General features: G+C 47.1%; 4 protein-coding genes across 10 annotated transcripts; all 4 read right to left on the bottom strand.

Annotated features, from left to right (window-relative positions):
- Window positions 1-6,764: 6,764 nt before the first annotated feature.
- Window positions 6,765-10,361, bottom strand: RBM3 (RNA binding motif protein 3). Of its 2 annotated transcripts, none has more exons than XM_039218308.1 (7): window positions 10,260-10,361; window positions 9,537-9,648; window positions 9,176-9,282; window positions 8,427-8,532; window positions 8,219-8,330; window positions 7,689-7,777; window positions 6,765-7,368 (listed from the first exon to the last, which is right to left on the bottom strand). In XM_039218308.1, the coding sequence occupies exons 2-6, from the start codon at window positions 9,637-9,639 to the stop codon at window positions 7,714-7,716; spliced, it is 492 nt and encodes a 163-aa protein (XP_039074239.1). In that variant the 5' UTR covers window positions 9,640-9,648; window positions 10,260-10,361; the 3' UTR covers window positions 6,765-7,368; window positions 7,689-7,713. The 2 variants fall into 2 exon arrangements, with proteins under 2 accessions (XP_039074239.1, XP_039074240.1); XM_039218309.1 differs by having other exon boundaries at window positions 7,689-7,774.
- A 6,417-nt stretch (window positions 10,362-16,778) lies between these two features.
- Window positions 16,779-31,757, bottom strand: TBC1D25 (TBC1 domain family member 25). The gene is made up of 6 exons (XM_039218257.1): window positions 31,541-31,757; window positions 29,664-29,773; window positions 28,569-28,723; window positions 18,949-19,076; window positions 18,651-18,839; window positions 16,779-18,376 (listed from the first exon to the last, which is right to left on the bottom strand). Exons 1-6 carry the CDS (start codon window positions 31,658-31,660, stop codon window positions 17,015-17,017), a joined length of 2,064 nt encoding a protein of 687 aa, XP_039074188.1. The 5' UTR covers window positions 31,661-31,757; the 3' UTR covers window positions 16,779-17,014.
- A 1,271-nt stretch (window positions 31,758-33,028) lies between these two features.
- On the bottom strand, window positions 33,029-38,777 carry LOC120221015 (EBP cholestenol delta-isomerase). Of its 2 annotated transcripts, XM_039218261.1 has the most exons (6): window positions 38,686-38,763; window positions 38,393-38,437; window positions 37,507-37,825; window positions 35,661-35,697; window positions 35,402-35,532; window positions 33,029-34,822 (listed from the first exon to the last, which is right to left on the bottom strand). In XM_039218261.1, exons 3-6 carry the CDS (start codon window positions 37,805-37,807, stop codon window positions 34,599-34,601), a joined length of 693 nt encoding a protein of 230 aa, XP_039074192.1. In that variant the 5' UTR covers window positions 37,808-37,825; window positions 38,393-38,437; window positions 38,686-38,763; the 3' UTR covers window positions 33,029-34,598. The 2 variants fall into 2 exon arrangements, with proteins under 2 accessions (XP_039074192.1, XP_039074191.1); XM_039218260.1 differs by lacking the exon at window positions 38,393-38,437 and having other exon boundaries at window positions 38,686-38,777.
- A 1,005-nt stretch (window positions 38,778-39,782) lies between these two features.
- Window positions 39,783-52,028, bottom strand: PORCN (porcupine O-acyltransferase). 5 transcript variants are annotated; one of them, XM_039218237.1, is made up of 15 exons: window positions 51,909-52,028; window positions 51,060-51,233; window positions 48,181-48,373; window positions 47,803-47,846; window positions 47,227-47,408; window positions 47,016-47,146; window positions 46,883-46,900; window positions 45,600-45,614; window positions 45,376-45,501; window positions 45,114-45,214; window positions 43,935-44,011; window positions 43,775-43,838; window positions 43,587-43,672; window positions 42,216-42,326; window positions 39,783-40,239 (listed from the first exon to the last, which is right to left on the bottom strand). In XM_039218237.1, the coding sequence occupies exons 2-15, from the start codon at window positions 51,193-51,195 to the stop codon at window positions 40,138-40,140; spliced, it is 1,386 nt and encodes a 461-aa protein (XP_039074168.1). In that variant the 5' UTR covers window positions 51,196-51,233; window positions 51,909-52,028; the 3' UTR covers window positions 39,783-40,137. The 5 variants fall into 5 exon arrangements, with proteins under 5 accessions (XP_039074168.1, XP_039074170.1, XP_039074172.1 ...); XM_039218239.1 differs by lacking the exon at window positions 42,216-42,326; XM_039218241.1 differs by lacking the exon at window positions 51,060-51,233 and having other exon boundaries at window positions 48,181-48,302; window positions 51,909-51,920.
- Window positions 52,029-69,125: the final 17,097 nt, after the last annotated feature.

The raw sequence follows: 69,125 nt of genomic DNA, 5'->3' as shown, positions 1-69,125 counted from the left end.
CCCTCGCCCCCCCTGCTGCCGCCACACTGGCCTTCCTGCTGTTCCTCACACACAGCCACCCGGCTCCCACCTCAGGGCCTTTGCACGTGTTTGCTTTTCCTTCTGCCTGTAACTTGCCTCTCTCTGATGTCAACGCAAGGCAGTCTGGTGGATTTGCCCAGTAAAGAAACAAGCCCTCATTCGATTCAGATGTTTGTTGGACCGCAAAAGCAGGAAGGGTCACAGATGCCAGCCTGTGTCCCACATGCTGGCTAACACCAAAATGAAAGGGGCCAGATTATTGTAGCGTGGACGGCAGGACACTTGTCACCAGGGAGCTGATTCCATGCTAAGCAGGTTCGACAGCCATGAAGTCAGGGGAGGGAAGGGACAGAAAGCCTCCTACCTGACCAGAACCTTACGTGACGCCAGACAGCTTCCTTGGACACGGAGCTGAGCGAGAAACGGCCTTATTGCCACTCCTCACGAGCCTCCCGTGCTCTGTGTTCCAAGACCTCTTAAACACACACTGTTCTCACAGTGTGTTCTGCCAGCCTAGATCAGCCGGCCTATGTGGCCTACGTGGAGACGTGCCAGGCAGCTGGAGCACCATGGTGGAACCATCCCTCTACACCAGACATCCTCCTTGCTGGCGCTGCCCCTCTCCCTTCAAGTCTCTGATGGAAGGCCACCTCCCGAGCAGCCTTTACTGAACACCTTGCAAAAAATAGCACTTCCCCCCAACTCTCCACACCCCTGCTTTATTTTATTTTTAAAAACATTTTAATGTTTTTTTAAAAAAATTTATTTGTGTGTGTGTGTGAGAGAGAGAGAGGAAGAGAAAGACAGGCAGACAGACAGCATGAGCAGGGGAGGGTCAGAAAGAGAAGGAGACACAGAATCCGAAACAGGCTCCAGGCTCTGAGCTGGCTCTCAGCACAGAGCCTGACGCGGGGCTCGAACCCACGAACCGTGAGATGACCTGAGCTGAAGTCAGCTGCTTTAACCAACTGAGCCACCTGGCGCCCCTCCCCTGCTTTATTTTAATTCTTGCCACTCCCTAACTCAGGTTACACGCGGACTTATTACTCGATTGTCTTTAGACCCCCACCATTACAGGATCCCTGAGGGAAGGAAATGTTATATCCGTTGCTCTGTCCCTATTATCTGTCATATGTAACACACGCTAACATTTATTGACCACATCTAACTACCACTGTTCTAGGTGCTTCCCATGTCTTAACTCATTTAATGGGCTACCTTTATTATCCCCATTTTATAGGGCAGGAGAGAGTTTTTTTTAAGTTTATTCATTTATTATTTCTGAGAGAGAGAGAGAGAGAGAGATTGAGAGAGATTGAGAGAAAGCACTCACAAGGAGGGGAGGGGCAGAGAGAGACACACACAGAATCCAAAGCCGGCTCCAGGCTCGAGCTGTCAGCACAGAGCCTGATGCGGGGCTCGAACTCCCGAACCATGAGATCATGCCTTGAGCCGAAGTCTGACACTTAACCGACTGAGCCTCCCAGGTGCCACGAGGCCAGGAGAGAGGTTTTAAGAGGTCTTGGGTATGGAGGTTGGAAGGCAGGACCTCCAGGGTTGGGCAAAGGGGCAGTCCTACCCGGAAAAGCCACAGAGGTCCTGAGATCTGTGATTGAGGTGTGGGAGCAGGATGGGGTTCTAGGGCCAGTATCTGGAAAACACTGCCTGATATGAAGAAAGGGGAGCTAGTAGGGCGAGAGGGACAGAGAGAATCCCAAGCAGGCTCCGCACTGACAGCACAGACACAGGGCTCAAATCTCACAAACTGACTTGCACTCTCTCTCCCTCTGAAAGTAAATAAACTTAAAGTAGGAAACACCAGGAACTCTGTACATTTCACTCATTCGACCTTTCTTCCACTACACGGACAAATGGGCAGACTGGACTCCAATGAAGAAAAATATACCTCTTACTATGGATTATAATCATAAAGGTTAAAATAGAGACTGCAAATTGTAGGTTCAGACAACTATTAAGAACTTTAAAAAGTAAAGGACATTTTCAAAGGGGAATTTTATTTAAAGAAAATTTAAGGGCACCTGCGTGGCTCAGTCAGTTGAGTGGCCAAACTTGGCACAGTTCATGATCTCACAGTTCGTGGTTTCGAGCCCTGTGTTGGGCTCTGTGCTGACAGCTCAGAGCCTGGAGCCTGCTTCAGAAATCTGTGCCTCCCTCTCTATCTGCCCTTCCCCTGCTCATGCTCTGTCTCTCTCTCTCCCAAAAATAAAATAAAAATATTTTTAAGAGATTAAAAAAAAAGGTTTAAAGGTTAAAAAATTTAGCTCAACACTGTACTAAGAATGTTTCCACAGAATGCCAGTTTTTTTTTTAAAAAAAATTTTTTTTAACAATTGAGAAACCTTGACTTTCTTTGTGCATTCACTGTATGTCAAGGCCATGCAATAGGATCTAGGGTAGCTGTCCAGAATCAAACTTTTCTGCAGTGTATTGTACACATATTCACACTAATTGGAAAAAATAAAGGTTATGAAAAGCTCTGGGGCACCAGGCTGACTCAGTCAGAAGAGCATGAGACTCATGACCTTGGAGTCATGAATTTGAGCTCCACATTGGGTGTAGAGATTACTTAAAAAATAAACTTTTTTATTTTTTTAAATGTTTTTTTATTTATTTATTTCTAGAAGAGAGAGAGAGAGAGACAGCGTGAGCAGGGGAGGGTCAGAGAGAGAGGGAGTCACAGACTCTGAAACAGGCTCCAGGCTCTGAGCTGGCAGTCAGCACAGAGCCCGACGCGGGGCTCGAACCCAGGAACCGCGAGATCATGACCCAAGCGAAAGTCGGACGCTTAACTAAGCCACCCAGGCGCCCCCAAAATACACTTTTTTAAAAAAGAAAAAGATTATGGGGCACCTGGGTGGCTCAGTCAGTTAGGCATCTGATTTGGCTCAAGTCATGATCTCACGGTTTGTAAGTTTGAGCCCCACATCAGATTCTCTGCTGTCAGCACGGAACCCACTTCAGATCCTCTATCCCCCTCTCTTTCTGCCCCTCCCCTGCTGGTTCTCTATCTCTCTCACAATAAACAAACTTGGGGAAAAGAAAGATTAAGAAAAGCTCCAAGTCAGGTCTTATACCAAATTTGAGAACAACAAAACTGCTTCTAGTTTCTCAGATCCCAGGGCACACTCAGAAAGATAAAGGATCACTGCCTCTATGTTAGCCTGGGGAGGGATTGCCGGGAGCCGCACCGGCCTCTCTGGATGGCAGTCACAGCAAGGAAATGGAAGCGTTTGCACAGCTCCTGTCATGAGAAATGAAAACTTGGTATTTCCTTCTGCTACTACTGGCTCATGTTGGATATAAGCCTGCTGGTATGGACCAGGCCTCAGAATATTCCATATCAGACCAATATTCCGAACACAGATACTTCATAAGGAAAAGCATATTCCTGCCTTTACAAAAGAGATTTTAGATGAAAGCTCTGTGGGTGATTGTCAAAAGGCTCTTCCTATGGGCCTTGCAGACCCAAGACTTAGATAATACCGGGGGTTAAGAGCACAAGAGTTACAACTGAGCCTGGCCCCAAGACAAAGAGCCTATTTTGGGGTTTAGGGCAGAACATTGTTAGTACATATATCTTTGCTAATTGGTGAAGCATAGCAGTCCCTTCCTCAAGGTCTACATTCCACAAACACCCTCCCTTACACTGGCAGCTGGGATGAGGATAGATAAGAATAGCTAAAACATAAACCCAGGTGCAAAGACTGACACATTTAGGGGCCCCATGTTAGTTTCCACAAACAAACCAATTCAGAAACATTCATCCTCTTGAGGGCCAGACAGAATGACTCCTAGCTTATCTATATACAATTCAACTTGTATGTTACCCTATTTTTTACTAAGAGCATTCTGTTATTTCCTTGGTCGGAATAATTCTGCAATTCATGTCACAAAAGGCCTCCCATTCTAAGAAATTCTTTTCTCTGACTTCATGTTGTTGCTGAACTTTTAAATAAAGACACCAAAACCAACAGGACAGAGATACCTGCCTGGTGATAAGAATCTTGGGGCTCTCTCACTCTCGCCGACACCGTCCATCCTTCAGGGACCCCTGGACCTGCCGGAGCCAGCCCGGCCTCCAGCAAGGGATGATGGGGTGGAAGATGCAGCTGGGTAAGGACTGTAGGTTTTTTCTTTTTTTAAATGTTTTATTTCTAGGAGGGAGAGAGAGAGAGAGAGAGAGAGAGAGAGAGACAGCGTGAGCAGGGGAGGGTCAGAGAGAGAGGGAGACACAGACTCTGAAACAGGCTCCAGGCTCCGAGCTGGCAGTCAGCACAGGGCCCGACGCGGGGTTTGAACTCACGAACCGCGAGATCATGACCCAAGCGAAAGTTGGACGCTTAACCGACTAAGCCACCCAGGCGCCCCACTGTAGGTTTTCCTTGATAAGCAGAGTAGTAAACACTGGCTACTGATCATTACCCTATATGCCTTTTTATGTCCCTGTCCCTTTAGTATTCACAGCGACATATTTTGAAAAGCCGTTTGGGGAAAAGCCTGGGTGGCTCAGTCGATAAAAGAGTCTGACCTCGGCTCAGGTCATGATCTCACAGTTCGGGAGTTTGAGCCTCATATCAGACTGACAGCTTGGACCCTGGAGCCTGCTTCAGATTCTGTCTCCTCTCTGCCCCTTCCCCACTTGCACTGTCTCTCTCTCTCTAAAAAAAAACAAACATTTTTTTAAACTAAAAAGAAAAGCTTTTTCAAGGTTTCCTACACCCAGGGCACCTGGGTGGCTCAGTTGGTGAAGCGTCCGACTCCTGGTTTTGGCTCCGGTCATGATTTCATGGTTTGTGAATTTGAGCCCTGTGTCGGGCTGTGCTGACAGCTTGGAGCCTGCTTGGGATTCTCTCCCTCTCTCTCTCTCTGCCCCTCCCCTGCTCTCAAACAAAGTTTCCTACACCCCCAAGTCCAGGAGTGCATGGGGCATAGGTGTGGGTATCAGTAATCTGCCATGTTCTAAAATGTCCATGCAGCGGACATTATCATTTCCCGTTTTACACATGTTGAGCCTAAGGCAGAGAAACTTAAACTGTGAAGCAGGATCTCTAAACAGCTTTTAGCCCAGGTGGAGTGGGAAGGGCAGGGCCTTGGATTTATTTTTGAAGGGGGCGGCGGCAGAGTGTCTATAATAGAGGTTTGTATCCATGTTTGGGGTACAGGCAAGATCCAAGGCTTGAAATATTTGCAAGCCAGGGACTTGGTCTTCACGGGCCTTGGGATAGAGGTTCCCAAGGCACCTCTGTGTGGGAGTTTCTGGTCTTTGTGGGTTCCTGAAGAACTTGCACACTAGAGAAATTCGGATTAGACTGAAAGCAGAGGGACTGACAGGCATTTCAAGGGGGCTCTGTGTCCCATTATCTACGAATTTGATCAGCAATTACAGCGAGAAAACCAACGGGAGTCCTCTAAGCCCTTTTCTTTAGAGCAAATAACAGCAAGAGACTGGGCTGGGTTACAAGGCACCTTGTATTTTAAGTAAGCCCTACGCCCAATGTGGGCCTTGAACTCAACCCCAGGGTCGAGTCACATGCTCTACTGACTGGAGCCAGCCAGGCACCCCTGCAAGGCACCTTCTAACATCAGAAGAGCAGAGCAGGTCGACCAAGTTGTTAATAAAGCTCTGGTCTTTGTTGGCTTCAGTTAGATCACTGTCGCAGCTTTGTGGTAGGTTATGGGATCCTGTATCAGGGGACATCAAGGGTGAGGACACTTTACTTCCTGACAGGCAGGGAGCAGAGGTGCCACCCCCCCTGCCATGGCCTACCTACAAGGCAGTAATGGTGCTCTTCTTGCCAGCCCTGACCGCCTTAGCTCTCAGGCCAAATACCCAATACCCAAGCAGTGGTGGTAGCCACAGTGCCTTCACCTGCGCCTGGCTGAGTGGACCAGACAGCTCTAAGTTTCCTGTCTCCATCCACCTGCTAAAGCAGATTCAGGGCTGCTTGGATTTGTGAAACGGTCCTTGGGGCCTGGGATCAGGAGGGCTTTGACAGAGCACCATTGTGAATCCTTGTGAACGAGAGCTTTGCTAACTGTTCTCATTGACTGTATATGCCGATTAAATGTACTTAACTCGGGGGCCTGGGAGTCTCAGTTAAGTGACTCTTGATTTCAGCTCAGCTCACAATCTGTTTGTGAGATGGGAGCCCCACTTTGGGCTTTGTGCGATGGTGCAGAGACTGCCTGGAATTCTCTTCCTCTCCCCCCCTGCTTATGCTTTCTCTCAAAATTAACAAGAGAAAACGTGAAATGCTCAGGAAGATGAGGCGACAGTTCAAATAGCTGGAGAACAGAAGAGCCTGGGGTTTGAATCCTGGAATCTGAATCCAGAGTCTGGGCTCTTAGAATCTTTTGTAATCAGAATCCTTCCAGGTTTCCCAGACCAAGGCATGTTTAGTCTACCTCCATCTCCCAAAATTTCAAAGAAACTAACTGGAAATACTATTTATGCCAAGGTTTAACTTCATCTGATGTTTTAATTCTCAGGACAATCCTGTGAGGAGGGCACCCACCTGATGCTCAGAGAAGCTACGGAGATTCAAACCCAAGCAGTCTGATTCCCAAGCTGACAGTATTCAAATCAATGGGATGAGGAGGTCATATCAGGGACCCAAACCCCACAGTTCATGTAATATATACCCCAACCAAACTCTGAAACCTTCGTGGTAAAAACTTTAGTTTGAAAATTAGGATGAACAAAGAAAAAAGCACTATCAGTCTGTTTTCACATTTCAACTTTTTAATCAGCTCCGTGAAGGGCATCCTAAATGCTAAGTGAAACACAACAGAATATTTTTTTTCCAGTATTAAAGAAAAGGACATTCACAAGTTCTAAGAAACTTCTGTGTATCAGGGTGGTGACCTTGAATAAAAAACAAAATTAAAAAAACAAACAAACCCCAAAACCACCTCTAATCACATTATTGCAGCTGCATTAGAAATTGGTTCTTAACCATGATAAACATTGTACACATTAGGCCTTTAAAACAACCCTAAATGCACATCATTTGGAAAAAAAAAAAAAAGTGACCAAACATTTTTTGCCATAACCAGTAATCCTGAGAGCCCCAGCTAAAAAACTGGTAAAAGGAAAAATACCCAGAGACTCCACACGTGTCCCAAGATTTGTCTTTAAATGGGAGAAAAACTTTAAAAGACATATGAACTTTCTAAAAGGTCTTTGTAACAAGGTACCTTGGGAGCTCAATTCAAAAAGAGAAGTTGATGTACTAAAACAGATTTTTCAGTGCGACTCCAAAAATCTTTCTAAATACAGCCATTTGGAACGATGATCCTGGATCAGAAGTTTTATTCCTTGTGTATCTGAGAACAGTAAGAAGGGGAAGAATTGTAATGCTGGGAAGGCACAGGCAAACATGCTCACCTCCCGCGGCTGACAAGGACTGCTGAAGGCTGGACAACAGCAATACTGCTTCCTCTCCGCCATGCCCAGCAAGTGTAGATTACAGGGGAGACAGGTTTTTAAGACACACACCTCCTCCCCCCCCATCAGACTGGCCCTGACAGGCACCTGAGAACAAAGGAGGCCTAGGAAAGGTGTCAGGTGGGACAGTGAAGAATGTGCAGGCAGAAGGGGAGTAGGACGAACATGACAGGGCTCAGTGGCAACATATAAGCCTCACCTACATTAGGTGCACATGCCTCATCTCAGTTGTCGTAATTGTCTCTGTAATTTCCTCCTGAGTAGCGGTCATAATAACCGCCCTGGCTTCTGGGAAAAAGCACATGTCAGTGTTAACAGGAATGTATCATGTACACCTTAATATTAAAAACCATACATATTAACATACCCTGTGCTTTTAAAAATGTACTATAACACGCACTTCAGTACATACAATGGGATATAATCAAGCACGTGAATGTCATACGGAAATAACGTAATTACGTAGTATATTTACACACAGCACAAATGCAATGTAGCCAACTAACACATGATAAACATGCTATCTACCATATCATACCTACACCACTTTACAATTAAGGCATTATAGAGAACTCATAACGTATTAAGTTTCATATTTATACTTCCACTACATTTTGTATTAAAGAATGCTAGTAACACCAAAAGGAAATATGTATGAACTCTCAGGCAGCTGAACTCTTTAAGAAGGAAGCAGCGCCACCAGAGTACCCCAATCCCTTGGCTACTCACCTGCCACCGTAGTCTCTGGTCCTTCCATATCCATATCCATACCCATACCCATACCCATATCCTCCAGGCCGACTGTCATATCTGCCACTCCCGTAGCCGTGGTCCCCACCACCTACAGCAGATTAAGTAAAAGTTAAAAGACAGTTGTCCAGGCACGGGTCACTAACAAGTGGCTCCCTCCCATACCCAAACTTACCACTGCACCTACCTCTAGAGTAGCCGCGACCACGCCCATGGGCCCCAAAGGCACCCCCTCTAGCTCCCCTGGCCGACTTGCCCGCGTGATCCACACGGATCTGGCGACCATCCAGAGACTAGGTGTGGGGAGACACAAGGAGGATGGATTGGTGGTCAGACAGGACAGTGGTAAGGGAAGAATGGGTAGGGCAGGTGGGCACAAGAGCCCAGAAACTCCTGCTGGGCACCAGGTTCTGGGTGCCATGTTCCAGAACAAGCTCCTTTGACCACAATGGCTTTATCAGGAGCTATAGAACCCCACAAAATGACCTGAATCCACCGGGTTCCCCTTGCTACTACTTACATCTTGACCGAACTCAGGCTGAGTTCTCCTCCCCACTCCTATAAGCTGCCCCACTATTAGGGCTAGACAGACACCTCTCTTGGTTTGAGACTTCAGAGTCCATCCCAGAAGACTCACGAGGTCCTCTCCGGGCCAGGCCCGCAGGTCTGCAGACTCTACTACCTAAGCCCAGGGCAGGTCAACCATCCACAGGTGGCTTCTCGGCCTCATGCAGGACCAGTCGTCGCCTCCCAGGCAGCCCGGCTCTGTCTGCCGCTGCCCTCCACCCCCTAGAACAGAAGGCAGTCACGCTCCTGTGAGTGGGCACTGCGGGGTTTGGTGGCCGCGTTGCCCCTAGCAGACACAGAAGGAAAAACAGAAAGAATGGTGGAAGTGGCGGATGGGGGCAGGGCCCCTATGCAGGCAGGAGGCCTCACCTCTCCATTCATGGCTCTCATGGCATCTGAGGCATGCTCTGGGTTGGTGAAGGTGATGAAACCAAAACCCCGGGATCGCTGAGTCTCCCGGTCTTTGACAACGACCACTGGCGAAAGGAGAGAGAATGGGGATAAGTAATGGAAATAACAAAAGACTGTCGGGTAGAGAATGAACCTCCCCCACCAATCCTCAACTGAAAACTACAGGGTTCTCGTAAAACTCCACCTTAGGCCTAGGAACAGGAAAAGGCATTATGTGAAAGCCCAGAGTCCCAATTTTACTCCTTACGTTTCTCCAAACGCAAGGCACCCAAGACTTTCACGAACACCCCACTCATCATGCATCTGGCCCATGTCTCACCTTCAGAAATAGGACCGAAGCTGCTGAAGTGGTCTTCCAGAGCCTGCTCATCGGTGTTGAAATTGAGCCCTCCCACGAAAAGTTTCCCTTCTTCCGAAGACATGGCAGTGAACTGGAGTACGGCGGGGAAGATGAAAAAGTGTGGGAGAAACCGCGGACGTGAGAAGGAGAAAAAAATTGGGCGTAAGAAACGACGAGAAGAAGAGGAGCAATAGAAAGTAGACACAGCAAACGAGGCAACTAAGAAGAGAACAAAAAGACAAACAGAAAAGGCGGGAATATGCGGTGCTGGGTCAGCCAAGCTGCCATTTGCGGGCCTCATTCGCGCATGCCCAGACCACCCTCCACTACCACGCCCGTCATTTTGTGCCGCCGCGCAGGCCCAGAACACCCTCGCGTTCCCTCTGTGCCCGCAGAACAGGATGGCGGCGGTCACGTGGGGGCAGCCCCCCCCCCCCCCCCAAACTTGGCTGTCGCGCGGTCACTGCCGCCACGGACGTCTCCAACCCCAACCAGCATTCCTCGCACTCGGATAGGGCACACCAGCCTCCCACCAACAGCAAAGTTTCACCCCTAAGCACGGGACCCGCCCGCCCACCGGGAAAAGCCCCAGCCTACGTGTCAGAAGTCGCTGCTCTCCCCACTCGTGCACTCGCTCCTGGCCGGCGCGGCGCACAGCAGCGCGGAGAGGAGCAGTCAGCCCGCAAGGCATGCACTGCTTACCTGCAAGTTAAGCGATAGGAGCAGGTAGACAGCTACCACCGACGAGAAGAGAGACTCAAGAATGCCGCGCGGGAAGGCGCTTGATAAAGCCTAAGTAGAGAGTACGTCACGGAACGCCCCCCTCCCCGCGCACAAGCGTGCATGCTCATTGGGTGAAGCCAGCAAGGGGGGTTCGGGGGCGTGGAGATGGGTGGGAGGAAGGTACGGCACAGCAAACGGACCAATATTCTCAGCACGCTTCGGGGCTTGGAAGCTAGCTTTGTGTGATTGATGCCCCTGGGTTCCGCATCCTTCACTGGCCCAGCCGTCTCCATCCCTTAGGCGCACGGACCTTTTCGCCCTTATACCCATTTCCGTCTGTGACATCACCCTCGCTATCCTTGACCTTATTTCTCCCGTTGGTTCGGACATGTTCCTGCCTTCTCAGTCGTATTCCTGAAGGCCCCTGACAACAGTTACTGTCCTCTGATAACTTCCTTCACCTCCCAGTCCTCTCATATACATGAAGGGCCTGATGTATTTTCCTCACTGTCCCTGCCATCCTAACCCTTCACAGTCCTTAACGTCAGACCTTGCGTTAACCCTTCACAGTCCTTACCGTCAGACCCTGCGTTTTCTCAGTGTCTAATCCTGATCCCTATGTTTACTTCTCTGTACCCAACATCTAGCCGCCTGTCATGAGGTCCTTTTACCTGGTGTCTTTCTTTCTCATTTCTGACTTCATCCCTCCTCCTTCTCTGACAGCTTCCTGAAGCCGGTCTCTTGTTTCCCTGCCAGTAGACTGCCTGAGAGGACTTCTACAAAATGGGATGCTCCAATCTTCTGAGGGAATAAATCCCAGTTCACAGAAACATTTTTGCTATCACTCAGAGTTCCCGAACCCTTGATCCGCAGAGAGGACTTGCACAGTACACAGTGAACTTACCCAAAGCAAGGAGTGGCTGAGCTCACTACTCGAGATTTGGTCTTGTCCGGCCTTCTTGATGTGTCTGAGCTCCACATCAAGGAGGACTGGGTCAGTCTGATCTCGGAAACGCAAATTTCTTATCCATAGAATGAACCTGTCCGGCCTTCTATGGGTCAGCCCTCCCAACACAGAGTAGATTTGTTAACTTTCAGATTACAGTATGGTATGCACCCACAAAATGGACTTGTGGATTTTGCCATATCCAGACCTCCTATGCCCAGGATGGATATGAATAGATTTCACATTGTCCACGTACATAATGGCTTTAGATAGCCCTCAGAGAATCTGAGCCCTCATGCAAAAAAGAAGTACTTGTTTGCCTCTTAAAGTGTCTGATCTCTGATCATTTTCTTACAGTTCATGACACATTTTCATTGTTGTTCCATGTAAAGCCCCTCATTTTATTTATTCTTTTAATCCTGCACCCAACTGTTGATCTCTTACTCCCACAGGTAATCATTTTATTGGACTTGAAGTGTATCTCTCTTTTTTTTTTTAATATTTTTATTTTATTTCTAGGATAGAGAGAGACAGCATGAACAGGGGAGGGTCAGAGAGAGAGGGAGACACAGACTCTGAAACAGGCTCCAGGCTCTGAGCTGGCAGTCAGCACAGAGCCCGACGCGGGGCTCGAACCCACGAACCGCGAGATCATGACCCAAGCGAAAGTCGGACGCTTAACCGACTAAGCCACCCAGGCGCCCCGAAATCTCTTTCAACTTTTCTTTCCTAATAAAAGTATTGAAAGTTATAGGTTTCTCTTATTAACTGATTTTGCTGTGTGCGACAAGTTTTTTGTGTAGTGTTTATATTATTTAGTTGTGAACATTTCTTTTTTTAACATTTTATTTAAGTAAGCTCTATGCTCAATGTGGGGCTTGAACTCTCAATGCCAAGATCAAGAGTTGGATGCTCTACTGACTGAGCCAGCCAGGTGCCCCTGGTTGTAGTTTCTTCCTCCCTTCCTTCCTTCCTTCCCTTTTTTTTTTTTTTTTTTTTGAGAGAGAAAGAGTGTGTGGGCATGTGGGGGATGGGGAGGGGCAGAGGGAGGGAGAGAATCTTAAGGAACCTCCATGACTAGTGCAGAGCCTCATGAGGGCTCCATCTCACAACTGTGAGATCATGGCCTGAGCTGAAATCCAGAGTCAGATGATTAACTAAGCCACTCAGGAGCCCCTGTAAATATTTCTAAAGTTTCTTTATGGTTTCTTCTTTCATCCAAGGGTTATTTAATAATATTAGTTTCCAAAACTGCGGGTTTTTTTTTTTAGCTTTTTGATGTTTCTAATTTTATTGTGTTATGGTCAGAAATAATGTTTAATATTGATACTTTTGAATTCATTGAACTTTTCTTTGTGCCCTAACATGGTCTATTTTTGTAATTGTTAAGTATAAGTATAAAAGGAGTCTTCTCCATTTGTTAAGTGCTGGGTTATTTAGAAATGTGTTTTTATAGGGGCACCTGGGTGGCTCAGTCAGTTGAGCGTCAGACTTCAGTTCAGGTCATGATCTCGAGGTTTGTGAGTTCAAGCCCCACATCGGCCTCACTGCTGCTAGTCTGTCAGGGCACAGCCTGCTTCAGATCCTGTCCCCTTCTCTCTGCCCCTCCCTTGCTTGGGCTCTCCCAAAAATAAATGATTATTTTAAAAAGAGAAAGAAAAAGAATGTTTTACATATACATGTATCATATATCAATTATATATCAAGCTTAAAATGTATTGTTCAGCACTCCTTAAGAGTGGATGTGTTTATGGTAGACATATCTTCCTTGTCGATCAGTATATGTCCTTCTCTTTTGTGATCTTAAATTGTATTGTTAGCTATTGGGATAGTTACCCCAGGTTTCTTTGGGTTTTTATTAGTCTGCCGTATTCTTTCTTCATCCTTTCAACATTTCTAAATCTTTGTGTATATTGTTGGAACTTTTTTTTAATCCAATGAGAGTGTCTGTTCTAAATATTTGTGTGATTGCTATTATATTAAAAGTTTTGATATCCCAGTTCATATTCTCCATTTACAGTATTTTTCTGTTCCCTTTTTTCTATCATATTCATACCTAATATTTTCTTTGGGTCTTTTTAATATCACTTATTCTGTTTTTTTTCTTAAAAAATTTTTTTATGTTCTTTATTATTGAGACAGAGAGAAACAGAGCATGAGTAGGGGAGGGGTAGAGAGAGAGGGAGACACAGAATCACAAGCAGGCTCCAGGCTCTGAGCTGTCAGCACAGAGCCTGACACAGGGCTCGAACCCACGAACTGTGAGATCATGACCTGAGCTGAATTTGGATGCGACTGAGCCACCCAGGCGCCTGTTTTTCTTTCTTTCTTTTTTTTTTTAATTTGTTAATATTTACTTATGTGTGAGAGAGAGAAAGAGAGAGGCAGAGCTTGAGCAGGGGAGGGGCAGAGAGAGATGGAGACACAGAAACTGAAGTAGGCTCCAGGTTCTGAGCTGTCAGCACAGAGCCCAACATGGGGCTTGAACCCACAAACCCAGAGATTATGACATGAGCTGAAGACAGATGCTTAACCAACTGAGCCACCCAGGCACCCCACTTGTTCTGGTTTTATATTCTAATATTATCTCTTATTTGTTGTTCTTAAAATTCTTCATGTCTGTCCCAGTACTTCTGCTTCAGATATATATGTCATTCAGTATGGTGGCCAGCCTCTAATATAGCCCCCAGTGATCCCTGCCTGATGATGGTATTTACCTCCTGTGTGGTTCCCTCCCATGTTGTACCAGGGTTGGTCTGGGTGACCAAGAAAATACAGTATTGAGTGTCTGACTTAGGCTCAGGTCATGATCTTGCGGTTTGTGAGTTTGAGCCCCATGTCAGGCTCTTTGCTGACAGCTGAGAGCCTGGAGCCTGCTTCGGATTCTGTGCCCCCCCCCCCCCCCCCCCGTCTCTCAATAATAAATAAACGTTAAAAAAATAAAAAAACTACAGCAGAAGTGATGGTATATCATTTCTGAGGTTAAGTTAAAATACCACTAGAGTGCTGTCTTGGTCATGGTGTCTCACATGTTGTGAGGAGCTGCATGGAGAAGCACAGGTGGTAAAAAACTGAAGCCTCCTGTCAAAGCCTCGTGAGTGGGCCACGTTGGAAGTGGTCATTCAGCCAAGTCATGCGTTCGGCTGACTGCAGTTCTGGCTGACTTTACTGAAGCCTCAGATGAGACCCTGAGTCAAAACCACCGCTGAGTGGCTCCCAGATTCCTGACACTCAGAAAATGAGAAAATAGGGGTGCCTGGGTGGCTCAGTCGGTTGGGCGTCTGACTTGGGTTCAGGTCATGATCTCGCGGTTCGTGGGTTCGAGCCCCGCATCGGGCTCTGTGCTGACACCTAGCTCAGAACCTGGAGCCTGCTTCGGATTCTGTGTCTCCCTCTCTCTTTGACCCTCCCCTGCTCACACTGTCTCTTTCTCTCTTTCAGAAATAAACATTTAAAAAAATTTAAAAATTTAAAAAAAGAAAATGAGAAAATGTTGTTTTAAGCTGTGAAGTTTGGGGGGTAATTTGTTATATGGCAATAGCTAACTAATACATCCAATTTATTTTTCTCTGGAGGAGTTATGCTGCCCTGGTGTCTAGTTGTTTTGGTGGTGGGCTCATGTTCCCCTGATGGAAGCGGCTCTTCTGGCATATACATTGTATTGAGGGGAGGCTGAAGGCCAGCTTCGACTCTGCTCAATCACCTGGAGTGAGTCAAGTGATGTCCCATCTGCTAGCACACCACTTGACAATTCTTCTGATAGAGGTTTCATCTTTAAACCCCAAGGGGAGCCCATCTCCCCAGGTGTCATCACCAGCCCTGGTGTCTGGAAAGGGGCAGGTGGAGACGTGATTGCCTCTGGCTGCTCATTTCTTCCCCTCAACAGGGTTCTTGCTGCCCTTATGGTAGCTCCCCAGACAACTGTAAGTGGTTTGGATGATGTCTGCAGTGTGTGTGTGTGGGCAGATAAGAGCCTTCCCAACATGGGGGGGCGGTTAGAGACAGAATTTAAACCTATCCTGTATTTGCTGCCTTCAGCCGTTGCCACTCAAAACACAGGCCATTTAGAGACAATCTTCCATTTTCCCATAGGTCTTCATAGCTGTGCTGAGGTTTCTGGAACTCACGTTTCCCACTAGTTACTCCAGAGTTGCTTTCAGGCAAGGGAGTTGGTGGCTGTGCTGTTTGCCACCTTGGCAGGAATAAGAAGCCCCAAGTATCCTCAGGGACTAATAGAGGTTTCTTCCCTTCAGGGTATCTGAGCTTCCTATTCACAGAAAGGACCCCTCAGAGGTCCAAGCTGCCATACACAGAATTGACTTGTCTGACCCCTTAAGTATCTGAGCTCATTACTCACAGAATGCACCCAGAGGGTGTCAGCGGGTGACCGACAAAGGGGACATTTCAGGTCCTCTGAGGGCCAGATGCTCTATCTTGGATAGCCCTTGGATGGGATGTGTCTGAGCACCTTATCTGGACTTGTGAGACCCATGGTCTTGGAGTACCCTAGACACAGAATGGTCTTGTCCTTATTTTCTGGTGCCTGAGCCCTCATCAGAGTAATGGTCAGCTTCCCCTCCGATACTGGGCCATGATGGGAACCTTTTTAAGGGTGATCTCCAGCTTTATATGGCATTCCCGGGGGAGACAGATGACAGGATGGCTGCTCCAATGCCTCTCATCTCGGTGCCTAGTACAGCAACTTCTGGCCAGAACCTGGCATAGCCAGGCCGGAACCTGAAGGAACCCAGTTACCTAACCCATCATCTGCCATGTCCTTGTGGAGGACAGCAGCTGGCCCACAGAAGAATCCACCTTCTGAGAAGGTAAGTGGGAAAAAGGGCCTTCTTTTGATCATTATTCTCCAAATAAGTGGGTGACTTCTTTTAGGGCCTGAGTTTTATCAGTGCTTGATTTGTGTGCCAACAGAAGTGGGAGGGAGAAGGCTGAGGAGTGATTTCTATTGCTAACGTGGTTAAGACAGGCCCTCATGAGCTGGAGACCCAATTTAGGGCTTAGAGCCCGAGGCATGGACAAGGCCACACTCCCTCAAGCTGGTATCAAAGTAAGTGACAAGAATAGCCTCAGCCCCCTGCCCAGCAGGGCCAGCATTAGTAAGACTCACAGGGGAGGGTCTGGATCCTAGAGATGGTGACATGTGGAATGGCAGAAGTGGCACGCCCAACATTTCCAAGTACCCTGTACCATCCAGTCTCTGTAACAAGTCTTGCCCTTTTGGAGTCAAGAACTCCCTCTCTCATCCCTCATTCGGGGGCCTTCCCTGAAAACACACATTCACATCCATAATCCGGTCCCTTATAGCAGACAGATGTGCCACAAAACAGCCTCAGGCCATCCCCAGGCAGTCCTCGACCTGGGCTCACCTTCAAGAACCAAGTCTCAGCACCCGCTCTCCTGCCACTGGGGGAGTAGGAGCCACCCTCCACCAAATGAAGTTATTTCAGCTCCATCAGGTTAAGAGCCCCTGGGGACGCCATCTATATAACAAAAGCCAGGGAGAGGGCGGAGAAATACACAAGACCACAGTGACGTTCATGTGTGCAAAGTATAGGTGTTAAAAACGAAACTACAGAAACTGAGAAAAGAGGTCATAGCCTCCGTGGGGCAGTGCCAAAGCAGAGCCCCATACTCTCAGACCTGGGGAGAGAGGGCCCTGCACTCCGACAGGTCTAGGGCTGACAGGCAGGGAGGTGGGGTCTCATGTGTAGGCCTTCACGGCAAAGAACGGAGATCAGGTAGGGCTGACGGTAGGCTGCAAGCAGCCTGATCAAGACGGGGCTGTGGCCTCGGCCCCCTCCTCTGAGTCCCACACCTCTGACTGCAGGTAATCGGCGAACAGAGACTTGGCCCGGCGAAGGACACGCCCCAGATGGTGTTTTCGCACGAGGCGGTCAAAGTGCATGGCCAGCTCGTTGTAATCTAGCCCGTTGCGCATGATGTGGTCGCGATGTTCCAGCAGGATGGCGAGGCAGAGGAAGAGCATAAATGGGTTCCCCCGGCCAAACTCCTGGGGTGGGGGCAGGCCCAGTGGGGGTGGGGGTGGCAGGGACTTCCCAGGTTCTTGTGGGGAGCCCAACTCTGGCATCAAGGGGGATCCTGCAGCCACATCGCCAGCAGGAGAGGCCTCTTGGGTGGATGATGGAGATGAGGAGGATGGGGAATCAGGGTGGGAGGAGGAGGAGAGCAGTGGGTCTGAGGAGTTCAATAAGGGCTCGGAGAGGGACTTGGAGCTGTTAAGGGCAGCTGGGTGGGGCAGCTGGGCCCGCGGGTCCCTCCTGGAGCCTGTGTTATCCCTGAGTTGCTGGAGGTCATCCAGACTGGCTTGTCTCAGGAGACGCCCCCCGCCACCGGGCCCCTGGCTGGTCGTGACCAAGTGGTCAACAGCATCTTCGAAAGCACTGCTTCCCCCACCAGCAGGCCTCAGCATGTGCCTCTGTCGCATGGGCCGCCCCCTGTGGCCACTGAAGCCAGTGTCTGCCACTTGACTGGGGGGTCCGACGAGCTCTACCTCATGTTCAGGAGGATCCGGTGGCAGCGAACTCCAGGTGACCTCAAGCATGCGGAGGGCGTCATCAAAGGCGAACTCACGCTTAAGTTCAAGCAACAACCAGCGGTAACAGAAGAACAGGTCATCAGCACCAGCTTCTTGCAGATACTGATAAAAGTCAGGGTCAGCATGACGCAGCAGCAGCTTAAGGTGGGCGAACTTGGTGGCCATGGCGCGGCCATCAGGATGGAAGTTTGCGGCCAGGCGCTTCATGATGCCACAAAAGCAGACGAAGGCATGGCCTTCGTGGTCCATGACAGCGAGGATGGGTGAGGCAAGGTCGCTCATGCCCTGGCAGTAGGACACCTGTGGGTGGGTAACGGCATAGGTGGTGAGCAAGTCGTGCAGTGCCCGCAGGTGTGGGCCATCCTCAGGCCCTGCATAGTAGGGGTGGGCCCGGTCCGTACGCAGCACATCCTTGAGGACTGTGCTGCGGATGAATTCCAAGTCCTCAGGGCTCGCTCGCTGTGCCCATTCACTCTTGAGCTGTTCATACTCGCGACTCTTGCGTTTCATGTAGTCCATCCGCTCGCGGCCTGTCAGCCCGTCCGGGTACACATTCAACAGGTACCGCCATACCACCTGGCCAGGGACAAAAGGGATAAGGCTGAGGTTCTACAAATGAGTCACCACACCCCGGTGTATATCCAATACCACCCACCCTGCGGCCTTGGGGCCTTCATCTTCCTTCATAAACGTCTGCCTTCCCACCTCTGCCTCTAGCCCTCCTGAAGGAGAGCTTGCTGCTCTGGAACATCTCCACGCCATCCGATGACAGCATGGTGACTGCGTGTGTCTCATGAGCTGTTCATGATGGCAGGAATGATGGATCTGATGAGTGACCGAGGCAGCTCACCTTTCGCAGGGAGGGCTCAACACCACCATGATAGATCCGCAGGCGTAACTCCTCAGGGCGAGAGAGCTGGCCCTCATGGTTCAGGTATGTGTGAAACTCAGCATCGCTCAGGGGTGGCTTGAAGGGCTTGACATCTTCCCCATATGACCAGCTCAGCACTTGTTGGACCTTAGACAAGGTGCGGCCCACCTGTGAAGGAAGAGGGAGAAAGGCCACCTGTCAGCCAGGCAGGTGCCAAACAGCACACTCGGAGTCTGGGGCACCAGCCGCAGCTGGTTACAGGGGTCCCTGAAACCACCTGAGAGAGGATAGACTGCGTGAAGGGCAGGGCAGCTGTCGTCAGCGATGACCGTTTCTCAGCCAGCAGCACGTCAGAGCCAATGACATCCTTGGGGCTGATTATGTCCCAGTCTTCCAGCAGAGGGCCTAGGCACACAGAATGACACAATACGAGAATGAGGGTCAGAGTCCCAGACTGCAGGGCTGGGTTCCTGTCCTACTACAGCCAGGCCACCCACGGGGCAATGAATGACTCCCACCTTCTCTTACCATGTCATCCAAATCAGGCGAAAAATGAAACCATGAATTCTTTTGTGGGAAAGGTCTCACAAAATGGCTGGGCAGACTCCAGGCAATATTTTAATGACATGAAGTCATAGTTATTAAGCACTTACTGTGTGCCAGGCACTGTGTCAAGGACTTAACTTTAATAGAAATAATAAGAACACGAGATAACATTTCCATTTCCATGGTGCTAAGTGCCAGGAAGTGTTTTGAGCCCTTTGCAAATATTGACTCTTTAACATTCACATCCATTCTCTAAGTTAGGCACCGGTATTATCATGATTCTTTCTATGAGGGAACAGGCACAGTCAATAGAAGACAGTTACCCAAGGCCTCACAGCTAGGGAGTAAAAGAACCAAAATTTGGGGACACCTGGGTGGCTCAGTTGGTTAAGTGTCCAACTTCGGCTCAGGTCATGATCTCGCGGTTCATGGGTTCGAGCCCCACGTCGGGCTTTGTGCTGACAGCTAGCTCAGAGCCTGGAGCCTGTTTCAGATTCTGTGTCTCCCTCTCTCTCTGACCCTCCCTAGCTCGCGCTGTCTCTCTCTCTCTCAGAAATAAATAAAAACATTAAAAAAATTAAAAACAAAGAAAAAAAATTAAAAAGAACAGAAATTTGAAGCCCAGGCCCAAAGCTCAAGAGCCCAAACTCTTTTTTCAAAAATGCTTATTTATTTATTTTGAGAGAGAGAGAGAGCGAGAGAGAGAGAGAGCACATAAACCGGGGTGGGGGGGGTTAGAGAGAGAGAGACAGAGACAGAGAATACCAAGCAGGCTCTGCGCTGCCAGCCCAGAGCCCAACGCGGGCTCGAACCCACTAATGTGAGATCACAACCAGAGCCAAAACCAACAGTCAGACCTCTAACCAACTGAACCACCCAGGTGCCCCAAGAGCCCAAACTCTTTTTAAAAAATGTTTGTTTATTTTTGAGAGAGACAGAGCATGAGCGGGAAAGGGGCAGAGAGAGAGAGGGAGACACAGAATCTGAAGTAGGCTGCAGGCTCCGAACTGTCAGCACAGAGCCCGACACGAGGCTCAAACTCACAAACTGTGAGATCATGACCTGGGCCCAAGTCAGATGCTTAACCGAGTGAGCCACCCAGGTGCCCCCAAACTCTTAATCTTCTATTCACACTAGCCTTCATCCCACAATCGGCATAGATTATCATGATCATTCTCATTTTTTAAACGATAGAAAAGGTTGGAACGATTAGTAATTGGCTAAGATTTGATAGCCAGGAAATGGTACAGCTGGATCTGAACCTTGTTTACCGGACTCCAGAGCTCAGACAGATTTTAATTTTTTTTAAATGTTTTATTTATTTGAGAGAGAGAGAGAGAGAGAGAGAGAGAGAGAGAGAGAGGGAGGGAGACAGTGTGAGCAGGGGAGAGTTAGAGAGAGAGGGAGACACAGAATCCAAAGACAGGCTCCAGGCTCTGAGCCAGCTGTCAGCACAGAGCCCGATGCGGGGCTCGAACCCACAAACCGTGAAATCATGACCTGAGCTGAAGTCGGACGCTTAACCAACTGAGCCACCCAGGCGCCCCAAGCCCAGACAGATTTTAGAGAAAGTATTTGTGGAACAGGTATTTCATGTATCTTAGAGGAAGTAGAGCTATACTGGCTGTATCCAGTTCTGGCCCTTGGAACATCAGTAGAAGTTTGTCCCTTTCCTCTGTTCTTTATTTCCCCTCACATCCTTTTTCCCACCTCAAATGTGATGTGGTGGCTGAAGCAGCAGTGGCCACATAAAGGAAAGTTTGAGAGACTTAAGAGATGTCAGCCCTGGCATCACAGAGCTGCTAACCTGACAACAGCAATGTCAAACTCTATAAACTCTACAATATGAAATCTTACAATACTTGATATAATAATCAAACTCTACAATATGAAGCAAATCAACTCTCATTCGTTTAAACCCTTGTAATTTGCAGGCAAATGCTGTCCCGAAGCAGCATGTCCACAGAATCCACTCTACCTTCTGCAGCAGAGCTGGAGGAGGAGCAAACTCGAGGCCATATTTGGATGTCACTGCTTCTCCCTCGGTGTCTCATAGAGCACTGAAAACCTAAGGGATCCAAAAAGAGAACCCAAGATCCACTTGCGACATGACCTCCTCCTCTGCTCCTCATGTGAGAGGACAGTGTCTCTAACTGTTCATTTGCTTGAGCCACAAACCTGAGAGACATCCCTGCAGCCTCCCACTCTCTCAACTCCCAGGGCCAAACTGTCGCTAAACCCTGTGGCTTCTGCCTGAAGATCATACTTAAATTCCACCTCTTCTGTCATCTCTGCCTTGTTGCCTGAGCCACCACATCTCTCACCTGAAACTGCCTCTTTGCTCCTCTCCACTCTCTCCCAACAGCTGCCAGAGTGGTCTTTCCAAGGCATGAAAACACTTAACAGGTAAAATGATGAAGGTCAAATCAATGATCTGAAAGACCAAATGAAAGAAGGAAAGAAAGGAAAGAAAGAAGGAAAGAAGAAGGAAGGAAGGAAGGAAGGAAGGAAGGAAGGAAGGAAGGAAGGAAGGAAGGAAGGAAAGAAAGAAAGAAAGAAAGAAAGAAAGAAAGAAAGAAAGAAAGAAAGAAAAGAAAAGAAAAGAAATAAAAAGAGAAACAAGGGGCACCTGGGTGGCTCAGTCAGTCAGGCATCTGACTCTTGGTTTCAGCTCAGGTCATGATCTCATCGTTCATGGGTTCGATCCCTGCATCAGGCTCTGTGCTGGCAGCTCAGAGCATGCTTGGGATTCTCTCTCTCCCCTTCTCATTGCCCCTTCCCTGCTCGCTCACTCTCTCTCGAAATAAATAAATAAACATTAAAAAAAATGTAATACAAAATCAAAGAACCCCTTCACGGTGCAGAGCTTGAGCTTGATGATTTGAGTAAAAAAGTAGAGAGACCCGGAGGACTGGTCCAGGAGACCTAAGATGCAAAGAGTTCTGTTCCTCAACTCTGGAAGCAGGACGACAGAGGCATGCAGCACCCACAGAACACTGAGAAGAAAGGCTTGAGATGCACAGGCCCCCCACCCAGGCAAGATGGTACCTATCAATCATGGCCAAAGACAGACATTTTTGGTCAGTGGAATACATGTAACCCATGCACCTTAGTAGAGAATAAGAAGTTCTCTAAGCAAATGACTACCGAATGACGACAAGGGCTCAAAGTATGGGGAGGCAAAAGGGAGGGTAAATGGCGACAAGCCACAAGTCTTAATATGTACAGTGAAACGTGAAATGACAAAGGTGCCGTTGATGAGGGAAACAAAAGCAATAGAAAATGTAGCTTAATGAAATCTCCCTCCAGCTTGCAGCCCACCGATAAGACATCTGAAACATGCATACTGTGACCTTGTTCAAGGCTGCCTTACTTGCTTCATGTTCTTGTTTTATTAAAGACTAAAAGTAACCTTATCTTAACAGCAGCTAGCGCCTCAAGATCCCGAAAGCCTTACTTTCAAATTCCTTAGAGACTTACACTACCCCTAACTCCCACTAACTTAAAAGTATACAGTCAGTTACTTCTCACAACCCCAGTGTAGCTCTTTCTGCCCACGGGTCCTGTCCCTGTGCTTTAATAAAGTCACCTTTCTGCACCAAAGACGTCTCAAGAATTCTTAGTTGTTTGCTCAAGAACCCTATCACAATGATTAGGAGTTTGTAACATTAAGTGTTACATTAGGATTCCTGAGATACAAGTTACCTACTATAAAGAAAATATAATGATAGCCTAGAAAACAAAAAGGAATTACTAACTAACCAAAACCCAGAGGTTAAAGGTTAGAGATCAGAGGACAAATAAGAATTAAAAGTGTTCCAAAGCTTCCATTCCAAGGCCCTGTGAGGGTGCGAGAGACTGGAGGGGAAAAAGATTTCACTGTTATTTGTGTAAAAAAAAAAAAAAAAAAGCATAAATCCTGCTTTGGGGTTTCTATGAGAGACATATTTAAAACTGTGACAGAGGAAGGCTGAAAAGCAAAGAAGCCTAAAGGTACATGTGACAAACACTAACAAACAGAAAGGAAGTGCAGCCATGTGAACGTCAGAAAAAGCACCGTTCAAGACCAAAAATATTATAGGAAATGAGAGACATTCTGTATTGATTTTAAAAAAATCTTTTTTAATGTTTTATTTATTCCTGAGAGAGAGAGAGAAATAGCGTGAGCAGGGGAGGGTCAGAGAGAGAGAGGGAGGCACAGAATCTGAAGCAGGCTCCAGGCTCTGAGCTAGCTGTCAGCACAGAGCCCGACGCGGGGTTTGAACCCACGAACCGTGAGATCATGACCTGAGCTGAAGTCGGATGCTTAACCGACTGAGCCACCCAGACACCCCATATTGATTTAAAAAAGAAAGAAAGAACCCATGAATAGAATGGGCAAAGGATTTCTATGAGTACAAACTCCTTCCCTGGTAAAGCCTGAACTGCCACGAGACTATATATAGTCTTTATGTAATCTACTACGTGTGAATGTGCACACATTTCCCTGACGAAGCATCCAAGTGTTTCATTACAGGGTGCTTGCTGTTCCAGGCCCTGTGTGTGGTATTACATAATATACGGTATGCGTACTACGTTTTCTTACAAAATTGTCAAACTTCCCAAACCCTGAATTAATATATGAATTCTGTGCGATGCCAATCAGAAGTCTAATGGGGTTTTTCCTGGAATTGGATAAAATGATTTTAAGGATCATATGAAAGAATTCACATTTAAGAATAGTTAAGAAAAAGAAGAGCCAAGAAAAAGAACAGTGGGAGGATGGCAATGCCTTATCAAAATTAACCACAAAACCACTGTGATAAAAATACGGTGTTAGCACAGCAATATACAAATGGAGCCAATGAGTAGAATGCAATAGAAAGCCCAGAAATAAATCCAAGTACACATGAGAACTCAGTGTATGATAAGAGTGTAATTTCACATCAGTGTAAAAAAGGCGGTTCTTTAATAAATGATACAGCCATAATTAACCATTTACCTGGCATTTTTAAAAAAAGAACTAAGACTGGGGCGCCTAGGTGGCTTAGTCGGTTAAGCGTCCGACTTTCGCTTAGGTCATGATCTCGCGGTTCGTGGGTTCGAGCCCCGCGTCGGGCTCTGTGCTGACTGCCGGCCCAGAGCCTGGAGCCTGTTTCAGTCTGTGACTCCCTCTCTCTCTGACCCTCCCCTGATCACGCTGTCTCTCTCTCTCTCTCTCTCTCTCCTAGAAATAAATTAAAAAAAAAATTAAAAAAAAAGAGCTAAATGTACTTATGACAATGTTCATGGAGTGAGATTTATATGTTAAAAAAGAAAATAATAAGCAGGGGTACCTGGGTGGCTCAGCTGGTTGGGCGTCAGGACTAGCTCAGGTCATGATCTCATGGTTCGTGGGTTCAAGCCCTGCGTCAAGCTCTGTGCTGACAGCTCAGAGCCTAGAGCCTGCTTCAGATTCTGGGTCTCCATCTCTGTCTACCCCTCCCCTGCTCATGCTCTCGCTCTCGCTCTCTCTCTCTCACAAAAATGAATAAACATTAAAAAAAAATTTAAAGAAAATAATAAGCACATAAGAAGAAAATGTAGGAGAATATTTGTACAAGCTTGTGGATGGGGAAGATGTTCCAAAGAGGAGATACTCAGAAATCATAAAGCGATGTGTGTGTATATACATCTCCACTGTTATTCAACATAGTGTTGGAAGTCCTAGCCTCAGCAATCAGGCAACACAAAGGAATAAAAGGCATCCAAATTGGCAAGGAGGAGGTCAAACTTTCACTCTTCGCAGATGACATGATACTCTATGTGGAAAACCCAAAACACTCCCCCAAAAAACTGCTAGAGCTGATCCATGAATTCAGCAAAGTTGCAGGATATAAAATCAATGTACAGAATTTGGTTGCATTTCTATACACCAATAATGAAGCAGCAGAAAAAGAAATTAAGGAATCGATTCCATTTAGAATTGCACCAAAAACCATGAAATACCTAGGAATAAACCTAACCAAAGAGGTCAAAAATCTATACACTGAGAACTATAGAAAGCTTATGAAAAAAATTGAAGACACCAAAAAATGGAAAAATATTCCATGCTCATGGATTGGAAGAACAAGTATTATTAAAATGTCAATACTACTCAAAGAAATATACATATTCAGTGTAAACCCTATCAAAATAACACCAACAATCTTTCACAGAGCTAGAACAAACAATCTTAAAATTTCTATGGAATCAAAAAGGCCCCCGAAAAGCCAAAGCAATCCTGAAAAAGAAAACCAAAGCTGAAAATTCAGGACTTAAGCTGTATTACAAAGCTGTGATCATCCAGACAGCATGGTACTGTCACATAAATAGACACATAGATCAGTGGAACCTAGAAATGGACCCACAACCATATGGACAACTAATCTTTGACAAAGCAGGAAAGAATATCCAATGGAAATAAGACAGTCTCTTGGGACACCTGGGTGGCTCAGTCAGTTAAGCATCCCACTTCGGCTCAGGTCATGATCTCACAGTTGGTGAGTTGGATGGAGCCCCACATCGGGTTCTGTGTCAACGGCTTAGAGCCTAGAGTCTGCTTTGCATTCTGTGTCTTCCTCTCTCTCTGTCCCCCCCGCCCCCATCTTTCTCTCAAAAATAAATAAAACATTTAAAAAAAGAAAAGAAAAAAAGTCTCTTCAGCAAACGGTGCTGGGAAAACCGAACAGTGATATGCAGAAAAATGAACCTGGACCACTTTCATACACCATACACAAAAACAAACTCAAAATGGATGAAAGATCTAAATTAAGACAGGAAGCCATCAAAATCCTGGAGGAAAAAACAGGCAACAACTTCTTTGTCCTTGGCGACAGCAACCTCTTACTTGACACATGTCCAGAGTTAAAGGAAACAAAAGCAAAAATGAACTATTGGGACATCAAGATAAAAAGCTTCTGCACAGCGAAGGAAACAATCAGCAAAACTAAAAGGCAACTGGCAGAATGGGAGAAGATATTTGCAAATAACATATCAGATAAAAAGTTAGTATCCAAAATCTATAAAGAATTTATCAAACTCAACACCCAAAAAACAACTAATCCAGTGAAGAAATGGGCCAAAGACATGAATAAAGACTTTTCCATAGAAGACATCCAGCTGGCTAACAGACCCATGAAAAGTTGCTTAACATCAGTCATCATCAGGGAAATACAAATCAAGACCACAATGAGATACCACCTCACACCCGTCAGAATGGCTAAAATTAACAACTCAGGCAACAACAGATGTTGGTGAGGATGCAGAGAAAGGCGAATCCTTTTGCACTGTTGGTGGGAATGCAAACTGGTGCAGCCACTCTGGAAAACAATATGGAGGTTCCTCAAAAAATTAAAAATAGAACTACCCTACAATCCAGCAATGGCCCTACTAGGTATTTATCCAAAATATACAGGAGTGCTGATTTGAAGGGGCACGTGCACCCCAATGCTTATAGCAGCACTATCAACAATAGCCCAAGTATGGAAAAGAGCCCAAATGTCCATTGAAAGATGAATGGATAAAAATGTGGTATATGTGTGTGTGTGTGTACATACCATGGAATATTACTCGGTGATCAAAATGAATGAAATCTTGCCATTGCAACAACGTGGATGGAACTAGAGTGTATTATGCTAAACAAAGTAAGTCAGAGAAAGACAGATTATCATATGAATTCACTCATATGTGGGCTTTAAGAAACAAAACAGATGAACATAAGGGAAGGGAAGCAAAAATAACATAAAAACAGAGAGGGACACAAACCATAAGAGACTCTTAAATACAGAGAACAAACTGAGGGTTGCTGAAGGGGAGATGGGTGAGGGGATGGACTAAATGGGTGATGAACATTAAGGAAGGCACTTGTTGGGATGGGCACTGGTGTTATATGTAAGTGATGAATCACTAAATTCTATTCCTGAAATCAGTATTACACTATATGTTAACCAACTTGGATTTAAATTAAAAACAAATAAAAATAAAAGAAGTTCCTGTCTCTGGCTACCTGTCGTTTTCCAATTGTCTCTCTGCCCATCTCTGTCACTATCTTTCTCTCTGTCTCCAGTTTTTTTTTCTGTCTCTCCCCTGCCTCTCTTTTTCTCAAGGCTGCCAATCTTAACAAGCTGGTAATTTCACAGAATCAAATGGTTAAGAGCAAGGACTCTGGAGCTAGTTCAGCCACCACCTGGGTTCAAATACTGCTCTTCCACTTACTGTCTGTGTGACATGCACAAGTCCTATCCCCTCTCTGAGCCTCAGTTTCCTCATCTATAACATAGGGAAAACCATCACGGCTACCAACTAGGACTGTTGTGACAACTGAATGAATATTATGTGTGTAGAACGGTCCTAAGTGTTTGACACAGGTTAGCTATTTATGTTAGTATGACATCAATAAAATACCTTGGTCATCCCAAATGGGCATGTGAATTCCTGAGGATTCCACTCCACACTTTTTATTAAAAAATTTTCAATCTACAATAAAGTTAAAAAGATGAATACAATGAACACCTCTATGTCCTTCATCTAGCTCCCCTAACTGTTCACATTTTTGCCACATTTGCTTCATCTCACTCCATATATATAGCAATTTTTTTTTGCTGAATTATTTGCAGACATTATGACACTTTATCTCTTAATAGCTAACGGTGTTTTTCCCGAGAACAAGGACATTTTCCTTTGGTACCATACCCAGGATATTTAACATTGATACAATATTAGCATCCAATATGTGGTTCATAATCGAATTTTTGGGTCCCTGTCTTAATTTATCCGTGTGCTCCCAGGAAACAACATAGGCAAGAGTCAGGGAACAAACATGAGAAGAGAAGAAGTGGCTGAGAGATCAAGGCAGTGATGAATGAGTAAGATTGAAAACAATGAGCATGAGTCAGGATGAATGAATAAATACAACCATCATTATTATAATCAGTATTGTTATATTTATGTGTTATTATAACAGAGACATACAATACCATACTTCTATTGTTATACTGCATTATATACTTATAGTTTATATCACTAGATTATACGTTATAACAGTAAGTATAATATAATAATTATGGTTGTTAGAGGTAATACTTTTTGAGCTTTCACTATGCAACCATGCACTGTTCATTTTACATGAATTTCTCTGTTTGATCCTCACAATGGCCCTAAGATTCCATTTTTTCTACCTTACAGGTAAAGAAATTGAGGCCTAGTGGCCAAGCCAGCATTTGGACCTAGGATACATTCTTCCTAAGCCCACTGTGAGGGAGTGTATTGTAAGTGGTGGAGTCATCCTTTACAGAAAGGGTGGGTCCCAGAGCAGTGCCCCCCCACCCCCACCCCGGGGTGCCAGGTACTCACTGTCCTCAGTGGGCCGAATGTCTACCCGCAGCTGCAGGTAAGGTTTGGAGGCTGTGGCGAAGGCCGTGCTGAGGTCCCAGTCAGAGAGGAGTGAGAGGTAAGTTTCCTGCCCAAGCCGATCCCGGCCTAGGTAGCTGATGCCAAAGTTCTTCTTCCTGGATAGAGGAAGTGCGGCGGCTTTCAAGTGCCCCAGTGCCCTAGCGGCCTCAGGGACAGTTTCCACAAGATGCCAGGGAAGACAGAGACAATGATGAACAACTCCCTACCTTGTGTTGGGTACTGTGCCAAAGACTGTGGGCAGCTTGAGGTCAGATTGTTTATCTGTACTTTGTTACACAAACACAGAAACAGATACACAGTGTGCCTATATCTAGAGGGCACACTGAAAACTTAGATTATTAGTCCCCTCTAGGGAGGGTAACAGGGTAGTTCAGGGATAGAGGTGGGAAGAAAGCTGCCTTTCTACTGCGTACAAAATAAAGCAATCTGTATGTTTAGTTTTCACAACGAAAATATGTTTATGCAAAAAAGCCAAACAACAACTAAGAATTTATTCTTCACTTACACTTGGGCAAGTGTGATAACTAAGGTAACCATGGAAATAGCATTAAGTACCTATGGCTTTGGTATTCTTTGAATTTGCTACCATGTGCATGTATTCCTCCAAAATAACAACCACAACAAAATAACCATCACACCTGTCCCCAGAGACACCACGTTTCATGTATCAGGTTGGCAAATTTTCCAATGTTTTCTAGTAACCAATGTTTCTGAGGAAAACAGGCATTTTATATGCTGCTGGTGAGACTGTAAATCACTAAAAAACCTGTCTGGAGAGCATTTTGGAAACATCCATTGAATTTTTAAAAAGCATACACCCTTTAACCTAGAAATACCACTGCTAGGAATTTATCCTATGAGCAGATTTCCCCAAATATTCTCATATAGGCAAAAGTGGCAGTTCATTGGGGGACTGTTCGTAATAATAAAACAAAGTAACAAACAAAAGCCCTACCAAACAACAACTTAAAAGCCAAACAACCACTGTTGAGGTAGGTGGCCCAATGGTTGGTCTCCCAGCATCCCATAACTCACCCGTTTAAGTCAAAGGCTCGGATGAGGATGTGCTGTAATACATCGAGCGAGGTGATCTGGGGGTCAACAGCAAAAGAGCGGAACTCAGGTGGCAAGAAGCTCTCACACTTCTAGGGAGAGAAGACACAGGGCCACCAGGTGTGACATCACCATAATGAAGTGGAGTGAGGGATAGGAGGCAAGGTCAGGAGGGTTGGGGGAGGGGCAGATGGGGGCAGGTGTTCTGGGCCATGGTGAGGGCTTTGGCTTTTGACTTGGAGGGTTCTGTACAGAGGAGGGATGTGATCTGACTTAGGATTTAACAGGATCCTTCTGGATGCTCTTGGAGGAACAGACTATTGGGGGCAAGGGAGAAAGCAGCAGTCCAGTGAGGAGGAGGCTACTGCAATAGTCAAGATACCCAATCCTTCTTTTAAAAAAAATTATTTTAGAGAGAGAGGGGTACAGAGGATCCGAAGTGGGCTCTGTACTGACAGCAGACAGCCCGATGAGGAGCTTGAACTCACAAACCACGAGATCATGACCTGAGCCAAAGCTGGATGCTTAACCAACTGAGCCACTCAGGCGCCCCCACCCAATCCTTCTTCTGTGTCCTCCCGATGGTTGTCAGGATCACTATGTCCAGTGTGGCCCCCATTAAATCAATACTCCATGCTGCACCAATTTGGCACATCTATCAATAATACTCCCCTGCTTAAATCTCTTCAAAGGCAACCCCAGGGTCCCTAGAAGGTGGGTCTATAGGACCCTAGCCAGCCTCTCTTCAGTCAGCTTTTTTGAACTTCACACTCCGGTACTACCAAATGGCTGGAAGTTACTTTGAATACATCCTGGGTCCAGGACTTTGTTTCTGCTGTTCCCCCTGTCTGGAAAGTCCTTCCTCCTTTCTTCAACTTGCTCACTCACAGCTCAGGCATCTACTCTTCTGAATTCCCAAACCTCTACCTTAGAGCTCCCTGTATTACCCTAAGGTGATCTGTTAACTTCTTTCCAGAATCTACCTTCTTCTCATCAACACCAATGCCACCACCCTAGTCCGAGCCACCATCACCACTTGCTGAAACTATCACAACAGCTTTCCTACTCAGAATACATGCCAAAGGCCCTTCACAGTCTGCCCCTCTCTTACCTCTTTGCTTTGCCTCCTACCCACTCTTGCCCTTGCTCTTTCTCTCCTGAAATATGGGAACCTATGGGAACATGCCAAGCTCATTCCCATCTTCCAGCCTTTGCCCTTGCTGTTCTCTCTGCTTCCACTCTTCCTCCGGTATGCATATGGCTGATTCCTTTTTTATCTGGGTCTCTGCTCCTTCAATAGGTCTCTAGGGACTTCCCGGTACAACCTTGGCGAAAGTAACTCCCTAGTTCAGAAGGCTTTTCGTTATTTCTTCATGACATTCACCAGTGTCCAAAGCATCTCATTTATTTAGCTGTTTGTCTTCCCGACAAGCATGTCAGCTCATCGAGGGTGGGGACATGGAACAAAAGTGTAGTCTCAACACACATGTTAATTGATTTCAGCACCTCCTTTTCAGACACCAGCAGCCCCCCCCTCATTCCTCAGGGCCTCACTCCTTAACTATTATGGCCCCTCCTCCAGCCTTCCAGCCCCTCCTCTCTACCCATAATCTCCACTCTTCCATTTCTTAGGCCCCTAACCCCTCCATTTTCAGTCCCTACATCCTCAGGCCCTGCCCAGCATTCCCAGGTCCTGCCTCTCCCCCGCCCCCGGTCCCCACCACTATCATTCCGCCCTCAAGCCTCGCCCCTCAGGTAACACCCCAGATCTCGGGTCCCGCCCTCCAACCTAGGGCAGTCACCGCCTTCCCCTCCTGTGGGCACCCCAGTCGGGCAGGCGGATCAGCTGTCAGCCTCACCTTGACTCGGACCCGTACCACCTCTCGCTCCTCCTCCTCAGCCGCCGCCGCCTGGGCTCCCCCACCAGGTGGGGGCGCTCCAGAGCCGGCCAAGTCCGAGGATCCTGAGGCCGACGCCATCCCGCCGCCTCCCGCCTCAGGGCGACGGTTGACCGTTGCCCCCCACTCCGGTGAACACTCTACAGAGTGCGGGCGCCCGCGGCCCCACCTTCCGCCTGAGCGCAGGCGCAGAGGGCGCCGTGCGACCCTGCCCCCCACACTGCCCCTCCCACCTGGCACAGGGTGGAGACCGCCTCTACGCATGCGTGTAGGATGCTGTTGCCAGGTATCCCGCCCCCAGGAGCCGAATGTGATGCTTCACTTCAGCCAGTGCGCAGGCGCCTACTGAGGTCCCGCCTCCCGTCGTCTGCGGTTTGGTTGTTTGGACACTTTACTTCCGGATTCACCTACGTGTGTTACAGTAACCACCCATTCAGGCGAGAGGAGTGGGCGGGGAAAGGAAGCAGCTGCTCTTGGCGTCAAAGCCCCTGCATCCCGCCGCTAGTCGTCTCCCGCTTCTGCATAGCAGATGATGTCATCTATTTCAAATGCCTGTGGCCCTGGCTTCAAGAGTCTGCTGAACGGGAAAATAATCCCTTTTTCAGAATCTTTGAAAAATGGTTTACTTTGTGAAAATTCGTGGAACATGACTTTTGCAGTTTCTGTCTGAATGATAAATAACTTACCAAAAAAATTGATTTTTACGCTCTCTGGAGGTCCTAGCTTTTTGTTTGCCTTCGTTTTACTTAATCCTCACAACACATTGAGGTCAGTCCTGTTATTAAACAGTGTATGTCCACTAAATATCAGCTGAATGATCGAACATAATTCAGACTCCCCAAATCACAAAATGCATTCTGAAGGCATGCTTCTCACTTCATTGCACATCCATATGGTTTAGACAAAATACAGACTGCCCTTACAAATGTAATTTCTAACAAAGGAGTCCTGCAAGACGCCTGGACTTCAGTTATGGTTGCAATGTGATATGAATGCTACCCTTTAACATTAACTTTTTAGGGAAGTCTGCTATTTTGGTGTCTTCTTGTTTCCTTGGTATCCTTGGTATTAATATTAGATAATCGATTTTCTAGAAGGTATAAATAATGGGGAATTTTTTTTGAGAGCTAGCTCAGAGCCTGGAGCCTGCTTCAGATTCTGTGTCTCCCTCTCTCTGCCCCTCCCTTGCTCCTTCTCTGTCTCTGTCTCTCAAAAACAAGAAAAAGTTAAAAAAAAATCGAGTCTGCTTCTCATTAAAATTATCATAGGGTGGGATAAGCAAAATATTAGCCTGGATTTTGGAATTTAATCCTGAGGGCACTAAAGCACAGGTTTTAAATGGGGGTATAATGTGGTCAGATGTCTTGTCTTGGTTGGGGGGGGGGCTTGGATGGAAAGATACTACTGGAAACAAGGAGATAAAAAAGAAGTCCTTGTCATAGTCCTGGGGAGATGTTTTTCTTTCATTCATTTATTTATCCTTCCATTCAACAAATACAAAGTATATGCCAGATAGTCTACATGTATTAATTGATTTAATCTGCATAAAAACCCTCTGAGGGAGGTACTATTATTAGAATTTTACAGATGAGAGCACTGAAGGTCAGAGAGAAACATGCTCAAGGTCAAAGGGACAGTTAGTGGCACAGAGGGTAAGTGCAATGGACACAAGGTGGGCCGTGTCTGGCTTTGGCTTTAGCACTGAGGCATTTGTCAAAAGCTACGCTTGTAGGCTTGAGTAGAACCAGGATTTGAACTGAAGTTCTGCTCTGCACAGGTCACTGGGAGCCAGTCTTTGGATATCTTGTCGTTTTTTCATTCTTTTGTCATCTCAAAATTCCTCAAGTACCCATTTGTTTTATGGGTAGACCTCAAGGTCTATGAGGTTAATAAGAGAAATTGTGGGAGGAGTGATGGGGGCGGGTCTGTGGGGTGAATGATGGGAATCTGTGGGTACGTCCTAGGTGGTCTGCGGGATAACAGGATGTGGGGTGAGTGATGGAAGATCTGTGGGGTAAGAGGTGATAAATTCTGTGAGGTAAGTTATAGGGGTTTGCAGGGTAAGTAATGACCGCCTATGGGGTAAATGGTAGGGAATTTCTGGGAAAAGTGAGAGGGTCTGTGTGATACAGGATGGAGGGCGTCTATGGGGTGACTCATGGGGTTGTAGGGTGTACGACTGGAGGTCTGTTGGGGCAAGTTACGGGGCATGTGGAGTGATGGGTCTTGTGTGAGTTTTGTGGGGTCTCTGGGGTGAGTGATGGAGATCTTTAGGGTAGTAATAGGTGAGTCTGTGGGGTGAATGATGGTGGAGTCTTTGGAGTGAGTAATGGGGACTGTTTGAGGTGACTGAGGAAAGATCCGTGGAGTTACTGATGGGGTGTCTGTAGGGTATCTGATCAAGAGACAAGAGGCTGAATAGACTGAAGAACTCAAAGATTTGGAAAATTCTCAGCCTGTCCATATTGCAAAGGATGAGAAAGTGTGTTCTGGAGAGAATACCAAGGGTGTGAGTGGATGATTACTTCTTCAAAGAGATAATGGGTAAATTGTGGATCTAATTAGCCATCATGGGACTCTGTGGGGGCCAGTGATAGGGGGTTTGGGAGGTTATAAATTAGAGGTCTCTGTGATGATGATGGGGGTCTATGGCTGAGAGAATGGTTGTCTGTGAAATGAATGAGTGATGGAGGGGTTTGTGGGGTCAGTCATAGGGCATCTCTGGGATTAATAATTAAAGATCTCTCCGTGTTAGAGTCCAGATCTTTTATTTCCTGATTCTAAAAACTGCCATCATCATGAACCTCCTAGGTTCTTCTGTACCTTTGTCCCAGTGCCTCCTGGCAGCAGCTCCACATGCCTCCTTTCTTGCCCCTGCCTCTGGCCCTTCCGGTGCTTACCCATCAGCAGGAATTTGCCAGATCAATTCCCTTTGTCCCTCCAACCTGTGGGAGTAAGGACTGGACTCTTCTGACTGGTAGAGTGTTCCTCATCAGCCAGTGTCTGAGCTCGGCCTACATTAGTTCTGCTTGCTCTTGGCTTTTGTGGCTTTGGCATCCAGCATGCTCTGGGCATGAGCGAGCTGCTTCACAGAATCAAGCACAAGGATTCCAGGCAGCACCAGCCACAGAGCGTTCATGAAGACAAAGTAAAACCAGAAGTAGAGTGGGTGGCCCAGCTCCCCGTGCTGGAATCCGTCCCGGTGCTCTGTCAGGAAATAGAGCACATCCCCGTAGATCTGACCTGTGGGAGGCATAAGAGGAAAGGGAAACCAAGTGAAGAGGAAAAGCTATTCTGAGGCATTTCATAAGTCATCAGTCGAGGTCTCAGAGCTCAGGATTCCCAAATCTAGAGAGCTAAGAATTCTGCAATCAGATAGCTGAAAATTTGAGGAATTACAAAAGTGAGAATTCCAGCAATCAGAAGCTGAGCATTTCTGAACTCAGGAGAGTGCATTTCGCCAGAACTTAAGGAAGCTCAGAGTCCTTTCACTCAAGACAGTTCGGGATTCCAGAACTAAAGAAAGCCAACCATGTAAGAACACAAGAGTACTGTGTGTCAGATGAAGGGAGGATCCAGGGGCTTCCCACCGTGGTGGGCCACCTCATGTAACCTTCACAGGAGACTCTGGGGTGGGAAATGAACCCTCCCTACTTAAGAACACAGACCGAGAGCATCCTGGCTGTTCGAGAACCTCAGGAATATGTCAGTCTGACTCAGCCCTGGATGGGCACAATTGAGAGATCCTCCCTGCAGGGATGCCCCCGTGTCTGGAGATCCCCCAGCAACCCCTCCAGCACCCAGCGTGGGCCCTCTCCTCACCCACAGAGACCACGAGCTGTAAGACAAAGCGGAGGGGCTGCTGGCGGAGAAAGGCGATCACCACCCATAGGCTGAGTGGTCCCCAGAGGCAGGCTGTGATGGTTTCCATGCATATCGTGAAGTTGTCACTCCTGTGGGAGAAAGGACCGGAGAACACTGGCATCGGTCTGCTCTACCCACAGGGCATTCTATTAGTGCTCCTTGACTCACCACCACCCCAAACCACCGCAGGTCTCCCTTGATGGAGGCAAACACTTACAGGATATATCGGCTGTCTCCCTTGGCATACTCTTTCCCTGAAGAAGAGAAGAGGCATACATGAAGAATTAAGGCAAGGAAAGGAAATCAGACTTGTGAGAGCTGAGGGCCAATGTAAGCTGGGCTTTATAACCTCTCTATGCCTCAGTTTCCTCATCTGTGAAACGGGGTAGCTTTCTGGATTCTAGAGTTGACATACGTATAACGATAATTTCTGCACACCTGACACAGAACAGTAAGTAATGCTGTGACTGTCTAGCATTCAATAAAATGTGGAATGAAAGGAGTTAAGTGTAGGTGATGGAGTGAGTCAAGTAGCCAATGAGTGAGCGAGAGTGAGTGAGAAAGAGAGAGAGAGAATGAACACACAAGCAAGTGAGCATGCAAGCACAGAGGTGAACAGATTAGTGAATAAAAGAGTGGGAGGAGGATTAGTAAGAAAAAGAAAGACCACACAATATAAAAATAGGCAAGAGACAAGAACAGTTTCTTCACAAAAGCGGATTCCTGAATGATCAATAAACATATGAAAGGTGCTCAAACTCTGATTAGTCATTAAGGAAAAGTAATGAGATATCACTTGCATCCACTAGGACTAAAATTGAGGAAACATCTGACCATATCAAGTGTTGGCAAGGACGTGGAGGGACTAGAACTCTCATATACTGCTGATGGAAAATAAAATAGTGCAGCCATTTTTAAAAAGTTTGGCAATTTTACATGAAGTTAAACACACATCTACCATTCTTCTCCTCCATATTTACAAGAGAAATAAAACAGATCTCCACACAGACTTGTATATGCTAGATCAAAGTGTTATGGAAGAATAGCAGTTTTATTCATGAGGCCAATAGGGAGTATTATTTATAACAGCAAAAGACTTGGACAAGTCAAATAATTCTGTAACATCTATGCTTTAAAAGCTCTTCATGAACTGATGAGGAGTAATCCCATTTAAGAAAAGAAAAGTTCAGGAGTGCCTCGGTGGCTCGGTGGGTTAAGCATCCAACTTCAGCTCAGGTCATGATCTCACAGTTTGTGGGTTTGAACCCTGTGTCAGGCTCTATGCTGACCACTCAGAGCCCGGAGCCTGCTTCGAAGTCTTGTTTTCCTCTCTCTCGCCCCTCCCCCACTTACGCTGTCTCTCTCTCTCAAAAAATAAATAAATATTTTTTAAACTAAAAAAAAAAAAAAAGTTCAGGGGCGCCTGGGTGGCTCAGTTGGTTAAGCATCCAACTTTGGCTCAGGTCATGATCTCGCAATCCGTGAGTTCAAGCCCAGTTTCAGGCTCTGTGCTGACAGCTCAGAGCCTGGAGCCTGTTTCAGTTTCTGTGTCTCCCTCTTTCTCTGCACCACCCCTTCTGAATTTCTCTCTCTCTGTCTCAAAAATAAACAAGCATTTTAAAAATGTACAAAAAGAAAGCAAAGGTCAGAGGTGTATATAGTATATTACCATTTGTTTACACATTAGGAAAAAAAAAGAGCTGATGATGATGATAAAGTTATGGCATCCCCTGTCTGCCAACACTGTTGTAAGCAACTTACATATATTTGCATATTACTGTTGTCCCTCTTTTGCAAATGGCAAACTGAGGCTTATGTGTGTAATTTTTGTGTAAAAAAACCCTGGATAAAACGTATTGGGGACACTTGGTGGACAGAAGGTAGATTTTCATTGCATACCTCTTTAAATGGATTTTTTGACCCAGGTGAGTACATCCCCAACAAAAAAGTTAAACGAAATTTTAAAATAAATTAACGTTAGAGTTGGTGAATGGATAAATATCTAAGCCAATCCCTGCCCAGAAAATTCTGTCCCACAACACATCAAAGAACTCAGGACTCACAGAGTTGGGACAAGAAAGCTTGGTCTTCAAGAAGATCTTCGTGGTAGAGGCTGAACCAGCCTTCAATCACCAGGTGAATGAACCCACATACTGCAAACCAGCACAGGGACAGTCGCCGCCAAGTCCCCAAAGGGACGACAGAAGCACGACCTGACAACAGCCACGTGGTCACAACCAAGACTCCCGAGACAGAGAAGAGGCCAGCCAGGAGATGCCAAGTTGGGCAGTCATTAGGCACAAAGTTGTCCAGCCTCAGGTGCCGAGGCCAGTATGGGTGTAAAGGGCTGGCATTGGTGGTCATGTCTTTGTAGGTTGATGTCTATGTAAGGAGAAAGGAGAAAAAAGGGCAAAAACTTGAACAAACACAAAGCACAGCATGAGATCATAAAATCAAATCCAAATAGTTTATTATCACCAGAAATGTAAATGGACTAAAATTATCAGTCAATAGACTGTAATACTGGATTAAAAATAATCTAATTATATGCCCTCCAGAAGCCATAAGAAGTGAGATACAGGAACCAGGCCAGATTCTACCCCTCGGGGGTCACAGTCAGCTAGAGAAGATATAGAAACCAGGCCTGGTCCCTGCCCTCATTGGTCACAGTCTGGTGGGCGGACACAAGAACCAGATTAAGTCCCAGCTCATGTTTTGATAAGGGAGATACAGGGGCCAGGCGTGGTCCTCGCCCTCAGGGAGACCCAGCGACCAGGTTGGGTCCCACTGCAGGGGTCAGGGTCTAGCATCTTTCAACAGAAAACTATTCCCTCCCCGTAGTCCTGGAGACTGCTGGACAGAAGAGAGAAAACTAATCAGAACTACAACCCTCAGATTCTGTGCATGGAAAGGCAGACCCTTCCTGAAATCGCGCATAAGAGTACCAACCTGCAAGAAAGAGGAAAGCGCAAGGAAGGGGTCTTGACCGCGGCGCTAAACACGAAAAAAAAAAAAGGGTCAAATACAGAGACCACCAATTAGAGCTAGAAGTCTGTAGGCCAGCTGCCCAATGAGAAAGCAGATCTGTCGTCCAGACAACCGCGCGGTAGCAAAGGGTTTGGCGCAGGCGCGTTTGGTGGGCGGTGGGAGTGTGGGCAAGGGGGAGGGTCTCTCGCAGGCGCTGATGACCAGCTGTTTAGCAGTTGAGAGCTTAGGGGATGGAGTGGTCTGGGGACACTCACCCAGTGGCGCGGTCACAGCGGTCGCCCTCAGAGGCTCCAGGCTAGCTCGCTGGTGGCGTAAAGACCCTGGCTCAGACTCATCCTTTCACAGGTCCTCGCCTTACGGAGTTAACCAATGGAGGGGCTGGGAAGGCGGCCAGTGCCGCTCCTAACCAATAGGACCTCTCTGTGTGCCGCCGGCCCCGCCCCCCTGCGTGGTGCCATTTTCGCTGTTGGTTGAGACCGAGTCAGGAGTTGGATGACGGCTAGGATGGTGGGCGTTTTCGGGTTGAAGCCTGTCTGCAGTGAGTCTTGGCTTGATTTCCCTATCCCATTATCAACCATATCAGAAACCCGGTGTTTATCTTCCTCATCTACTGTTGAGTCATCATTGCTTTGTGCTCTCTTACCTTTGCCCTCTTTTTTTTTAGGCAGAGCAACCGGTTCCCGGACTAATCTTCAATCCTCACTCCCGAAGCGGCAAGGGCACTTAATATTATTGACAGGCAGATCACATTTGTACACTGCGCCTCTGCCCTCTCCCTCGACGCTCAGAAGTCCTCAAGCGGTCTTCCTTACCTCTCCCGACTTCAAGTCAGAAGAAGCAGTGAAAACCCAGGCTCCACAGCCTTGCTGACCATTTGCCATGGAGACCCTCAATCTCCCTGTGCCAACTGTAAAGAGCCAATCCGAACTTCCTAACTCTAAGCCAGCAGGCACCCTAAACCGCGCAATCAATCAGAACCCAGACCTTCCTTTCCAATTACAACCCACAAGCTTTGGTCCTAAGGACCAATAGGCAGGAACTCTTCATCTGTCTTGCTTTCCCCCTCTGTCCGTGTCAGAGCAACCAATCAGAATGGGGATCCCTCAGTTTTCCAGCCAGTTAAGTATCAGGACTTCCCCACATCCAACTATCCAATCTGTCCTGGCCCCACTCAAATCAAGCTGTGCGGTCCTCAGGCTCATCATCCAATCATGAACAATAATAAATTAACCACGAACCAATCACAACGTGCCCCCTCTTCATGATTTCCAGCCTCCAAACCTTTATGCTGTGCCCATTCCTCACTCACCTCTATTCCCCACTGATCAGTGAAGAAAGAGCCTTTTGTATCTTTCCTACTTTTATTTGACAATAACAAACTGTATATAAAAAGGGCGAAGGAAGGCGGGGAGGCCCTGGATCTCCCCCCTCTCTGATTCCCCAAGCATCATCCACCCCTAGGCCCCAGTAGGGACCACCCCCTTCCCGCCTTGTGGTGGGGTGGGGATCGACAGGCATGGAAATTGTGTGTGTGCGTGTGCATGTGTGTCTGTGTGTGTATGTGTCTGTGTGTTAGGAGTGTTGGGGGGGTGGTTAAGGATGGAGAGGGATCAAGAATTAGAGATTAGGGCCTTCCCTCATCCCCCATCAGAGCTGGCACCCTGAGGAGGGGTCTTGAGGGAGCTTTCAGGATCCACAGATGTGCCTCAGCCTATGAGACGGTAGAAGATCCAACATCCAAAAGTGACCCAGTGACTGGCCCAGCTGAGCTCTGACCACTTGTGGACAGTGTATGCCATGCCGTAGCCCTGTGGGAGAGAAAGAGGTAACAATGCCACTCGGCAAGAACAAAAAAATGTCTCAGGAAAACCCATCCTTTGCTCAAGGACATTTCTGTGACTCCATGGTAACCCTAGGTGAGGCCCCAGAGAAGAGACTGGATACATAGGAAAGAGGGTTTTTTTTTCTTTTATGTTTTCTTCTTCTTTAAAAATTATTTTAAGAACAAGACAAGGCAGTCCCACTCTCTGACCCATACTCTCCTTAATATAGAAGGAGCTCCCAGAAATCCATTTTTCAAAAAGAAAAAAAAAAAAAGGCAAAGGAGGTGAGTATGTCATTCTCACTAAGGAAAAAAAAAGCAATGGCTCTTAAACAAATGAAAAGATACTCATAACCTTCCTCCCCTCAAACTGGCAAACATATGCAGGAAGTCTGAGAGGCACTCTGTTTGCAGGGTGACAGGTATGGTCACACAATGCTGGTGGGAGGGCAAAAAGGTGACTTCGCCATTGTAACTATGAAGGATAGATCCTGTGGTTCTGTCTGTACCTTTGTGAATCCACATGGGTATGAGGGGATTACTTGGTGCGGCACCATTTGCAATAGGAAAAGGGCTGGAAATCACCTGGGTGTTCACTGATCAGGGACAAATTACACTGTGTCATATCCTCACAATGGAAAACAAATGAACGAGGGCATTCCATACACTTATGTGGAAGATTTTCAAGAATTATATGAAAAAAGCGACACGCAGAACAATATTATTCATGAGTTACTTTAGGGTAAAAATTGGGGTGGGAAAGGGAATTAAAATATATTTTTATATTTACTTGTGCTTACATTTTAGTAAGACGACTAAAAGTAGTTACTTGTAAGAGAGCAGGGGTTAGACAGTAGGAGCAAGAATTTTCCTTGAAGACTGTTTGGTTTTTGAAGCTTATGATATATGCAATAACTAGTTTTAAATGTTTTAATAACAATAAAACAAGAGGGGCACCTGGCTGGCCCAGTCAGAAGAGCACACTATTCTTGATCTTGGGGTTGTGAGTTGGAGCCCCATGCTGGGTTGTAGAGATTACTTGAATAATTAAAAAACTTAAAAAAGAACTTTAAAAAATAAAACCAGAAAAAGTAAAAGTAGAACAAAGCCCAGATTTTGCACCCAACCTGAATAAAAATGAAAAATTGTTTTTAGGGGTGCCTGGGTGGCTCAGTCAGTTGAGCGTCTGACTTCAGCTCAGATCATGATCTTGAGGTTCATGAGTTCGAGCCCCACATCAGGCTTGCTGCTGTCAGCCTGTCAGTGCAGAGTCTACTTTGGATCCTCTGTGCCCTTCTCTCTACCCCCTCCCACTTGCGCTCTCTCAAGAATAAATAAATATTAAAAAAATTTGTTTTTAATGACAAGAGAAATCATAAAATAAAGTAATAAAATAATGCATAAAATTAAGTTTTATTTTCAATTAAAAATAAAAAATTTAAAAGAGAAGCAGCACCCGGATCCTGCAAGAGCCATATGAAGAAACGGTCGTTTTAAAATTGCTTTTCATTTAAAAAGGAGTAAAATCTGGAATGCGCATACTCCACATGAATAAAAATGGTATATACATTTTAATGTACCCTCTTAAAACAGAATCCAGAGTTTGCACACTCAACCTGAGTAAAAATACTTTTTAATTAAATAAGAAAGAAACCTTGCGAATTCTCCCTAAACAAAAATATGATGGAAGAATGAACTCTTTGAAAAGTAAAGCCCGGATTTTGCACGCCATCTCTGCGAAGTAAAATAAACATAGTTTGCACACTTGACCCTAATAAGAGCCCCAACGGTACGAATCAACCAGAAGGACAATGGGAAAGAGCGACCGAGGAGCGCAAGCTTCACAGGCTAGAGACACCGACACAAGGTCCTCAAGCCTCGGCCTCTTCACCTTTGTCCTCGTGGTTGTAACGAGCAGGTAGCACAACCCTAAGTCACCTCCAGCCCAGGGCCCCACCTCACCTGCTCCTCTGTGGTGTCATCCACATCGACATCAAACAGGGAGCCCAGGTAGGCCAGATGGAAGATGGCCAGGGCCCCAAAGAGCAGGTTTAAGGCTCGCACCCCCAGGCCCTGTGGGGGACAGACGGATATGCTTGGCAGCTGGATCTATTCACCGTCCCCCGGCCCCACCTGGGCAGGGGAACCCCGAGATGCACAAGGCACAGTGTGTCCCAGGAATGAGGATGTCTAGGGCCCAGGGCATGCCCTGGGGTAGGAAAAAGATGGTTCAGATCTTCCTACGGGAGCTCAAGAGGAACCCAAGGATGAGGGTACTGTTAGCCTGAGGGCATCCAGGGGGAGATGTTCAGGCAGAGGAGGAAGAATGGAGGGGCTTGAGTTGGGGGGGTTTATGGCGATAAACGTTGGTTGCTGGGTGGGACACAAATCTGAGGTTGTCTATATTCCTCACTGCAAACAAATGAAAACACAAAAACAAATCCCCACCTTGACCTATAAGGTTCACCGCTCTCCCCACCTCGCTCACTCTGCTCAAGCCACGCTAGCTGCCTTATTGTTCCTCAAATATTCCAGGCTCTCTCCCATCTCAGAGCCTTTACACAGGTCGTTCTCTTTGCCTGGAATGCTTCTCTTCCTCATCTCATTCAGTTAAAGAACTCAAAAGTTACCTCCCTATTTAAAATTAAAACCACTGGGGCGCCTGGGTGGCTTAGTCGGTTAGGCGTCCGACTTTCGCTTAGGTCATGATCTCGCGGTTCGTGGGTTCGAGCCCCGCGTCGGGCTCTGTGCTGACTGCCGGCTCAGAGCCTGGAGCCTGTTTCAATCTGTGACTCCCTCTCTCTCTGACCCTCCCCTGCTCATGCTGTCTCTCTCTCTCTCCTAGAAATAAATAAAACATTAAAAAAAATTTAAAAAATAAATAAAATTAAAACCACTCACCAGCCCCGATATTTCCCCTCCCCTTTCCCTTATGTAATTTCTCCTTGGCATTAATCACAATCTAAGAAACTATTGTTCTTTACTGACTTTTTAGAAATTTACTGTCTCATCTGTTAAAATGTTTGTCCCATAGGGCTGGGACTTTAGTCTGTTTTGTTCACCACTGTGTCTCCAGTGCCTAGAATAGTGCCTGATACCAGCAGGTACTCAGTAAATGTTCACTGGGGGGACAAATGCCAGGTGTGTATACAGCAGGTGCTTGATAAATGTTTGTTAGAGAAATGGATGCTGGTGAAATAGAAGTGAGGTTCTGGGATTGCTCAGGCGCCAGGAGAGGAAGCTGGGCACCCTGAGACAGACAGAAGATGGAGACAGAAGTAATGGTTTTGACGGGGAGTGTTGGGCATGAGGTTGTCGGGGCTGAACCCTCACCGAGCGACGCTGGTGCGAACAGTTTGGTGGACACCGTTTCGACAAGACGCAGGCACTGAGGATCCGAGCCAGGCGCTTCCGGAGGACTGGGGCAGGTGCCAGGAGGTAAGGGGGTCAGGTTAGCCTCAGGGGACAGTGGTTCTAGCCCCCACCTTCCATCCCATCTGCTGGCTGGGCTCTGCACTCACCGTGTTCCACGTAAGTGATAAACGCCAGGGACAGCAGCACCGCAGCCAAATGGAAGCTGAAACCCTAGGGGGCCCCGGGGGCAATGAGGTGAGTGAGGAGGAGGCGCTGCCAACCCTGCCCAGCACCTCCCCACCCCACATCCCGCTCTGCCTTGCTCACATGCAGGAGGGCACTGGCTGCATAGGTGACCAGCACGGCTGAGAATGTCCCGAGGCGGAGAGCATTCTTGAAAACATCTGGAAGGGGGAGATGCGGGTCAAGAGGCTCCCAGGATCCCCTCTACCCTTCCTGGGGGGCGGGGGGCCATAGGGCAAGGTGAGGAACCCACGACCTGTTGGAGCTCCCAGGATAAAATCTTTATAATGGCCTCAAACTTAGCTCCTGATCTTCCCTCCCAACCTGCTCCTCCCATGGCATCCCCAAGTTCAGCCAATGTCAACTCTACTTTTCCAGTTCCTCAGGGCAAAAGCCCAGGATCACCCTTGCTTTGCCCTCCCCTACTCCCACAACTAAACTCTCAGCAAATCCTATCAGATCTATCTTCAGAAATTTTCCAGAATCTGACCTCTCTTCTCCGTGGCCACTGCCACCGCTGCCATTGCTCACTTGCACTACTGCTGCGGCCTCTTCCCTGCTTCCAACCTTGTCCCCTTCCCATCTGCTCTCCCAGCAGCCAGAGGGTCCTGTTACGACCCAAGTCAGCCCTCAACCGTCCTCGGCTCAGACCCCTGTTGTGGCTCCACTTCTCAAAGAAAAAGCCAAAATCCTTCCCGTGGCCAGTGAAGCACTACGGGACCAGGGCCCTGTCACCTCTCTGACCACATCTCCTGCCACTGGTCCCCTCGCTCACTCTGCTCCTGCTGCAATGGTTTCCTCCCTGTTCCTCAAACATGCTCCTACCTCAGGGCCTTTGCACTGGCTGTTCCCTCCATCCGTTACACTCCTCCCTCACACATTTGCTTTGCTTGCTCTCTCACCTTGCTCAGGTCTTCGCTCAAATGTCACCTCCTCAGGGGGGCTTGCTTTGGATAATTTATTTAAAATTGTACCCCCCCACACTTGTTCCAATACTCCCAGATAATCTTTACCTGCATTTTTTTTAACCATAGCACTTGTCACCACTTGAAATATTATATAATTTTTTCTCTTAGTATCTGCTCTACCCACAAAAATGCCACGGCCACAGGGGCAGGGATTTGGGGGTTTTCTCCCCTAGTCCCTGCAGTATCTTCAGTGCCTAGCACACGATAGTTCTCAGTAAACGTTTGTTATATGAATGTGGGAACGAGCCTGGGTTGAGGACTCTCAATTCTTGGGAGTGGTGACTCGGTGACTCACAGTTATTTAGCCAATAAGACATGGGCAAGTTCCAGCTTGTAACAACTTCCACCATGGACCGGGGCAGCTCCACGTTCAGTGGCTTGGACACTGTCAGGTCCCTGTAGGCAAAAGAGACATGCAAATTCGTTTGGGGTCTCACCCCAGCTGACCTCCACACCTTTGTCTTGCCTAGCCCCGCCCCCGGGAGCACCCTCCCCCTCCCCGTGGCTCCTCTAGGCAGCACCCCATGGGAGAGGGCCCCCCCCCCAGCCCTCCCCACCATTCCAGGTGATCCTTCTCCTCGGTGAAGCCGGCCCCTGCCAACGTGGCCGTGGCCTCGGACAGAAAGCCCACAAAATAGTTGCTGAAGTGGAAGGAGACAGCACTCTCGTAGGCTCGCAGCCACCTGGGGAGAAAGGGTTGGGGGAGACAGGGATCATTCCTAGGCCCCGGCATGATACCCCACCATGTGTCAGCATCCCCAGCCCCACTCTGTAGACTCACCTTACCATGGTGCCCCTAGGGACCCCAGGGGTCAGGAAGGCAGCAGAGAAGAAAGGAAAGAGAGTCAGAGAGGCCCTGGAGGCTGGCCTGAGTTGTTTGTAGACAAGACGAGACAGAAACATGGTGGCAGAAGAGGGGCACTGTGACAGCCACACGCATATACACACCGTCAGTTCATTTCATGTGCCTCAAACAGATGTATGAGCTGTCCTATAATAGGACATGGCCCTACGGCCTCACAAGGCCAGACATCTAGACCCAGCCGCTGTCAGAGGCTTGACCTCACCATGCTACACACGGACACACACAAATACCATCAGGTTCCCAGACTCAAAGCTCCCTAGTCTGACTCAGTGACCATAAGATACAAAATACATACACTGTGTCCTTTATTTAGGCACAGACACCAGCAAGCACCCTGCTATACACGTGTGCACGATACTACACTCAAGGATAGGCATCCCACCCATTGCACAGTCACATGGTGAGAAGCAGCATCCTGGAAAAAGCGTAGGTTCTGGAATCAGGCCTGCGGATGATGCCTGGCGGCTTAGCTAGGTGACACTGGGTGAGGCACTCCACCTTCGGGAGCCTCATTCAGCATCAGACACCATCAGCAGTGAGTGAGTGGGGGACGGGGTCATACAATCAAACAGCTGGATGACATCCTACAGTCACGCCAGAGGTAGATGGATGGTCCCACAGACAGTGACAGGCACACGGTCAGTCATGATCCCTCAGCTAGACGACACCAGGCAGCCAGAGAAGGCAGGCTCACCGGAGGCATCCATCACAGACAGGCACATGGCATGCTACAGTCAGACCCACCCCCAGTCAGAGTTACAGTGAACCCAGATTTATCTTTTCCAATGACAGGCACACAGCCCATCACTGACAACGGCACAGCTAGACAGCCAGAACACCAGTCCCCCACAGCGAGTGAGTGGCTGATTGGCAAACAACCTGTATACACCCCTAGCTAGAGTCACAGACTGGTCAGCGTCACCCACCAGCACATACTTGTCACTCCCCATTGTGGTCACATAACTTGTTCCTAACAGTGGGACGGATGGATAGCCAGACCCAGTTAGGTGGTGCAACGTCAGCCGTACAGAGTCACAGAGCCGATCTTGGTCACACAAGAGCCACAGGCATTCGGTCTCTGTCTAGTCATGGGATAGATGGTCAGAGTGTCGCAGACTTACAGAACAAACCGGTCATAGACTGTGCCCCCCCGCCCCCCCAGTCAGTCCCGTTCGCCCTCAGCACCTGCCCTCATTTACCTGGCTTTGCGTTTCTTGCTGTAGTAACAGAAGACAGATAGAAGCATTAAGAGACAGGCTCGGAGCTGGGGAGACCCCAAGTCCCTACCCAACCCCCTCACTGTGGGGCAGAGGCCTCGAAGGCTGTGCTCACTTGCGAAAGAGGCGGTCACCATCAAGGGGGATGAAGTATGGGAAGAGGTAGGGGCCCACACACGTGGACAGCACAAGGCACAGCAGGGCCAGCGCCAGGCTCCGGGCCACTTTCTGCAGCCATCGGCGGCTCTGTGGGGATCAAGGCTCCATGAACACTGCCCCGCGGTGACTCCCACAGTCCCTGCCCACCTGTCCACCCAGGACCTCACCAGCGGGCGGCCTTGGACAGCCTGTAGGTAGCTGTGGAAGGATATCCAGGGCCCAAAGACGATGGTGCCCACGAAGTAGAGGTAGCCCATGAACTCCACGGGCGAGGGCACTGCACCCACCTCGCCCCGGTCCAGGTCGAAGCCCAGAGACACCGCCTTCATGGCCACGATCATCTGGGCCCCTATGTGTCGCGCCCGTGGTCAAGTGGGCAGGCAGAGAGCAGGTCCGCATGGGGGGATGGGGGGCACCGGGTGAGAAGTGGTAGAAAAAGAGGAGGGCGAGTGTGGACAGGTGGGCACAGTGTCAGACGGGCAGGTGAGCAGGTGGGCCCAGAACCAGCAGACACCGTTCCTCAAGTGTCAGGCATGGACATGAGATAGGACAGACAGACGGGAGGGGGAAGGCATGGTAGAGAGAGAGAGAGACACAGATGGGAGGGGCATCTGAGGCCTGCGTGTCCGCTGGGGTGGGCGGATGAGGGAGAAAAGCGGGGAAGGAAAGACAGGGTTGGGGAATTAGGAGATGTGGAGTGGAGCCGGGGGGCTGGGGCAGGTGAGAGGGCCAGGGCTGCCTACCTCGCATCTTATGCCAGGTCACGGTGTCCACCATGTGCATCTCACTGAGGAAAAAAGGTGGTCTTGGCTCCATGACTCCCATGGTCTCAGAGACCACAAAGGGGGGAAACTGACGTGCGAGAGGAGGGTTCTATCTTCCCCAGTCCCGCACCACCTCCTGGAGGAATAGTTCTCCAGGACGCCCTCCTCCAGGGAGAGAGCCCAAGCCCAGTCTGTCCTGTACAGCCTTTAGAAAGCACGCGTCTCCCAGACTGCCCCTCCCCCATCCAGGAATACCCTATGCCCTCCCCGTCCTGACCAGCCTCACGTGGCGTGACCTGGGGGGCCCCTCACTGGCCCTTTCGCCAACGGTGTGGGGATGGGGACTCGCAGCCATACCCCATGAGTAGGTAGATGAGGATGGTGACGGAGAGGAAGACGCCGCGATGGGAGGAATGTCGGCACAGGAACAGCACGAGGTAGCACAGGAGGCTGAGCAGCACGACCCAAACCATGTGCAGCTGGAAGAAGTGGTAGAGGCTGAAGAAGCCACCTGCCACGGTGCTTGCATGCTTCAGGTAGGATGGCAACCCTTCACATGAGAGAGAGAGAGAGAGAGAGAGAGAGAGAGAGAGAGAGAACAAGAAAGGGAAGTTGGGGAAGGCGCCTGGGTGGCTCAGTCGATTAAGCATCCCCCGACTCTTGGTTTCGGCTCAGGTCATGATCTTACACTTCATGAGTTGGAGCCCCACTGATAGCGTGGAGCCTGCTTGGGATTTCTCTCCCTCTCTCTCTCTGCCCCTCCCCTGCTCATGCTGTCTCTCTTTCTCTCCCTCTGTCTCATAAGAAATAAATAAAGTTATGGGGCGCCCGGGTGGCTTAGTCGGTTGGGCGTCCGACTTTCGCTCAGGTCATGATCTCGCGGTTCGTGGGTTCGAGCCCCGCGTCGGGCTCTGTGCTGACTGCCAGCTCAGAGCCTGGAGCCTGTTTCTGAGTCTGTCACTCCCTCTCTCTCTGACCCTCCCCTGCTCATGCTGTCTCTCTCTCTCTCTCTCTCCTCGAAATAAATAAATAAAACATTTAAAAAAAAAAAAAGAAAGAAATAAAGTTAAAAAAAAAAAAGGAAGTTGAATGGGCTGGTAGGAAGGGAGGGCAACGCAGGCAGAGGGCACAGCACAAACAAAGGCCTAGAGGTTGGAATGTGGTGAGATTGCAGGAGGCCCGGAGCAGATGTTGGGGAGCTGGATAGGTGGCAGGGCCTGGGCTTAAAGAAAAGAAACAGGGGCGCCTTGGTGGCTCAATTGGTTAAGCGTCTGACTCTTGATTTCAGCTCAGGTCATGATCTCGCAGTTCGTGAGATCGAGCCCCGCGTCATGCTCCACCCTAGGTGTGGAGCCTGCTTAAGATTCTCTCTCCCTCTCCCTCTGCCCTTCCCCAGCTCACATGTATGCTCTCTCTCTCTTAAAAAGCGTTGAAGGTCGCCTGGGTGGCTCAGTCAGTTAAGCACTGATTTCGGCTCAGGTCATGATCTTGCAGTTCATGAGTTCCAGCCCCATGTCAGGCTCTGTGCTGACAGCTCAGAGCCTGGAGTCTGCTTCTGATTCTGTGTCTCCCTTTCTCTCTATGTCCCTCCTCCGCTTGCTCTCCCCGCACCCTCCCTTTCAAAAATAAAATAAACATTAAATTTTTGTAAATGTTTAAAAAGATAAAGAAAATAAACATCTATAAAGGGCATTTTGGGAACCCTGTAAAAATTTGAATATCAATTTATGTTGGATACTATTACTGCATCCAGCTTAAATTTCTTGAGTTGATGGGTGAGGGTGTGTTTGTTGGGGGAAGATGTGTTCGGGGTGCACACAATGAAGGGTTTGGCTGTAGTGTCAGCACGTTCTTCATATGATTCAGGAAGATGATGGGTAGGTAAACAGATAAGCAGATAGAGCTAATGTGTCAAGATGTTGACAGAGAATCTGGAAATGCATATATGGGTGCCCATGACATTCTTTCACCTTAATTTTTTGGTAACTTTGAAATATTTCAAAATGATGAACCTGGGAAAAAAACCAAAACATCCATTTAATATAAGAGAAAAAAGAAGGGATGCCTGGGTGGCTCAGTCAGTTAAGCATCTGACCAGCTCAGGGCATGATCTCACAGCTTGTGGGTTTGAGCCCCACATTGGGCTCTGTGCTGATGGTTCAGAGCCTGAAGCCTGCTTCAAGTTCTGTGTCTCTTTTTCTCTCTGCCCCTCACCCACTTGCACTCTGTCTCTCAAAAATAAATAACATTAAAACATTTTTAATTTTTTTTTTTATTTCTAGGAGAGAGAGAGAGAGCGTGAGCAGGGGAGGGTCAGAGAGAGAGGGAGTCACAGACTGAAACAGGCTCCAGGCTCTGAGCTGGCAGTCAGCACAGAGCCCGATGTGGGGCCCGAACCCACGAACCGTGAGATCATGACCTAAGCGAAAGTTAGACGCTTAACCGACTAAGCCACCCAGGCGCCCCAAAACATTTTTAAATGAAAGAAAAAAGCAGGGTAGGGGTGCCTGGCTGGCTTGGCCAGTAGAGCATGCAACTCTTGATCTCGGGGTCATGAGTTCGAGCCCTATGTTGGGTGTAGTGATTACAAAAACAAACAAACTAACTAACTTAAAAAAGAAAAGAAAAGAAAAGAAAGTATAGAACCTCTGAATCTCTGATTTCTAAAATTCTCAACATCCTAGAGGAACTTTGGGAACTTGGAACCTTATCATTTGGATATAGGCTTGCCACGATTGTGGAAACATTCCAGAATCCTACAATCCAGAAATCTCATCATGCCCTGATTTTAGAAATCCAGAATGCCAGCATTTTGGATGCCTTGAAATGTGAGAATTTCAATTTGTCAGAATGACCAAACCCTACAACATGATACTTTGGGATTCAGTAACTCTGTGACATCAGCATTCCAGAATCTTATAACCTTGGGACGTAGACATTTCAGGATCCCAAGATCCAAGAACCTTAGCCTTCCAGAATCCCAGAACCCAGGCGTACTGAAAGACCTGGTTTGCCACGGCAGGATGTGGCTTGGCATGGTGTGGCATGGTGTGGTTGAGCATTAAGGACGTGGTGTGGTGGAATGGCACTTCGCTGGTGGGATGCGATGGGAGAGACATGTTGGAGTGTGGCTTGGCATGGCAAGATGTAGCAGGATAACATGTGGCTTGGTATAGATGAATGTGGTATGTGGGATATGGCCTGGCATGGTGGCACATGGCGTGGCAAGCACTTACCAAGCCTCCAGAGGAGGCGGCAGGCGAGGCAGATGGCAAGGAGCAGCCAGATCTGGTCAAGGCCCTGCTGGGCAGTGGGCAGGAGACAGCCCTGCAGCAGCTGCTGGAAAAATTCCTGGCGGCTGAAGGTGGCCATTGCCGACCCCCCACGGATGGATGGACAGATGGATAGACCTGTCAAAGTGGGGACATAGAAGGAGCCAGGATGTCCATGGGGCAGACCATGTTCAAGGGATGGACTCGAACATTCAGATTTCAGTTTGGGGCCCTCCAAGTAGAGACATGGTACCTGGGGGCTGGGGAATGGTGTGAATGTCAGGTACATCAGCCTGAGCCATCAACTGTGTGTGTGTGTGTGTGTGTGTGTGTGTGTTGGGTATCCTGGGTGCACACACACAACCCATGACCTGTGGTGAATGTGTTTCTGGAATGCTGTTAACAGTCCGGGTCCGATGGTAATTAAATGGTGTACATTCTAGGCCTACAGAGCAAATGCGGGGGGTGGAGGAGCTCCCTGATTTCCAAAGTAGAGTCATTCTGTGTGGAGGGCAGAGAGGAAGATCCTGTGACACTTGGGAGCCGTGTGCATCTCTTCTTGTACGGATGTGGGGGGTGTCCTGTGTCCCCCTCGTGCCCCATCTCACCCCCGCCTGACCTCTTGCAGCCACCAACAAAGCTCTGCCCAGGCCCGGGGGCTGCAGGGAGGTGGAGTTGGTAGTGGGATGTAGCAATTGGAGGAGTGGGAAAGGTGATGGAGAGGGGGCCCCAGGACACGCGCTGCAGACCCGCGCGGGGAGGCCGGCTCAGGATGGGAGCCGGGCAGTCGCACCCGCCCTGCTGGCGACTTACCTGGCAGGAAGGAAGCCGCGGTCCTGGGGGTCAGGGACGCACCGCCGCCGCCACCGTCGCCGCCTCCTCCGGGCAGCCTCCCCCGCAGGCCGCAAGGCCGGGACCAGCTGCGGCTCCCTGGGCGGCGCGGAGAGCGGGCCCTTTAAATCCCGGGGAGGTCTGGCCGGCCAGCTCGGCCAATGAGAGGGCAGGAGAGGGGCGGGGACTGAGGAGGAGGGGAGCCGGAGGATCGAGGGAAGGAGGAGCGGGAGGTTGAGAGGAGCCGGTAGCGGGAGGACGTCGGCGCGCGGAACGTTAGCGCCCGTACCTTTCCGGCCTCTTGGTGCTGTTCCGGCCTCTTGGTGCTGTTCCAGCCCCTTGAAGGTTCGCGTCGGGAAGTCTTCTGGCGATCCGAGAACAAACTTTCAAGTCGTCAAATTCCTAATCCTTGGAAGCTGAGATGGGAAAGACGGGGGAGGGAGAAGGAAAGTCTGCCCCTGCGAGCCGGCCAAACTGCCCACCCGCGCAAGTCAGCTGGCCCCTTTTGTCCCTCCGTTTCACAGATGGGAAAATAAATCGAGATCTCCCCTTCCCCCTCCGGTGAGGGAACTAAAAGAATCTCCAACCACCCCCAGGGACGGGCCAGAAACGTTTATAATTACTGTGTCACCTAGGGGCACGAATTAGGCGCCCGTGCTCCCCCCTGGGATTCCTCGTCAGCACTTAGCTTGTCTTTGGGAATTGATTTGCGTGCTTAATTCCCCACTGGGCTCACTCCTGCCTTGAGGGTGACCCTGACCCCAGCAACCAGTTAGTGTTCTCTGTGAACTAGGAGGCAAGTACAGAGCATCCATCGGGAGCATGTTTAAAAAGCCCTTAGAGTGCCCCCAACAATGATTTGCATTGGGTTGCATCTGCACCAACACTGAGGATTTATGCAGCACCTGCTGTCTACCGCCCTTACCCTCCAGTGCCTGGACATTCCCCTCTGGCCTTAGGCTGATGAAGGGCTTTACAAAGTGGCATTTATTGGGTACATACTGCATGTTTAGCATGAGTTGGAAGGAAGAAGAAAGCCCAGGTCAAGTTGCATCCCACCATGACCTGAGGCGCTAAGGAATACAGTTTCTAATCAGATTAATACCTGCCAGTATGAAGCTGAGTTAGACATGCCCACTCACTGGGCTTCAGTGTCCCTTTCTGTTAAACAAAAGACTGGGATTACCACTTCTTTGCTTGGAAGTAACAATGGCAGTTGAAGAAAAATTTATGCCTGGTCTCTTTAAAAAGAACACAGAGGTGCCTGGGTGGCTTCGTCGGTTAGGTTAGCATCCGACTTCCAGCTCAGGTCATGATCTTGGGGTTTGTGAGTTGGATCCATGATCCACGAAGGGGGCTCTGTGCTGACAGCTCAGAGCCTGGAGCCTGCTTCAGAATCTGTCTCTCTCTCTGTCTGTCTGTTCCCTGCTCGCTCTCTCGCTCTCTCTAAAAAAATAAACAGTAAAAAATGCTAACATAAAGTTAGAGTTTTAACTCATATAATTGATATTCATATATTACAAGTGAGAAATATTTAACACAGTAAGAATATATATATTTATATATATGATGAATAATTACATAGTCCAGATGCACAAACACTACTAATTCCTTTCCTTAACAGCAGAATACAGGCTACATTTTATGAATTACCATTTTAATTTTTCCCTCAGTTTTCAAACATACTCACGTAGAGTCAACAATGACCCACAGCATATGCCAGAAATATTTCCCTTAGTTGCAAGACCTAACATTTAAACTGGAAGAGCCTCACTATGGGTGACCCTGAGCTTCACAGACTTAATTGTTTCCATGTAGTCTTTTGATGTGTATGATAAAGAACTGGTATCTAGACTCTAGGACATATAAAGGACATCTACAAATCAATAAGAACAAGGCAAACAATACACTAGAAAATGGACAGTGGACACAGGTCATTCACAGCAGAAGACCTCTGAAATGACCAATATGTGTAATATATGAAAAGTTAACCACATCTCTTTAGTTGTCATTGAAATGCAAAATTAAAACAACAATTAGATACCATTTCACGTCTACTAGATGTGGTGTTTCGTGTTTTTATCACTGGAGCTTAGTAGAGGGTGGGTGTATTTTTCAAATATTTTAATTAGCCTTTGTGATCATTCTGGATTATGATTTCTGGGGCACTTTAAATGTCTCCCCATAATTAAAGAGATGCAAATTAGGACAATGAGATCCCATTTTTCACTTACTAGATTGGCAAGTCAATCTAATGGCAATGCCAAGTCTCATAATAATAACAACATATTTACTCTGTCTCTGTCTCTAATCTTTGTCATCTATATCTATCTATAGTTCTTCTAAACTATTTGATAGTAGTTGCAGACGTGATACCTTTTCAACTGAATAGTTCAATATGGATTTTCTAAGAACAAGGACATTTTCTTCCATTTCTACCAGCAGAGTATGAATGTTCCAATTTATCCACATCCTCACCAACACTCATTGTTATTTGACTTTTTAAAATTTTTTCTTAATGTTTATTTATTTTTGAGAGAGAGAGAGAGAGAGAGAGCAAGCATGAGTGGGGGAGGAGCAGAGAGGGAACACAGAATCAGAAGCAGCCTCCAGGCTCTGAGCGGGGCTCGAACTCATGAACCGCGAGATGATGATCTGAGCCGAACTCAGAACTTAACCTATGGGCCACCCAGGTGCCCCCTAGACTTTTTGATTATAGCCATCCTAGTACTTTATAAAAAAAACTTGGTAGAGTTGACATACAATGTTATGGCTAATTTCAGGTGTACATACAATGGTTTGACTATTCTATAAGTGTTATCATCTGTCACCATGCAATGTTATTACGATACTATTGACTCCATTCCCTATGCTGTACTTTCATCCCTGTGACTTACTTATTTTATGACTAGAAATTTGTACCTCTTAATTCCCTTCAACTATTTCACCCATGTCCTTTTAAGACTTTTTTTTTTTTTTAGATTTAAACAGATTTTAATTACAATCTACCCTCCAACATGGGGCTCAAACTCATGACCCCAAGATCAAGAGTTGTGTGCTCTACCAACTGAGACAGCCAGGCGTCCCCCCACCCATGTCCTTTTATAAGTGAAAGGAAATCTTAGGTCACAAGATGCTTTCTGTTATCAGGTCTTTTTAATCTCTTTCAATCTGGAACAATGTTTTAGTCTTTTAGCTTTCATGATCTTGATGTTTTTGAAAAGCACAGGGCATTTCTTTGAAAGAATGTCCTTCAATTTGGGTTTATCTGATGTTTCCTCAGGATTTGATTTGGACTATGCATTTTTTAAAAATGTATCTTTTTTCTTAATGTTAATTTTTGAGAGAGAGAGAGGGCGCTCGCATGCGCACACGCTGGGGAGGGGCAGAGAGCTAGGGAGACAGAGGATCTGAATCAGCCTCTGCATTGAGAGCTGAGAGCTGGATGTGGGGCTCTAGCTCAGGAGCTGTGAGATCATGACCTGAACCGAAAGTCGGACGCTTAACTGACTGAGCCACCCAGGTGCCCCAAGAATTATGCATTTTTGAAAGAAATTCCACAGAAGTGACTCTGTTCTTCTCAGTATACATGGAAGCTCAAAGTATTGGTTAATTGCAAAATTGTTGGTGTTAGCTTGATCATTTGATTAAGGTGATGTCTCAGGATGATTTTCGTTTACATGTATAGCTGGGATCTTATGGTAAGGAAGAGCTTTCCCTTTCTTCCCGTGTATTTATTTATTCGTTTTGTTTATTTGTACTAGTATTGGACTCATGGATTCTTCTTTTAATTTAAAGGTTAGTCAGTTCCTATATTTACTTATTTATTTAAAAATTTTAGTGTTTGGAAGGACAAATATCATATGTTTGCACGTATAGGAGGATTAGGAGGAACTTGACGGAGGAACAAGGGGGAGAAGAAGGGGGAAAATGGTGGGGGGAAAGGGAGAGAGGCAAACCATGAGAGACTCTTGAATGCTGACAAAAACTGAGGACTGATGGATGTGGGGGGGGGGGGGGGATGGGCATGGAGGAGGGCACTTGTGGGGATGAGCACTGAATGTTATGTGGAAACTAATTTGACAATAAACTATTTGTAAAAAAAATTTTTTTTAGTGTTTGTTTTTGAGAGAGAAAGAGAAAGACAGAACAGACAGGGGCAGAGAGAGAGGGAGACACAGAATCCAAAGCAGGCTCCAGGCTCTGAGCTGTCAGCACAGAGCCCAACGTAGGGCTCTAACTTATGAGCCGTGAGATCATGACCTGAGCTGAAGCCAGACGCTTAACTGATTGAGCCACCTGCGTGCCCCCATCTTTATTTATAAAAGTAGCTTAATTGAAATATAATTTACATACCATAAAACTCACCTGTGTTAGTTGTATAATGCAATGGTAGTTAGTATATTTTATAGACTTGTGTAAAAATCATCACAGTCTATTTTTAGGACATTTCAATCACCCCAAAAAGAAACCTTGTGCTTGTTAGCAGTCACTCCCCATCTGCCTCTGACAGCCCTAGACAACGTCATTGATCTCTACATGTCTCTGTAGATTAGCCTATTCTGGACATTTCATATAGATGAAATCATACAATATGTCATCTTTTGTGTCTTGTTTCTTTCACTGAGCATAAGTTTTAAAATTGTGATAAAAAACATGTAACAAAGTTTACCATCTTTAAAATTTTTTTGTTTTAAGTTTTACGTAATCTCTACACCCAGCATGTATACTCATAACCCCAAGGTCAACAGTTACACGGAGCCAGCCAGGTGCCCCGATAAAGTTTACCATCTTAACCATTTTTAACTGTACAGTTTAGTAACATTAAACATATTCACAGTGTAGGGGTGCCTGGGTGGCTTAGTCGGTTAAGCGTCCGACTTTCGCTTAGGTCATGATCTCACGGTTCGTGGGTTCGAGCCCCGTGTCGGGCTCTGTGCTGACTGCCAGCTTAGAGCCTGGAGCCTGTTTCAGTCTGTGACTCCCTCTCTCTCTGATCCTCCCCTGCTCACGCTGTCTCTTTCTCTCGCCTAGAAATAAAAAACAAAAAAACAAAAAAACAAAAAAAACCCATATTCACAGTGTTGTGCAACCAACACCACCATCCGTCTCCAGAACATTTTTCATCTTCCCAAACTTAAACTCTGTACCCATTAAACATCAGCTCCCCGTTTCCCCTCCCCCAGCCCCTGGCAACCACCATTTTTCTTTCCTTTCCTATGCATTTGACTACTCTAAGTACTTCATATATGTGAGGTCATACAGATTTGCCTTTTTGTGACTGGCTTACTTCACTTAGTGTAATGTTCTCAAGGTTCATGCATGCTTGGAGCATATATCAGAATTCCCTTCCTTTATAAGACTGAATAATATTCCATTGTATGTATATGTCACATTCTGTTTACCCATTCATCCATCAACAAATACTTGAGTTGCTTCCACTTTTTGGCTATTGAGAATAATGCTCCTATGAACATGGGTGTATAAATATCTTTTTGAGTCCCTACTTCAATTCTTTTGGGTATATATCCAGAAATGGAATTCCTGGATCCTACGGTAATTCTATTTTTCACTATGTGAGGAAACACCATACTGTTTTCCACAGTGGCTGTACCATTTTACATTCCTACATTCAATTCCAGGTATCCTTGCCAACACTTTTTATTTTTTGTTATTAAATTATTTTTATAATAGCCATTCTAATAGGTGTGAGGTGGTATCTCACTGTGGTTTTGACTGGTATTTCCCTAATGATTAGTGATGTTTAGCATCTTTTCTTGTGGTTATTGTCCATATATATATATATATTCTTTGAAGAGATATATATTCAAGTCCTTTGCTTATTTTATTTTGTTTTTTATTTTTGTTTAATGTTTGTTTTTGGGAGTGAGAGAGCGTGAGCAGAGGAGGGGCAGAGAGAGAGAGAGAGACAGAATTTGAAGCAGGCTCCAGGCTCTGAGCTGTCAGTACAGGGAGAGGGAGAGAGAAGAATCTTAAGTAGGTCCCACACTGTCAACACAGAGCCCTATGCAGGGCTCGAACCCATGAATCATGAAATCATGACCTGAGCTAAAATCAAAAGTCAGATGCTTAACTGACTAAGCCACCCATACACCCTTCCATTGCTCATTTTAAAATGGGGTTGTTTGTTTTTTGTTGTTGTTGAGTTGTAGAAGTTCTTTACATATTCTGGACATTAGCCTCTTATCAGATATCTAATTTGTAAATATTCTTACCCATTCTGTGAGTTGCCTTTTCACTCTTTTGACAGTGCCCTTTGATGAACAGAAGTTTTTCATTTTTACATAGAAAACTTACTTATTTTTTCTTTCGTTGCCTGTGCTTTTGTTATCTTATCCAAGAAATCATTACCAAACCCAGTGTCATGAAGCTTTCCCCTATGTTTTCTTCTAAGAGTTTTATAGGTTTAGGCCTTACATTTAGAATGGTTGATCTATCTTGAGTTAATTTTTATATATGGTGTAAGGTAAGATCTCAACTTCATTCTTTTGCATGTAGATATCCAGTTTCCCCAGCACATTTGTTGAAAAGAACTCTCATTGTTTATTTTAATGCTCAGATTATTCTAGATTTGGCCAGCGGGAGTCTCCTCCAACTGGTTCCTGTGTCCTTATGACATGTTTCCATCATTTTTTGAGCACATCTTTCCTTTAGATCACATCAGGATATTTCAGGTCCATCTCATACTTTCCCTGTCGTGACCTGGGAGTCAGCCATTTCCCCCAAGAAGACTTGTTTCCTTTTAGTGGAAAATGGCATTTAGGAAGCCAAGAACTGGGCACTAGAAGTGCTCATTGCTTCTATAGTGTTGCTGATTCTAGGCCTTCCCAGAGGACGGAGTTAGGATATAAATATAGATGCATGTATGTAATGAATCCATATACACATATGTATGCAAGTCCATCCATACATCTATATTTCTACTTATGTATTAAATTCTATGAGTTCCTACTGACATCTACAATACTAACCCAACACCAGAGAGTTCATCCTAGCCTTTCCCTTTTCTGTATTTGTAACTCCCTTCTCTTGTAGTGAGAAACCAGATTCTCTTTATCCATGAGAATTTACGTATCTCAGTCCTAAGATACACATTCAGTAGTTTCAGATGCAGTAACTGATAGTACTGTGGAAGTCAAGGCTGCCAACTAGAGGTCATTATTTGTCACAGTCCTTTTTGTCTTTAGCCTGATGGATACCATAGTCAAAAGCTACTAGAGTTAGTTCTTCTTCCTGTTCTCCTTCAGTGGGGCTGTGTTTGAAATACAGTTAAGGTTAATTTGTTTCTGTTTGTATTCCATATTAGGATTTTCCTGACCCTTGTAAATTTTCTTTATTTTTTTAAGTATATAAAACGTTAACACGGTTTCAAAAGTCAGAACTATACCAACAAGTATACTCAGAGAAGTATCACTTCTCCATTCTGTTCTTTCTAGCCTGCTCCCACCCAGCCCTTCCTGCCAACCAACTTTAATAGTTGCTGTTTTGGGGGCACCTGGGTGGCTCAGTCGGTTAAGCATCGGACTTTAGCTCAGGTCATGATCTCACGATTCTGGAGTTTGAGCCAAGCGTTGGGCTCTATGCTGACAGCTCAGAGCCTGGAGCCTGTTTCACATTCTGTGTCCCACCCCCCGCCTCTCTCCCAATCACGCTCTGCCTCTATCTCTCTCTCTCAAAAATAAGTAAACATTAAAAAATTGAAAAAAAATAGTTGCTAGTTTATCCCTCCTATGTTTCTTTTTGTAAGATACACAAATATACATATTTTCTTAAATCCTTATTTCTTATATGAAGAGTTGTATACTCTAGTTACTTTTCTCTCTCTTTTAAAAAATTTTTTTTTAAATTTCTTTATGGGGTGCCTGGGTGGCTCAGTCGGTTGAGCAACCAACTCTTCTTTTTTCTTCAACGTTTTAAATTTGTTTTTGAGAGACAGAGCGTGAGTAGGGAAGGGGTAGAGAAAGAAGGAGACATAGAATCCGAAGCAGGCTCCAGGCTCTGAGCTGTTAGCATAGAACCTGACGCAGGCTTGAACCCATGAACCACGAGTTCATGACCTGAGAGAAAGTCAGACGCCCAACCGACTGAGCCACCCAGGTGCCCTGAGCACCCAACTCTTGATTTAGGCTCAGGTCATGATCCCAGGGTCATGGGATTGAGCCTCATATCAGACTCCATGCTGGGTATGGGGCCTCCTTTAGATTCTCTCTCTCCCTCTGCCCCTCTCCCCTGCTCACATGCATACTTTCTCTCTAAAAAAAATGTATTTTATTTAAAAAAATATTTAATGTTTTATGTATTTCTGAGAGAGAGAGAGAGAGAGAGAGAGAGAGAGACAGCATGAGCAGGGGAGTGTCAGAGAGAGAGGGAGACACAGAATCTGAAACAGGCTCCAGGCTCTGAGCTAGCTGTCAGCACAGAGCCCGACACGGGGCTCAAACCCATGAACTATGAGATCATGACCTGAGCCGAAGTCGGACGCTTAACCAACTGAGCCACCCAGGAGCCTCTTAAAAATTTTTAAAAAGCATTTACTTATTTTTAAGTAAGCTCTAAACCCAACCGTGGGGCTTGAACTCACGACCCTGAGATCAAGATTTACATGTTTGACCAAGCCAATCAGGTGCCCCACTTTTCTCTCTGTTTTTTTTTTAATTGAAGTATAGTTGACATGCAATATTATATTAGTTTCATGTGTACAACACACTAATTTGACAATTTGACAATTCTATACATTGTACAGTGCTCATCCTGATGAGTATAGATACCATTTGTCACCATACAAATTTATTACAATATTAATGACTATGTTCCCTATGCTGTACTTTTCATCCCTGTGACTTATTTATTTTATAACTGGGAGTTTGTACCTCTTAGTCCCCTTTGCCTATTTCACCCATCTCCCTACCCCCGTCCCCTCTGGCAACCACCAATTTGTTTTTCGTATTTATAAGTCTTATTTCTGTGATTGTCTATTTATTTATTTATTTTTTTAGATTCTGCATATAGGTGAAATCATGTGGTATTAGTCTTTTTCTGTGGGACTCATTTCACTTAGCATAATACCCTCTAGGTCCAGATACTTTTGTGTGCTTTCCTTTTTCACTTAACATATGTCCTTGGAATCACTCCTCATCAGTTCATAGCATTGATCTTTCTATAGCTGTGTAGGACTCCATTGAGTGAATGTACCACAGTTTATTCAACCACTGCCTATGTGTAGGAACTGGTATTGTTGCCAGTATTTTGCAGTTATCAATCATGCTTCAGTAAATGACCTTGTACCTATATATTTTCACATTGTGGGAGTGTATCTTCAAGGCAAACTGCGGGAAGAGGGATTGCCGGGGCAAAAGAGAAACACGTATGCATTTTTGTTAGATGCCAAATTCCCCTCCATTGGGGTTGTGACAAGGGCATTTTAAAAAGCCCACACAAGAGGGGCACCTGGGTGGCTCAGTCGGTTAAGCATCCAACTTCGGCTCAGGTCATGATTTCATGGTTCATGGGTTCGAGCCCCATGTCGGGCTTCGTGCTGACAGCTTGGAGCCTGAAACCTGCCTTGGATTCTGTGTCTCCCTCTCTCTCTCTGCCCCTCCCCCGCTAGTGCTCTCTGTCTCTCAAAAATAAACATTAAAAAAACTTTTTTGTGTAATATTTTTTATTTATTTCTAGGAGAGAGAGAGAGAGACAGCGTGAGCAGGGGAGGGTCAGAGACAGAGGGAGTCACAGACTGAAGCAGGCTCCAGGCTCTGAGCTGGCAGTCAGCACAGAGCCCGATGCGGGGCTCGAACCCACGAACCGCGAAATCATGACCTAAGCGAAAAGTCGGACGCTTAACCGACTAAGCCACCTAGGCGCCCCTAAAAAAACTTTTTTTTTTGTTTTTAATTTATTGCATGGCAGATTTTATTTTATTTTTTATTTATTTATTTTTTTTTTTACAAATAGTTTATTGTCAAATTAGTTTCCACATAACACTCAGTGCTCATCCCCAAAGTGCCCTCCTCCATGCCCATCCCCCCTCCCCCCCACATCCATCAGTCCTCAGTTTTTGTCAGCATTCAAGAGTCTCTCATGGTTTGCCTCTCCCCTAAAAAAACTTTTTAATTAAAAAAATAATTAAAAGCTCAGAGAAGAAAAGCTGCTATTCACAGGAGAAGCCAAAGTCTTTTTTGCTGCCATTCAATAGTCCATGTTGGCTTTAAGATTGAGGGATTTAATTTCACAAAGAATGGCTTTCCCAGAGTGATTTAATTTCACCAGCACTGTTGAAGTCTCTGTGGGTGGCTACGCCCTTCCTCATTCAACCTGGGGCTGTCATAGGAGCCACCCATTTCATAGAGTCAGCCACTGAGGCCACGTGTGATGACCCACATGAGGTGCCATCTATGGACAGGTATCTGATTCAAAGCCCCTCTGGGCTATAGGTGATTTTAGAGATTAAGCATTTGTTTCTTTGTGAGATCCCAGAAATTCTGATCGAAATCTGATCAAAGCTCTTTTCTTAGGAACACCCTGAGAAGGAGAAAAGTAACCCCCACATCCATGAGATGTCCTCTCACTCACAGCCAGACCCTGGTGTCTTCCTGTTGAACGTGATCAATTTCGCAGACATCAACCTCAGACAAGAACACTCTACAACTGTAATCGATCAAGACAAACACAAGACAACTCCATAATCACGTCCGAATACAGAACATGGACATTGTCCAAACAATAAGAATGACCAAATAGTCCCCTAACCTGGCTAATATGCTGCTTTTTTACCAGTTTCAACTTTAGCCTCACCCTGGCCTTCCCTCTTTCTAGATAAAATCTATTAAGATACCCAATCATAGAATCACCCTTCTTCCAAGCCAGAGCATAGCCCCGCTTCCTTAAACCCGCCACCAAATCCCCTAACACTGGTCCAAATCCTAGAAGAAGTTCTCTCTAACAGCTGAGGCTGAGACACCCCATGGTTCCCCACAGTGTGCGCTCTCTCTTGTTGCAACAAGCAATCGACCCAACTTGTTGAACCGCAGGGGGGTCTTTGGAGGGCTTCGACAGCACTTAACAGAATTTGCTGCAAGTTCAAGGCCTCTTTGGACTCTCTAGTCCATAGACTCCTAATTAAGTGGCCTTGAGCCTAGAGCACTGGTGATGCCACTAAACAGATGGAGAAACTGAGGTCTAGACAAATGGTGACTTCTTCAAAGTCCCACCATGAGCTGGCAGCTGGGTGAAAACTGGAAACCATGGTGGCTGACCCCAAGGTGAGGTATGTCCAGGAGACACAGCACCTATCCCCAAGCCCATTCTGGCCTAGCCAAGTTCCAACATGTAGTCCTCTCTGCATTGGCCACAGGACTCTCTACTGGAAACACACGTGCTCTTCTCTGTACGATGGCTTCTTTTCCTCTTTGCCTTGCTTTCTCTCTGTAGAAGGGAGCCATAAGATTCCAGGTTGAGGTGAGGGATAAGGGAACCCCCACACCTGGGCTGCCCTCAAGGAGGTTCGGGCAGTGAGGTCTCAGCCTGAAGAGGCTCCATCTTCCCTGACACATCTGTTCCAAATCCCAGAGTCTGGTCCCTCACAGAACCTGTCATCAGGGACACACCTCATTCCCATCTCTGTTTCCCCCGCCTTTGCCCATGCCCTGTTCTCCACCTGAGATGCCTCTGCTTCTCATCCTTGAGTTCTGGCAGTTTCCCTTCAAGATCCAGCTCGGCATTGCCTCTGAGGAGGGGGAAAGCCCTTCCCAACTCCTGCCTCGGTGACTCCCACACCCTGACAGATCCTGTCTTCCTAAGCCTTATCACGCAGGATACAGGTACAGGGCAGGGCCTGCACCTCTGTCTTGTCTGGGACCCCGGTGCCTGCACTGGGCCAGCCTGGGCTTACAGTCAATGTCCAGCAAGTGTTGACTACAGGATTTTTTAAAAAAATTTTTAAATGTTTTATTTATTTCTAGGAGACAGAGAGAGACAGCGTGAGCAGGGGAGGGTCAGAGAGAGAGGGAGTCACAGACTCTGAAACAGGCTCCAGGCTCTGAGCTGGCAGTCAGCACAGAGCCCGACGCGGGGCTCAAACCCATGAACTGTGAGATCATGACCTGAGCTGAAGTCGGACGCTTAACCAACTGAGCCACCCAGGAGCCTCTTAAAAATTTTTAAAAAGCATTTACTTATTTTTAAGTAAGCTCTAAACCCAACCGTGGGGCTTGAACTCACGACCCTGAGATCAAGATTTACATGTTTGACCAAGCCAATCAGGTGCCCCACTTTTCTCTCTGTTTTTTTTTTAATTGAAGTATAGTTGACATGCAATATTATATTAGTTTCATGTGTACAACACACTAATTTGACAATTTGACAATTCTATACATTGTACAGTGCTCATCCTGATGAGTATAGATACCATTTGTCACCATACAAATTTATTACAATATTAATGACTATGTTCCCTATGCTGTACTTTTCATCCCTGTGACTTATTTATTTTATAACTGGGAGTTTGTACCTCTTAGTCCCCTTTGCCTATTTCACCCATCTCCCTACCCCCGTCCCCTCTGGCAACCACCAATTTGTTTTTCGTATTTATAAGTCTTATTTCTGTGATTGTCTATTTATTTATTTATTTTTTTAGATTCTGCATATAGGTGAAATCATGTGGTATTAGTCTTTTTCTGTGGGACTCATTTCACTTAGCATAATACCCTCTAGGTCCAGATACTTTTGTGTGCTTTCCTTTTTCACTTAACATATGTCCTTGGAATCACTCCTCATCAGTTCATAGCATTGATCTTTCTATAGCTGTGTAGGACTCCATTGAGTGAATGTACCACAGTTTATTCAACCACTGCCTATGTGTAGGAACTGGTATTGTTGCCAGTATTTTGCAGTTATCAATCATGCTTCAGTAAATGACCTTGTACCTATATATTTTCACATTGTGGGAGTGTATCTTCAAGGCAAACTGCGGGAAGAGGGATTGCCGGGGCAAAAGAGAAACACGTATGCATTTTTGTTAGATGCCAAATTCCCCTCCATTGGGGTTGTGACAAGGGCATTTTAAAAAGCCCACACAAGAGGGGCACCTGGGTGGCTCAGTCGGTTAAGCATCCAACTTCGGCTCAGGTCATGATTTCATGGTTCATGGGTTCGAGCCCCATGTCGGGCTTCGTGCTGACAGCTTGGAGCCTGAAACCTGCCTTGGATTCTGTGTCTCCCTCTCTCTCTCTGCCCCTCCCCCGCTAGTGCTCTCTGTCTCTCAAAAATAAACATTAAAAAAACTTTTTTGTGTAATATTTTTTATTTATTTCTAGGAGAGAGAGAGAGAGACAGCGTGAGCAGGGGAGGGTCAGAGAGAGAGGGAGTCACAGACTGAAACAGGCTCCAGGCTCTGAGCTGGCAGTCAGCACAGAGCCCGACGCGGGGCTCAAACCCACGAACCGCGAGATCATGACCTAAGCGAAAGTCGGACGCTTAACCGACTAAGCCACCCAGGCGCCCCGTGACTACAGGATTCTATCAAGTAACCAAATAGCATAAGTGAGGGAGGGGTGGGTGCTGCTGGCCTCTGCTAGCCTGGGGAGCACTTGGTTTTGGGCTGGGGGGCTCTGAGGCTCTTCCTCACCGCTGCAGCCTTCTTGCCCTCAGATCCCTGCCCCACCCCTGTCCCTCCCTGCAAGCTGCTACCCCCTTCCTTCCAGAGCCAGCCAGGGCCTCTCCACAGCTCCCGGCAACCCAGGGACTCCTGGGACACTGTCCCCTACCCCGTCCCAGGTCCCTCTGGTGACCCAAGATCTGACTGCACCAACCTCACGTCAAACTTTTACAGCTGTGGGCCTCTCCTGACCGGGCCTGACACCTGGCGGGCTGCAGCATGGGGTTTTGTTCAGCTACTGAGCCCTGCTCCCTGCTCGGTATGCCGTCCCTAGGGCACACCCTCGACTGTCCTCTGGCCCTTGCTTCCTGTGAAAGACAACACCATCCAACAGAGTCAATGTTCCTGACAAGAGGCCCAAGATGGTTTTTATTTTATTTTTTATTTTTTAAAAATTAGGTTTATTTACCTTTGAGAGAGAGAGGGCGTGGGAGAGGGGCAGAAAGAAAGGGAGACAGAGGACCTGAAGCAGACTATGCTGGTAGCAGTGAGCCTTGATGCAGGGCTCAAACTTATGAACTGTGAGCTCATGACCTGAGCTGAAGTCAGACACTTGACTGACTGAGCCACCCAGGCTCCCCTAGGATGGTTATTTATTTATTTATTTATTTATTTAATGTTTTAAGTGTTTATTTATTTTTGAGAGAGAGAGAGAGACAGAGTGTGAGCAAAGGAGGGGCAGAGAGAGGGGGAGACACAGAATCTGAAGCAGGCTCCAGGCTCCAGGCTGCTGGCAGTCAGCACAGAGCCCGACGCGGGGCTCAAACCCACGAACCGCGAGATCATGACCTAAGCGAAAGTCGGACGCTTAACCGACTAAGCCACCCAGGCGCCCCGTGACTACAGGATTCTATCAAGTAACCAAATAGCATAAGTGAGGGAGGGGTGGGTGCTGCTGGCCTCTGCTAGCCTGGGGAGCACTTGGTTTTGGGCTGGGGGGCTCTGAGGCTCTTCCTCACCGCTGCAGCCTTCTTGCCCTCAGATCCCTGCCCCACCCCTGTCCCTCCCTGCAAGCTGCTACCCCCTTCCTTCCAGAGCCAGCCAGGGCCTCTCCACAGCTCCCGGCAACCCAGGGACTCCTGGGACACTGTCCCCTACCCCGTCCCAGGTCCCTCTGGTGACCCAAGATCTGACTGCACCAACCTCACGTCAAACTTTTACAGCTGTGGGCCTCTCCTGACCGGGCCTGACACCTGGCGGGCTGCAGCATGGGGTTTTGTTCAGCTACTGAGCCCTGCTCCCTGCTCGGTATGCCGTCCCTAGGGCACACCCTCGACTGTCCTCTGGCCCTTGCTTCCTGTGAAAGACAACACCATCCAACAGAGTCAATGTTCCTGACAAGAGGCCCAAGATGGTTTTTATTTTATTTTTTATTTTTTAAAAATTAGGTTTATTTACCTTTGAGAGAGAGAGGGCGTGGGAGAGGGGCAGAAAGAAAGGGAGACAGAGGACCTGAAGCAGACTATGCTGGTAGCAGTGAGCCTTGATGCAGGGCTCAAACTTATGAACTGTGAGCTCATGACCTGAGCTGAAGTCAGACACTTGACTGACTGAGCCACCCAGGCTCCCCTAGGATGGTTATTTATTTATTTATTTATTTATTTAATGTTTTAAGTGTTTATTTATTTTTGAGAGAGAGAGAGAGACAGAGTGTGAGCAAAGGAGGGGCAGAGAGAGGGGGAGACACAGAATCTGAAGCAGGCTCCAGGCTCTGAGCCATCAGCACAGAGCCCGACTCAGGGCTCAAACCCACAGACTGCAAGATTGTGACCTGAGCTGAAGTCGGATGCTCAACCGACTGAGCCCCCTAAGTGCCCCTAGGATGGTATTTTAGATAAAAATTCACCTACAGGAAAAAAACAGAAGCTGCTTCCGTCAAGGAAATTCTTAGAGCCCCAGCTAGAAGAACCTTCTGGTTAGAGATGCTCAGTAGCATGGCTGTCCTGGCCATGGCCTTCAGACTCTCTTCCCTTCTCTTCTGTCAGCAATGTGGCCATGCATCCTGCAAGACCCCCAGGACCACAGAGCCAGGTACATTGAGACCTCAGTCCTTGGCACATGAACCCAGAGCTTGTGACATGGGCAGGAGTCCTTGACTGTTTCTGCATACCAACCAGCCATCTGTGCATCTATGCGTCCATCTGTCCATCCATCTCAGAGACTGTTTCCGTAAAGGCACCCTTCCTGAGGTTTGGAGTTTTTTGTTTCTTTGAATTGTGTGTCTCCTTGAGGCCTGGAGCAAGAGTGGGCTGGCCACTCCCAGGTCTTTGGCCAAACTCTATGTGCTGGCCCTTTCGCTCAAATGCCACCCCTGGCTTCCCAGGGCCGGGAATTAAAGGTCCTGCTCAGCTTTCCAATGTCAACTTCTACCTCGGCCCTCCATCCACCCTATGCTTCAACCACACTCATCTCTCTTACAACTTCCAGAATCCCCCATCCTGTTCCCACCTCCAGGAATGCCCTTCCTCCTCCCCCTCTCTCTTGGCAAACACCAACAGATCTGTCAATGTTTGGCTAAAATGTCATTGTCACAATTAAATGCTCCTTGGGGTTTCCACGGCATTGATCACAGAATCATGCAGTGGCGTGTGCCTGAGGATGACTTTCCAGCTACACTGGGAGGCTTAACAGGCAGGGGGTCGACACGACTCATCTTCGTGCTTCCAATTCCCAACGCACGGCAGTAGGATGGATCCACAACAGTCACTAGTTATTATGTGGGTGGATGGTTGGGTAGGTGTGGTGTGGTTGGGTAGATGAGTAGATAGGTGGGTCACTGATGGGTAGGTGAATGGGTGCAAGGCTAAGTGAGTGGTTGGGTGATGGGTGAGTGCGTGGATGGATGGAAGAGTAGATGATGACTATTTGAATGTTCTTACCTGTCTTATCTGCTTCCTGGATCCTTTCCTCTGACCCTCTCATACAGAACACATCTGTAATCATCCAGAACAGACCTTCTCCCTCTTTAGAAAGATCTTTCCTCAGTGTTAGGATTCGATGCTGGATGAATACACACCTAACCTAGCTTTGGAGCAGAGCTAAAATGACAGGCTGACAGCTGGACAGACAGATCCCTCAGAGGAAGGGAACAGAAGAGCCTAGAAGTCTGACATGCCTGGGAGAGCCATCTGTCTTGCATGGAGACCTAAGATGGAAAGGAAGTTTCTCTTTCCTCCTGGGATGCTGCCTGATCCACTGCATCCTTGGAAATCTTCCTGGAGATCTCCCCTGCCCTTTTGCCACACTGCCCTAAATCCCACCATTAGACTGAACCCTTTCCTGTGGTTTACACAGCCTCTGCCACAAACATGTTTAACAGCCTGTGGAAGACGTTAACATTTTAGTATAAACTACCCTTTAATCTGTCATAGGAGGCAGAATTTCCGGTGGCTGAGATGAGGTGACTTAACTGAATAAAACTGAGAACCTCCACATGACAGGCAGAGAGGGACTAAGCCTTCTTGTCAACTCAGCCTTACTTGTCAATGAGTAAGTCCCTTTGCCTTCCTTCAGCTGATTTGACTTGT

This window comes from Hyaena hyaena, unplaced genomic scaffold, assembly GCF_003009895.1.
Source record: "Hyaena hyaena isolate Hyena2069 unplaced genomic scaffold, ASM300989v1 scaffold_754, whole genome shotgun sequence".
NCBI lineage: Eukaryota > Metazoa > Chordata > Mammalia > Carnivora > Hyaenidae > Hyaena > Hyaena hyaena.
This window is presented reverse-complemented; position numbering and strand designations above follow the sequence as displayed.

What these genes read in the sequence shown, in the direction of transcription:
- PORCN (XM_039218237.1), bottom strand. Translation starts at nt 51,195, where the DNA reads ATGGCCACCTTCAGCCGCCAGGAATTTTTCCAGCAGCTGCTGCAGGGC. An exon ending in CTGTCCAAGGCCGCCCGCTG is followed by an intron (nt 47,147 to 47,226) that starts GTGAGGTCCTGG and finishes TGATCCCCACAG; the next exon opens with AGCCGCCGATGGCTGCAGAA. An exon ending in GTCTTATTGGCTAAATAACT is followed by an intron (nt 44,012 to 45,113) that starts GTGAGTCACCGA and finishes TCCCCCTTCCAG; the next exon opens with ATGTTTTCAAGAATGCTCTC.
- RBM3 (XM_039218308.1), bottom strand. Translation starts at nt 9,639, where the DNA reads ATGTCTTCGGAAGAAGGGAAACTTTTCGTGGGAGGGCTCAATTTCAAC. An exon ending in CTTCGGTCCTATTTCTGAAG is followed by an intron (nt 9,283 to 9,536) that starts GTGAGACATGGG and finishes TCCTTTCGCCAG; the next exon opens with TGGTCGTTGTCAAAGACCGG. An exon ending in TGAGAGCCATGAATGGAGAG is followed by an intron (nt 8,533 to 9,175) that starts GTGAGGCCTCCT and finishes CCCCACACCTAG; the next exon opens with TCTCTGGATGGTCGCCAGAT.
- LOC120221015 (XM_039218260.1), bottom strand. Translation starts at nt 37,807, where the DNA reads ATGACCACCAATGCCAGCCCTTTACACCCATACTGGCCTCGGCACCTG. An exon ending in GGAGACAGCCGATATATCCT is followed by an intron (nt 35,533 to 35,660) that starts GTAAGTGTTTGC and finishes TTTCTCCCACAG; the next exon opens with GAGTGACAACTTCACGATAT. An exon ending in ACAGCTCGTGGTCTCTGTGG is followed by an intron (nt 34,823 to 35,401) that starts GTGAGGAGAGGG and finishes TGCCTCCCACAG; the next exon opens with GTCAGATCTACGGGGATGTG.
- TBC1D25 (XM_039218257.1), bottom strand. Translation starts at nt 31,660, where the DNA reads ATGGCGTCGGCCTCAGGATCCTCGGACTTGGCCGGCTCTGGAGCGCCC. An exon ending in CGCAGTCTATCCTCTCTCAG is followed by an intron (nt 18,840 to 18,948) that starts GTGGTTTCAGGG and finishes CTTCCTTCACAG; the next exon opens with GTGGGCCGCACCTTGTCTAA. An exon ending in TTGAGCCCTCCCTGCGAAAG is followed by an intron (nt 18,377 to 18,650) that starts GTGAGCTGCCTC and finishes GTCCCTGGCCAG; the next exon opens with GTGGTATGGCGGTACCTGTT.